At 40.2% G+C, this 72,089-nt stretch overlaps 1 protein-coding gene across 1 annotated transcript; it reads right to left on the minus strand.

Moving 5' to 3' along the window:
* Nucleotides 1–27,668: 27,668 nt before the first annotated feature.
* On the minus strand, nucleotides 27,669–36,745 carry RTP4 (receptor transporter protein 4). The gene is made up of 2 exons (XM_010959228.3): nucleotides 36,518–36,745; nucleotides 27,669–32,921 (listed from the first exon to the last, which is right to left on the minus strand). Exons 1-2 carry the CDS (start codon nucleotides 36,697–36,699, stop codon nucleotides 31,274–31,276), a joined length of 1,830 nt encoding a protein of 609 aa, XP_010957530.2. The 5' UTR covers nucleotides 36,700–36,745; the 3' UTR covers nucleotides 27,669–31,273.
* Between the last annotated feature and the right edge of the window lie 35,344 nt (nucleotides 36,746–72,089).

Raw genomic sequence — 72,089 nt, forward strand, 5'->3', positions numbered from 1 at the left:
TTCTGACCTCCCCCGCCCCCCATCTTTAAGCAGCCTCAGCTCCCCGTGCAGAGCATAGGTGAGCTGCCCTTTCCAATCCCTGCTCAAATGCCAATTTATGAGCTTAACAAACCAATATTATTCTTTTAAACTGCTAGATTTGAGGTAGTTTGTTAAGTAGCAGTAGATAACCGCGATACGTTTTCATACTTTCCCCTTTAACAGTTACTGAAGGAACAATTACTAGCATTTTAAGGTTCTCAATTTTTTAAAAAATTGATTGAATGATGTCCTCATATTCACACAAAAAAATGTGAAGACCCACTGAACTAGGAATTTTAACTGATAAAGAGAAATTATAGCAGAAGCCATTGTACCCATGATGTTGGTTAGTTTGTTCTAATCAGACTATTTTTTCTCTACCTGTAAGAAACTGAAAAGAGTTTCCTGAAACTGGATTTTATCTCCCATAGCAATTATTTTGACAATGTATTTTCCTTTTACTCATAACATGTTTATTTTCTACTGAGGCATAATTTGTTTTTTTAAAACTAGAAAAGTATGCCTCTCTTGATGTCGACAAAACCAGGTAAGCTTAAGTAATTGAGAAAACAGGCATCTTTGAAAATCATTTCTGCCAATTTGTCTCCTTTCCTTCCCACACCTCCCCACACACTTCCTCCACACAGCTCCTTTCATGCTCTCTCAAATGTGGTCACAACAGTTGTCAATAACAACCAAAGATTAAGCTTTGCAGTGAGAAAAACATTGAGAAATTTGGAGCTGGAAATACCTCTAGTGGTTGGTTCCATTCCCTCTGTGGTAGATCATGTGAAGAGAGCACACTGCTTATAGTTTGAGATGACACAGATCTGCCAACAGCCTGGACAGCGTTTGGTAAGGCTTTACAAATGGGAAAGGACCATGTAAGTTATTGAGAAATCACAGATAGATACAGTAAACATCTTTTCCAGCACACAGTCCAATCAATGGTCTGATGAAGAGCAAAGCATTTGAATCAAAAACCTATGATCTGTCTGTTGCTCTGACAAAGAAGGATGGGGGGGAATCATTTAACAATAGCTCAATTGTTCTGATCCATTTAGGGAATATCCCACCCCATTCTAACATACGGCATATATCCATCAAATTAGCTAGAATTTTTTTTAAAAAATTCTATTCAAGCATGAATACAGTTCCCAGTGAAAACCAGGATTTTTTTTAATCCATTAGTTTTTTTTTCTTATATCAACTGAATTCTTATATTTGCCTGCCATTTATGCATACTGAATTTATATCTCAGAAATTCTTAATGACTGACCACTGCACAAAGACTTGAAATGTTCCCCTAAATGGGAGTTAAGATGCTTAATAAGTGTTTGTTGATTGATTATTAAAACTAGGAACTGATAATTTACTGTTATGTTTTAAAACAACTGATAAGACTAGATGGCTTAGGACAAGATGGCTTAAGACTTAATCTTTTAAGGAGTCTAAAAATCAATTAAATCTAAGAGGTTCACCCCAGAAAAAGGCACAGGAGCACTGGGTGTACAATTTTTAATACAATTTCAGAGAATGCATGAACTTCGGGTTAAGAATCACTGCCTAACAATGATATATTATGTATAAGCATGAGATAACTGCTTTGGAATTGAATCAATCACCATTTATTGTAAGCCTGCCGTATGGCAGACACTGAGTTAGGCACTCCACTTCTACTTCAGCACAGTCCTGAGAAGTGGACAGAGACTGCTGTATGTAACAGACCAGAAACTTTCTTTCTTCTCTCATCTCTTCTTGCTTGACAACTATTATTCCAAAAATTGAATGTTCTTCTAGTGAACACATTCTGGGAAATATTTCTGTAGTCAAAATCCTTTAATTTAAAAATAAGAAAACTGAAGCAGAGAGAGAAAGTAAAATGCCTAAAGTCGGAGGTAAGTTGGTATGGTTTGGGCTTAGACCCAGGTCTGTCTCGCAGGCCTGTGCTCTTTGACTACATCTGTCTACTACAAGATATCCTCAAGGACCCTGGACCTCTATCAGTCCACACCCTCCTTTCATCTGTCTGGTCCATCATCACATCTACCTCTGCCTCAAAGTGACCTTTCCTCATGTGGACTCCCTTACAGTCCTTCGCTGACAGCTGGTCAGGTAGGCAGGATGCAACCGTGGTGAGCTCCGAGCTCCTCCACCCCACCCCCGCCCCGCCCCCACCCCCACACTCCCCTAGACAGTGGTGCTCACCCTCCCCCACTGCCCTCCTCCTCCAGGTGGTGGCTGTGCCTTCATGGCAGAGTTTGGATTCATCTGAAGCTTTAGGAATGAGTAGTTGAATGACTTCATAGGTCTCATTCAGGACAAATAGAAACACTGCAAGTCAGCCTCTAGGATGGAGTCTGTGGGGTAACCCTCATGACCAGGAAGGTCATTCTAAATGACCACATACTTTTGCTTAGGCTAGTCAAAACCCAAAGGTGACTTACAAGAGGGAAAATCTGAACTCAGCTCCCTCTGCCGTAACTCAGCTCATTTCCACCATCCATCATCCCCTCCCTCCCTTCATTCCTTTCACCTACTGACATTCACTGAGCATCATCACGTGTCCAGCTCTGGGCCAGCCACTATAGATACAGTGGTGAACAAAGCCCTCAATCCAATCACTGTCCCCAGAAACCAGTGCTCCACGAGGCTTCATTTCCTGGCCTGGGCCTAAGGTCCTTTCACTGCAGGAGAGGGAGGGAGTGGCTGGTTGTTTCCTGGGTTGAAGCTGTGTCTGAGAGGAAAGTTCAAGGCATAGGGATGACTTGGCAAATGTGACCAAAATGTTTTCTGCAAGCACTATGTACACACAGAGGAGCACACAACTCACAAGCCTGATGAACGTTCACACTCGTCTTAACCAGCAACCAGATCAAGAAACAGAACCTGACCAGCACCCACAGGAGTCACTGTTCCAGCCACTTCCCCTCCCCTGCCAACAGTAACCATAATCCTTCCTTTGAACAACGTGAAATGTCATATAAACGGAACCACATGTATTAAAAAAAAAAAAGATATCCCTAGTGTAATAGATGACAATTTGTTTCGGTCTGGGTTCCCTCGGAAGCTGACCCTCAGACAGAGATATGATAGCAAAGTAGTTTAATGGGGAGGGGAAAGAAACACCAGGAAATGAAGAAGAAAATGAGCCCAGGCCATCAATATAGGGTGTGTTATCAAGTCAGTTATAACTGTGGGTGACCGGAGCTTTTTCCTGTTGGGAAGACTCTGGGGATCAACATAGAATACACATCTTGGACCTGTTGCACAAAGGGACTACATAGCTGGGGTATTTATACACCAACTCCAGTCAGTTATTGTTTGAAGCTGTTTACAGGGTGGGGAGACACATTCATTCCAGCACTTCCAGCCTCCTTCACTGGGCCAAGAAAGCTTCATTGGCCAAAGAAGTCTCTTAAACAAAGAAATGCAAGTGCTAACAGTTGCAGTCACTTAGCATATACAGAAGACAAAGAAATATTTTCAGGTTCCTGACAATGTCTGCTACGTGTGTATTCGTATACATGGTCTGATCTGTAAGCTAGTACACGGCTGATTTGTTTGGGAGTTGGGAGTCTTGGCTCCTCATTTCAATATATTTAAGCTCCTTTTGGTGATCTGGAGCTGAACACCATTTGGAGACTCAGGGAAGTGCTTCTGGAGACAGTAACCAAGATAATGAAAGGTTTGTGAAGCAGGCCAAGAAGGATAATGGCTCTGAGTTTATTTAGCCTGCAGAAGGGAAAGTTGAAACAGGGCTTAATTTTAATCCACTGAACCCAATCATTTTCCAAATTCTGTTAATTCTATGTCCACAGTGACTTTCTTTTTCCTTCAGGCCTTCGCTTAGGCTCTCAATATTTATCACCTAAACCAGTCATTTTCAACACTATTAAATCTAATGCTTTCCTTCTTAAAAAATTAAAATAAAAAATATTTGTGATGACTCTTTGGTATACAGAAATGAAAATTATAGATAATATAATCTATCAAAATATATCACTCCACAAACAGCAAAATAATACTCTGAATTTAATACACAGAAATAAAGGAAAGTGGTTTATAACAAAATAGCATATTTCAGTCAACTAGTGTATATGATCAAGCAGGCAAATGCTTGCCTCTCTTCATACTTTGACTGTCATGGTTATAAATGCAGATGAGAACAGATGTGCTGTATTAGGACTTAAATATCATTAGTAGTGTGTATGTAAACAGAGTTAAATGCCAGGCTCAGACTATTATAAAAAGGAATATTCAATTTTTATGTGGAATTCACAACAATTTTTAGTTGTTTGCCCTAAAATGCCTAGTTGTCTATCATTCTTGGCTCCTGTTCTCTAAACACTAATAGCAAATCATAAGAGTCTACAAAATTTCAGAAAATGCCTTAGGATCAGTTTTACCCCCACTGAGAACCACTGACTCATTAAAATAAAATCCCAGTTGTTCCCTCAATCTTTAATGTTTATTCTGTCTCATCTGCCCTCCACACAACCACCAGAGTCAACTTCCTAGAATGTAGGGCAGACTCTTTTCCTAAACCTTCTGTGATCCCTTCAGTCCAAATTTCTTTTCCATGGTAGGAGACCTAGAGGTTAGTATGGCTGGCGAAGGTTTCAGAGAGCTGGAGCCAGAGCAGTCACACATAGCCATGCTCAATTCCAGGGGGTGTTACTTAGACATCTTCTCATAGAGAGAACATGTGATGTTTAAAACAAAGAAGTGTTCATAGCCTGGAGTCTGTATATAAAAACTCTCTGTATAAAGCAGGACCAGTGTTCTGTTAGCTGATCTGAAAACCCTTGATAAGCTCTGGGTTGCAAAGCAAAGAAGTATAGGAAGGCTGTCAAAGCCTTATCCCAGATCTGTTCTCTTCTGGTACTGGTGTCAGCTGGAACTTGGAAGTTCCTTGTCCATGTGTTTGTGCATATTGTGACCCTCTCTGTGGGTGGTCTCTGGGTCTGGGTCCTAGGAATACAATGGGCTGTGGGCTATTTGTGGGCCTGGTGTGGTCAGAAGTGGTGGCAGATGGACAGGATACTATGAAGGATGATAAGTGAAAGTGTCAGACCACAAGGCTGACAACTTCTTCCTCCAGCAACAGTCCTCCAGGTTCCTTAGAGGTAGGTGGTGCCCAGAAAAGTTAGAGCTTCCAGCACTGGAAGCTATAACTCCTGATTCTTGGCACCTGTCAGCATATGCCTTTTACCAGTCTGTCAAATGTATTAATCCAAGTGTCCCTGATGGCCAAGGAGAATGAACAAAGATACTCCACACAGGAGTGAGGAATAAGTGTAGGGTGGAGGGGAGGAGTCAAAAAGGACCTAGAAATTTAGATTAAAGTAACATGCTGCAAACAAAATTTCTTTGAAATCTAATGCTTTATCTTTTAAAATCTATTATTATAAAATCTATCTACATTACAGTGTTTATTTTTTATACATATTTAGGTGTGTATATGTGTTTCTGGGTGTGTGCATGTATATGTGTTGGGGGGTGGTGTACAACTTTAGGCCTGGCTGGGAATGTTAACTCAGGCATCAAGATACCTCTGTCCCTGGTTAGAGTATTTAATCCTGGTCATGGCAGTCGATCAGGGTGGTGACACACCAAAGTGGTGGTTTATAGCTATGTGCTTCTGCAGGCAGCATATATTCCACTGAGCAGACTTCTCTATGAGCTGCTCCCCTCTCTAGGCTTCTAGATGAAGGTATCTGCCTACAGCCCATTTCACTTCCAGAACTCCACTGAAACTGCATTCTCAAAGGTTACCATAAACCCTATACCCTAAAATGTTAGTCTTCATTTTACTTAGCTGAATTTAACACTGCTAACCGTTTCTTGGCTCCTTAGCTAGCATCCTTCAACACCATTCCTGTTTTTCCTCCTTCTTCTCTGGTTCTTTCTTCTCACTCTTTTCCACTCACCCATTCTCTTCCAGTTGACCTTTAAAACCAACATGCCCAAGATAAAATTCTAGGCATCTTTTCTTTCCCCTCTATTTTTTCCTTAATTGCATCCACATACCTGGATTTTATTAACATATATTCACTGATGGCTACACTTTGCCATCTACTGCTAGAGCAAACACCTCTATTTATACAACTTCTCACTTCACATATTTGTTTTGTTTTGTTTTTTTGAAAATTGTAATTCTTTAATATATGAATAACATCCTTTATTATATGAATTTTTTTTATCATTGAACAATTTAAATCAGATAAGAAAAGTTTATAAAATTACACAAGGTACTACTTACATTACAGATCTTATCCTTCCAGATATTTCTTTCTCTAAATACGCAGGCTGTAAGTGATATTCATGAATATATAAAAATTTGCAACCACATTTGGTAATTGGATACAAAACCTGCTTTTATGGTTGCACAACAATATGAGTACTCAATGCCACCAAAGTTTACATTAAAAATGGTCACAATGGTAAATTTTGTTATGTATATTTCACTACAAGAAAAATACATTTTTCTATGAACATATCTTAATTCATCACATAACATAATTTTTCCAATTATTCATTATTAATAATGTTGGATAGTAAGTGTGTCATGCTGCCCTATTATGATTTTCTTTTTCTTTTCTTTTCTTCTTTTTTAACACTTTTTTTATTGCGTTATAGTCATTTTACAATGTTGTGTCAAATTCCAGTGCAGAGCACAATTTTTCAGTTATACATGAACATACATATATTCATTGTCACATTTTTTTTTTTTGCTGTGAGCTACCGTATATCCAAGATCTTGCATATATTTCCCTGTGCTATACAGTATAATCTTGTTTATCTATTCTACATATGCTTGTCAGTATCTACAAATTTTGAACTCCCAGTCTATCCCTTCTTCCCCCATTCCCCTTGTCAACCACAAGTTTGTATTCTATATCTATAAGTCTGTTTCTCTTTTGTATTTATGTTCTTTTTTTTTTTAAGATTCCACATATGAGTGATCTCATATGGTATTTTCCTTTCTCTTTCTGGCTTACTTCACTTAGTGACATTCTCCAGGAACATCCATGTTGCTGCAAATGGCTTTATGTTGTCCTTTTTTATGGCTGAATAGTATTCCATTGTATAAATATACCACATTTTCTTTATCCAGTCATCTGTTGATGGATATTTAGGGATCCAAATTGGAAAAGAAGTAAAAGTGTCACTATATGCAGATGACATGTTACTATATATAGAAAACCCTAAAAGGTTCACACAAAAACTGCTAGAAATAATCAGAGAATTCAGCAAGGTAGCAGGTTACAAGATTAAGGTACAAAAATCAGTTGCATTTCTTTACACTAACGATGAATCAACAGGAAAACAAAGTAAAGAAACAATCCCCTTTAAAATAGCACCCAAAGTAATAAAATACCTAGGAATAAATTTAACCAAGGAGGTGAAAGACTTATACACAGAGAACTATAAAACATTGATTAAGGAAATTAAAGAAGACTTTAAAAAAAAATGGAAAGATATCCCATGCTCCTGGATTGGAAGAATCAATATTGTTAAAATGGTCATACTGCCCAAGGAAATCTACAGATTTAATGCAATCCCTATCAAATTATCCAGGACATATTTCACAGAACTAGAACAAATCATGATAAAATTTATATGGAACCACAAAAGACCTAGAATTGCGAAAACATTACTGAAGAAAAAGAAAGAGGCTGTAGGAATAACTCTCCAAGACTTGAGACAATACTGTAGAGCTACAGTCATCAAGACAGCCTGGTATTGGTACAAAAACAGACATATAGGCCAATGGAACAGAATAGAGAGCCCAGAAATGAACCCACAAACTTTTGGTCAACTAATCTTCAACAAAGGAGGCAAGAATATACAGTAGAATAAAGACAGTCTCTTCAGCAAATGGTGTTGGGAAAACTGGACAGCAGCATGTAAAGCAATGAAGCTAGAACACTCCCTTACACCATACACAAAAATAAACTCCAAATGGATCAAAGACTTAAACATAAAACAAGATACAATAAACCTCCTAGAAGAAAATATAGGCAAAACATTATCTCACATTCATCTCAGAAATGTTCTCCTAGGGCAGTCTACCCAAGCAATAGAAATAAAAGCAAGAATAAACAAATGGGATGTAATTAAACTTACAAGCTTCTGCACAGCAAAGGAAATCATAAGTAAAACAAAATGACAACCTACGGAATGGGAGAAAATTTTTGCAAATGGTGAAACCGACAAAGGCTTGATCTCCAGAATATATAAGCAGCTCATATGACTTAATAAGAAAGAAACAAACAACCCAATCCAAAAATGGGCAGGAGACCTAAACAAGCAATTCTCCGAGGAAGAAATACAAATGATCAATAGGCACATGAAAAAATGCTTAATATCACTGATTATCAGAGAAATGCAAATCAAAACTACGATGAGGTATAACCTCACACCAGCCAGAGTGGCCATCATTCAAAAGTCCACAAATGACAAATGCTGGAGAGGCTGTGGAGAAGAGGGGACCCTCCTACACTGCTGGTGGGAATGCAGTTTGGTGCAGCCACTGTGGAAAACAGTGTGGAGATTCCTCAAAAGACTAGGAATAGACTTACCATATGACCCAGTAATCCTGCTCCTGAGCATATATCCAGAAGTGTCAAAAAGACACTTGCACCCCAATGTTCATAGCAGCACTATTTACAATAGCCAAGACATGGAAAAAGTTAAAATGTTCACATATTTGTTTTGATGAGTCAGGCAGTGGCATGCCAGTGCTGGCTCTTTCTGTATCACAGGAACCTATCGTTAAATTTCCATGGTTTTTTTTAAAGCTGGTTGTTAAACCACTGGTAGTTTGAAATCAGACATGATGGAAGTATCCACATCATGAAAATCAGAAAATGTTGCAAGTCAGGGCTCTGCATCTATTCCCTCTCCCTCTGGGAAATGGTTTACAGAGCACCACTGCCCTTTAATTCAACATTTCAGTACTGTTCTATCAGCATCCTCCTTCTCTCAAATCTAGCTCTGTTCCAGCATTTCTTTTCGCAATAGTGAGGGGAACCACCGCCTATCAAGTTGCTCCCATTGAAACATTAGAGACGACCTTGATAACATTCTCCCTCATTTCTTCATCTCTACCCATTTCTCTGACTTAATTTTTTTCAGTTGAATTCTATTGAGATATAATTTTCATGTAATAAAAAACATAGCCATTTTAACTGTATGGTTTGATGAGTTTTTACAGTGGCATATACATTTGAAATATTACCCTGATTAAGAAATAGACTGTATCCACCACCAAGTAAGTTTCTTCACCCTTCTTTATCGTCAGTCACCTTCATAACTGCCCTCATGTAACCACTGATCTACTTTCTACAATATTGATTAGTTTTACATATTCTAAATTTTTATAAAAATGGGATTTACAAATACCTTCTTTTGTGTCTGACTCCTTTTACTCGGTGTAATATTTTCTTTTTAGATTAATTGATGTTGTTGCATCCATCTTCAATTTATTTCAATTTATTTCTTTTTATTTCTGAGTAGTTTTCCACCATGTGTATATACCAGAATTTGTTTATTACTTTCTCCTGCTAATGCATATCCTGATTCTTACCAGTTTTTATTTACTATAAACAAATATTCTTTAAATATTTGTGTACATTTTTGTGCCACATGTTTAACCATTTTTATGGATATATGTTTTTATTTCTCTTGAAATTGCAGGTACAAGGCTCTGCGAGGCAGGCAGGATCCAAATAGTGCTGCTGGTGTTTTCTTTTAATGTCTTTGTCTAGTGGCAGGGCAGTATATTATTGCCTTCCCTATTTTCTGCAATGTATTATGTAGAATTGTTATTCTTTCTTCCTTAGATGTTTGAAAGAATTCACCAGAGAAGTCACCTGAGCTGAGATTTTTCTTCTTGGAATTTTTTGGTAAGAAATCCAATTGTTTCTGTAGATATGGGTCTATTTAGAATTTCTCTTTCCTCTTTAGGTCAGTTTTGGTTGTTTGTTGTTTTTCAAAGGACTCTTCCATTTCATATCAGATGTTGAATTTGTTGACAAAAAGGTGTTCATAATAGTTCTTACTATTCTTTTTAGTAACTGTAGACTCTGTAATAATGCCCCTTCTCTCATTCTTGATAATAATTTGTGTCTTCTCCCTTGTTTCTTTGATGAGTTTAGATAGGAGTTATTAGTTTCATTGAAATGTTGGTCACAGGTGTTCGAAATGGTGACACATCAAGTGGCACCTCTGCAGCCAGTACATACTCCACTGAGCAGACCTCTTTTGTGAGTTACTCCCATCCGTGGGCTTCTACCTGTAGCCCATGGTGAGACATTTAAAAAATCAGCTTTTGGTTTATTGATTTTCTCCATTATTTGTACATTCTCTATTTGGTTGATTTTTGCTTTTATTTCTATTATTTCACTCTTTCACTTACATTGGATTTCATTGTCTCATCTTTTTGTAGCTTTTAAATATGAAAGTTTAAATCATTGATTTGATTTGATTATTTTCTAATATAACCATTTAAAGTTATACATCTTCCCTTAGCATTGCTTTAACTGCATCTCATAAGTTTTGATATGTTGTGTTTCTATTTTCATTCAGTTCAAAATATTTTTTAATTCCCCTTGGGATTTCCTTTTTTACCCAAGAGTTACTTAAAATGAAGTTTTTTATTTTTCAGATTCTTTCTATTTTTAATTCTAATTTAATTCTATACAGAGAATATACTCTTTCATCTTTAAAAACTTACTGATTTTAATCACTTGAAGGACTCATCTGTTTATTTTCCTACTCCCAGTGATTGTGATCTCGTGATGTCTGTCGTTGAATCTATGAAAGTGGGTTTTCTTCATATATTTGTCGCAGTTTTCTCCTTGTTTACAGTGATAGTGCAAGTCCTGCATCTGTTGCTTTATCATGACCTAAAGCCTCCCTGACTTACTGAGTCAGGTTCATGATGATTAACCTGCTTTACTCTTCTCTGTTGTCCTTCAGGTCTCAACATTTCCTCTTAGAAGTCTCCCCCAACTGCTCTCCTCCACTGCAAACTTGCCTAGAACCCTCCTTTGTGTTTTTTTTTTTTCCCAGAGTGCACAATGCTTACTCCTTATGTAGTACATATCCCACTCTATTTTATTTGCCTGTTATTTTTTTACTTACTTCCCATAAAGAACATATATTTTATATACGAGTTTGAACCATATGACATTTCTGCTATTTGCCCATTTTTTGACCCATGAAACTTGCAATTTCCCCCAGCTCAAAGTAAGATGTATTAAAAACGTTATTTATACATGCATAGAGAGGTTGTGGGGATCCAAAAAAGCCCTGGTCTCTTGTGAAATGTTATTAATTGGAGAGTCTTCATTTATAATAATCCTTTCCCAGAACTTTTGAAAGTGGCCCTCCCACATTCTCGAATTCTTGTTATACGGCTGATGTGGGCATCAAATGAGATAATGTATGTAGAACGATTCAAAAAGTGTCTGGCACAAGAAGAGTGCTCTGTGAAGTTTAGTCATGCTGCTATTTAGGTGGTTATTGTGTTGGTTCAGCTTTGTCTTTGCTAGATGCCAGGCAGAGCCCTCAGACCGTTGCTCACTCCGTAATGTCCCTGCCTTGTTTCTCAGCCTTTTCTCTAGCTCCCTGCTTTGAGTTAACCCCCCAGGAAAGGGAGCCCCTTTCTTCATGATAGTGATTAGGTGCCCTGGGTTTCAAGTTGATTGGGAAAATCCTTGCACTTGATCCCTTCAGCTCTCCCAGAAGCTACTCAGGTTCCTATAATCAGCTTCTTGAACTTGACCAGCTTCTCTCAGTACTGGGGTGCAGAGAGTGGGCTCCACCTCAAGCACATTCAGTAGCCCTTTCAGAGTTTTTTGTTTGTTTATCTCTTCAGCAGTGTTTGGCTTTCTTGGCGAGAATTTCTTAACTACACTCTGGTCAAGGATGTGTTAGAAATGAGATGTTACCAGTGGCAGGAAACCCTATCCCAGGGACCTGGGGTTTCTATAACTGCCCCTGTCAGAAGCTCCCAGGAGACTGAATGTAGAAGTGGCATCATTCCTCTCCTTCACCCCCAGTTTAACCAAGGCAAAGAAGGCCCTTGTCTAGAAATCTTAAAATCTGGCTCTTGCCATCATTCACTTGCTGAGTGACGTGGCCAAGTCCTATTCCCTCTTTAGACCCCAGTTCTCCCATCTGTACAAGGCCCTCTTAGTTCTCAGGTTCTGTGACCTGCCTGTTCTTTTGAAATGAATTTCAGGCATTCTTATACAGAATAAATTGGAGGAATCCTTTATTTCTGAACTACTCTTTTCTTGGACAAGCTGGTAGTTTATTAGCTGAAGCTTTTGACCCATCTTAAGTAGAGGCTTAATTTATTATCTAGGAAAGAGCCTTGTGCTCTTAGCTTTAAGGAAGGAAATGGATCTCAATACCTGAGGGACTTACCTTTGCATCCTTTCCCAATCGTGTGAGTGAATATGTCAGCTCCCACTTTGAAGGTACCATTTCTCAAATAATAACATGGGGGATAATGATTCTTGGCCACCTACCCATATCAGAATGTTGTCACTATGCATTACTTAAAAGGCACTCCAGCACAGCACTTCTTTTGGGATAACTAAAGTGGAAAATGGCAGTAATCACAGGAGCATGCACTTCTGCGGGCTGCATTAGCCATGGTCCCTTGGAGGGAGTCAGCTGCTTAGCTGATAGGAAAATTGTAGGCGTGTGGGCTCAGGTTCTGTGAGGAGCAATTACAGCCCAGAATACAGAGCAATTGTGGGAGGAAGTTGACAGCTGTAATTGAAGAGCCTAATATGATAAGTCAATGGAATGAAAAGGAGAGAAATGAGTGAAATTCACAACAGTGGGATAGCAATGAAAGCCTTGTGTTTAATCATTTTTGTGTCCTGTTTCTCTGTCTAAAAAGAAGGACTCTATAGAAAGCAGGCCAGGATTGAATCCTGATCTTGCCATTTACTAATAGTACCATCTTGGGCAAATCGCCCTCTCTTAGGCTTAGTTCCTTCCTCTGTGGAAACTAGGATGGTAATGTTTTGCAAAATCGTTTCAAGGAGTAAATGAATTGTATATGTAAAGCTGCTGCTGATAACCCTTCAAGACAGCAAAAATATTTTCTGAGTTCTCATTGTGTGCTAGGCACTGTACTAGCCATAGAGGAGATACACATAGAAATGAGACAATTCCTGATCTTTCAGAGAATAGAAACTACTGGATGAGTTAGACACATATATACAACTACTCAAGATCAAATGGTAAATTACTGATTTACCCTAAAAGAATCCAATTCATTTCAAAATATTTCAGGCAGTTTAAAAATCTGTCTGATTCACTTTTATTATTGAAAAAGATCATTTCCATAGTTAAGTTAAAGTGGATTTATCTGCATATTTCTCTCCTATCAAAATCATCATAAGTGAATTGATTCTTTAATAACAACTGCCACAGCCACAAACCACTCACTGTATTTGTAATGCCTTTCAAAATTCTGAGGATCTGCAGAAATCCCTTTTTTAAAATTTGGTAATTAAATTGAATTGTTAGGTAAAACCAATGTTTTAAATTGTATCATAACACAAACACAAGTCATCTAAAATGAAGTTTGGCTTCAAGAAAATTTAAGATCTGATTTAAACATCCAAGGAACGTGACCTTAGGGCCCCACCTGGCTGGACCTAGGTCACTTAAAAAACCTAAGACTTTGGGCAGAAGGTAAGCTTTTTCAAGTTAAGTGTGGCCGTTGAATTCCTAGCCAGAGATAAATTCTTTCTAAGACCCTGATGTAGTCCATGGTGGTCTCAGCCTACTCTTTGACCTCCCGGTTCCCCCAAGAGTTATTATGAAGACCAGCTTCTTCATGCCCAATTTCCCTCATCCTTACCTTTGCATTGTGCTAGTCTCTTCTGCCTTAGGCTGCACTGATTGCCACAGCCATTCCAAGCCAAACCCAACTAGTTCAGTAGGCTCATGTCTTTGTGAAAGTAGTGGAGTATGAGGCCAAGGTAGAGATACCAAAGGAAAGTTGTCCCAGATGTGAAGAAAAAATATGTATATTACCTGTGAGGTCTTGGAAAAGAAGTCAGCTTGGAGGAGGTGGAGTTTGAGCAGACCTTTGAAGAAATGTTTTGATTTCAGAAGATGTAAATGACAAGGACGAGACAAGGTTCTCCAGTCATTTCCCTGGGCTCTCAGCCTTGGGTGCAGTGAGACCCTCTTCCCTAGTCCTTTCTAAATGGCAGTAGTTCTACTCTTGTTTTACTCTCCAAGGAATTCTATGCTTTCTACCACCTAGGGAGAGGGCTTTGGCTCTTTCTTTGCTTTTAAAGGGGAGTAGGATGCAGAACAGGTGGCCACCATTGGATGAGGGGGACCAGTGGCTGACCCACTACTTCAAAGTTCATATCTTTCCTGTGACACTCACTCCATATCTTTTCAGTGTCTGAAAGTTCTCTGCTAGAGAGATGTTTCTTTGCATTTAAAAGCCTTTCTGTATTCTACAGAACACATAACTGATGTTCAAAAATATTTAGAGAATAAATATATGGCTAAATACCTCATAGAAGAGTGTAACTTAAACCTTGCCAGCTACTACTTCATTGACATTAACTTTACAAATAACTGAAAATAAGGTCAATGTGGGAATTAAAAAAAAAACAACTATGGGTAGTACATTTTTCAGAGTAGATTATGGTTTCAAAAAACTTCCACATCCATTATTTTATTTGATTGACATGACAACCCTATATGTATTAGGTTTTGCTACCTAAGAAACCACCCAGAATCTTAGTGGTTTAAAAACACAATCATTTATTCTCACAGAGCAGGGCTCAGTTGGGTGGCCCTGCTCACCTAAGCTGGGCTTGCTCATCGGTCTAGAGGTTGACTGGGGGTCAGTGGACATAGAATGGCTCAGCTGGGACAGGTTGACTCTGCTCCACTTTGTGGGACCAGTGAGCCAGCTTGGGCATGATGTGCTCATGGTGTTGGGGGAAGCTCATGAAAATGAGTAGAAGCACACAAAGCCTCTTGAGAGCTGATGCTCAGAACTGACATCCTGCCACTTCTTTTTCTTATTTTTTTGACCTAAGTAAGTTATATGGCTGAACTCAGAGTCATGGGGTGGGGAAACATCCTCTTCCCCTTTTGAGGGGGAAACTACAAAACTATGACAAAGGGCATAGATAGGGGATGGATAAAAAAATCGGGGACCCTAGTGCAATCTATCACAAACCCTACAAAGTAAAAGGGCAAGTGTTACTATCTTTATGCTCATTCTGTGTGCAGAGAACATGTTTCAGAAGTGCAGTGATTTTTTTTTTAATGGCGTAGAACTAGGTCTTTGGACACCAAATGCCTTTCACTTCTACTGCACTGTAGAATAGTTGCCTGGGAACCTACATGGAGTTAGATGGAGGGAACTCTGGGAGCAGACTGGCCCTTGAGAGACTGAATATGCAGATGGTCAGTGGGCTGACCACATGGAAAAATAGAACTCTGACCCACAACCTCGGCAACAACCAGCCTGGGAAACCAAACCACATCCTCTGCAGCAATTGGACCCAGAGTGGTCAGGACCTGGTCAAAAATTGCCAGTTTCCCTAATTTTCCCCACTCTCTCCCTGCTTCCAACTTAGGACCAATCAGAGAAAACCAAATATGCTCCCCTAAACAGTCACATAGAATGCCCCTCTTCTGATTAGCCCTCCTTCAGCTTCTCCATGCCAATGAACTCTAATCAGGGAATACCTGAAGCCTCCCCTTTTTTCCACTATAAAGTTTTTACATTCTCGTCTCTGTTTTTGAGTTTTTGCCGGCACATGATGATGATAGCTGACTCTTCTGCTAATGAATAAACAGCCTTCATTTGTCCTCATTTGGGTAGTATTTTTTTATTTTCAAACTGCCTCCTAGAGGTTGAAGCAGGAGACTTTTGGGTCCTGTCTGTAAGGTCAGGAGGATAAAGATTCTTTGGATTCAAAATAATCACTTTAGATTCCTTCAGCCTTTCTGGGCAAACTTCTTGACTCTGAGGAACGTCATAGGAAGTGTTTGAGGTCTATGTTGAATAATGTGGCTATGTTCTTGTATCCTTTTCCTGCAATGAACCATCGATTTTAAGTATTGTCATTTGAGTTCCTATGAGTCTTAAGCAATCAAACATTGACTAAATGCCACCATTAATGCAATCCAAAATTGGAACCAATTCATATGTTCATCAACTGGTAAATGTATTTTTAAAAATGTGATATATCCATACAATGGAATACTTTATGGCAATTAAAAGGAACAAACTACTGATGAATGCTAAATGAAAGAAGCCAAACACAACACACCATATATCACATACTTCCATTTATATGACACTTTTAGAATAGGCAAACTTGTAGAGACAGACTGCAGATCAGTGGTTGCTAGGGGCTAGCTGTTGGAATGGGGATTGACCACAATCTGGCATGAGGGACTTTTTTAGGAAATGTTCGTCTGGAACATTTAAAACATTTGGAAATGTTCTAAAATGGATTATGGTGGTGGTTGCACAACTGTGTAAATTTACTAAAAATCACTTAACTGCATACTTATAATGGGTAACGTTTATGGTGTGTGTTTTATACCTCAATAAATCTGTTTAAAAAGAAAGCAAAATGCCTTGGAAGAGAATAAAAACGTATCATGGATGAAAAAGAAATGCTGTCAGATGAATTGCCAAGGAACCAATGTTTGGCACAAAATTAGTTTGCTCTGATTTGTGGAAGCTGGGTACTGAAAACTCCCTCTTTAATATAGTTCTTCTAGGGCTGGGACTGTGACTTTCTCAGGAGCCTCTTACTTGACTCCTGTCTCTTTGCCAGCTTTCAGCACACAGAATGTCAATTTTGGCAGACTCAGGTTTGAACTCTGGCTCTGTCATTTATCATCAGTATAACATCATGGGGCAAATAATTTGTCTTCTTTAAGCTTTAATTCTGTACACATAAATCGGGACTAATAATTCATATCTCCTTGGTCAGTGATGAGGATTATATGAGGCTGTTTCAATTATCAATTGATGCATAACAAATTACCCCAAACTTAATGGATAAAAACAACCATTATATTATGTCTAATGACCCTGTGGGTCAGAAATTCCAGAAGGTCTTATTTGGGTAGTCTGTGTCTGATCCACATGGTATCAGCAGGGCAACTGGGACTGGAGGATCTACATTCAAGTGGCTTCTTCACTCCCAAGTCTGGTACCCCCATAATCCTTGTTTTCTCTTTCCACATGCCATCTTATCTGTAGGGACCTCTCCATGAGGTTTAAGCTTCTCACAACATAATGTTCTCAGGTAGTTGCTCTTCTTACATGTTGGCTGGCCTTCACAGGCAGGACATCAAAGCTGCCAAGCGAGTTGAGGCCCTACCTGGTATGGCACAGCATCACTCCCACTCTATGTTATTGGTCAAACAGACACGTGGCCCACCCACTCAGACACAAGTAGGCACCATCTCTCGGTGTCAGTGGAATAAGAAGGTCACATTTTTATCAGAACATGTGGGTTGGGAAACACCCACATATTTATGGACTTATTTGGAAAATACAATCTACCACAGAGTCAGTGACCACATAGTGCAGACATTGGCACTTTTACTGTAGGGGCCAAATAGTAAATATTTTAGACTTTACAAACCATGTGGTCTGTCATGATTACTCAACTCTGCTGTGCAACTCTGCTGTGCAAAGATAGTCATAGATAATACCTAAGTGAAGAGTTGTAGCTGTTTTCTAATTAACATTTATTTACAAATCAGAAGGCCATCATTTGTGACCTTGGATGTAATGCATGATATGCAGTAAGTGCTCAGTAATAGTATAAACTATTATTGACATTGTTATTACAAGGCTTTGGAAGTCACCCAATTTGCTTCTATTTACAAATGTAACCTGACTTAGCCAACATTCACAGTTTGGTGCTGCTGACTCCCTAGATGCTCCCTCTTTTCACTTTGCTCTGTAACTTGCACCTACACTTTAGTCAGTACCACCCATCAACCTCTCCCACTCTTACTGCTAGAGGACTGGAGGTTTGGTAGGGCCTGAAGCCTGTAAAATATAGTCAGGCCCTCTTTAAACAAAAGAAAACAAAATTAGGAGAGAAAGTATTTATTTAGAATGAAAAAAGAAATCATAACAAATAACAAATTTTAAAATAACAGAAACCACAAAATCCAGAAAAATGACATAACCTGATATCTCTATAATACTTTTCCTTAAAATTTGATCAGATTTTTACTTGATTTTGTTATATCATTTACCTTGAGAGAATTGAAAGATAATATAGTTTCCTCCTAATAACATGGTTAATCAAATTTTTCAAAAATTACTGATAGTTTATGGTGTTCCTTTCTGCTTTATAATCTTTTATTAATAACACCATGAAGAATTTTAGAATTGTTGTCAAATAAGAGAAAACTTTTATCGAGTTTCTTTCCTGTAGGAGCAGGAAGTTTTCAGGGCATTTCAGGTTTCTTTATACAGTGACTCATCTTAAATGCTCTGCGTCAAGCCACTCATTAATGAGTTTGTAGCTGATGTCCTTGTTGTAGTGTGTATCAGCAGTTTTATATTATCTTTCATTGATATTATCATTCCAGGTAAAGTCTACAGAATATTTTAAAATTTCCCAATGTGTTTATACGATTCACTTTACTTTGTTAATTGGATTGGCAAACAATACAAGAGCCTATTCACTAGTTTGATTGGAAAGTTATCTCTTCCTCTTAATGAATTACTTCCCTTGGTAATTTTTGTTTTTGTTACAATTTGCTTCCCAATATCAGAAAATTTCTGTCAGTTTCCTTACTCGTCTTAATCACTGTTGATCTGTGTTCCATTAATTTTTTAAAGTCCCTGAATTTTTATTATGAAAACTTCCAAACAATCAAAAAAAGTTGAAAAAATAGTATGATAAACATCTACTAATTTTTATCTGAATTTTCCTTCAATTCTTCAATAAATAACTTTTTAAAGGATAAAACAAGGAATCCTTCATGTATATTCAAATGCATAGTCAGTAAATTCTCACTCAATTTACTGAAATGTTCTAATTTTTTTTTCAGATTGCAATTAAAGTAGTGTATTTAAATGTTACCAATTCTCTGCATAAAAATTCAGAGATGTGAAATACATTGATGTGGTCCATTCAATACAGGCTAAATGTATCTCCAATTCACCTTCCTCATAGCTGGACTTCCAAAAAGCCTACAGCCTATCTGATGCCATCTGATAAACTAATAAACTCGAGATGAAGGCAGATTCAGAGTGGGGAAAGATTGTGCTCTTAACTCTGTGTAATTAAGATACTTTAATTAGAAAATTTGTTGAGAATAACTGAATACATTGCTATCTTCTATCACCATGCCCAGTTTGGGTTTTGGGTTTTTTTCTTTTTTTAAGAGAGAGAGCAGGAAAGACAGACAATGTAATACGGCAAAAATTGTGGGCTGCCGATCAGCAATCTCTTCCACTAACTGTACTGTGAGATCCACTGTAAATCTCTTTACCTCTCTGAGCGTGGCTCTGTGTCTCCAGCTCAGTAAGAATTTACCTTAGCTCAGTTAAGAGTGTAAAGATAACAAAGATTGAAGAGGAATACAATACTCATGCCAAAATTATGAGAAACATTTGATTGAAGTGGTTTCTTTGGGTTTTCATTCTTTGGGATTATTTTTCTCAAACTTCATCTTTCTTCAAACAAAGGACCAGAATATTTTTATGAAGTCTTCGTTTTCTATATCATAAATATAATCAAAACATAGTCTTTAGCTAGAAATATATTATCCCAGAGGCAAAAAAAAAAAAAAAAAATTCAGTTTCCTACACAATGACTCCAGAGAACCTTTTGCAGAAGACAATTGATTTCCACCAGCATACTCATTAATTTTCATGACACCCTCCCTAAGTTTTAGAAACAAATGAACTTATTAATATTTGAAGACACTGGGCAGTATTTTCTGGGCCACCTCATTAAAAAGGCTCTACTGTCAACTAAAGACAAGGAAGGGGGAGTCTAGACCCAAAGACTAACATTAGAGCAGGTCCAATGAGAAGCCAGGGGCTCTGCCACTGTGAAGGGAAATTGGAATTTAGAAACACTGAAGGCATCATACTGGTTTTCAAAATTGACGTTTCTCAATCCCTGATTGAAGGGTGGTTGGGATTTGGGCTGAGACAAGAAAGAGAATTCCAGGAGTCACAATAAGCCGATATCCAACAGATCAGTTACTCAACACACAGCACCAGAAATAATGCCCCAGATTCTCAGGAATCTCTTTAAGTTTTGCCTTAGACTCTCAATTCCCTGCCTCCTCCTGTGTGATGCTATCTTTGTTCCTCTCCCATTGCTCATTGCTTCACAGCATATTCTGCTACCTTATCTTTTAGATAATGTTTCCATTGGACTATCTTCCTGACTCAGTCTTCATCCCTGGATTCCATGTGGCTTAAACATATGGGAAATTTATTCACGTCTATAACAAGGCCAGCAGTAAGGTAAACCCTAGGGTTCACATAGGCCTGTGGCCCTGGCTCTGCCTTCCTCTGAGGTTTCATCTTCAGCCTACTAGCGAGACAGCTGTGGACTTTCCAGACTTCAAACTCAGGAATGGATTGTCCAGAGAATAGAGAAGGGTCACTTTTTGGAAATTCTGCTTGGAAAGTGAGAAAGGATTTCCCAGAAGCCCTCTGCAAACTCCTCTTTATATCCCATTGACCAACTTTGTGTCAGATGGTCATTTATGAATCAATCACTGGCAAGGGAATGTGATTTCTTTTGGATAAATCAGGCCTTTCTTTGGAGCTGGAGGTGAAACATGTGAGCTTTGTGAGAGAAAGGTAGATCCCTGAAAAAAATTGATGATTTTTAAGGGAACATGAAAAATGAACACTAAGCAGGCAACCCACAATGTCCAGGAAGTCAGATATTTAGGTCTCTCTTGGCTCTAAACTCAATGGCTTCATTCCCTTGCCTGTCTCAGATTTTCTGATCCCAGATTGGGTCCAATGAAAATGGCCCTCACTTGTCTAGAAGTGACATTAAGTCACCAGAGACGGAAGCAGAAAGAGGGAAGACATGATTTTGAGAAGATGGCATTGATTGTGGGATACTACAAAATTCAGTTCTGAAGAGCAGAGTTCAGGAGTAAGACTTACAGCTCTGTTGTCACCAGCTGTGGCATCTGGGGTATTCAATCTCAGTACCCAGTGAGCCTCAGTTTCCCCATTTATTAAATGAGGATAACAGTACTGGCCTCAGTGTTGTTGTGAAGATTAACTGAGGTATTAGAAATAGAGTGCTCTGACCTTGGCACTTCTAATGGATGTTCAATAAGAATGGTCATTTTTAAAATATGTCTGAGGAGAAGTGAGAAGACAGTCCATGGGGAAAATGTTGGGGAGTGTGGTTGGCAGGAATGATGGTAGGTCCTGGAAGCCTTGAGGGCAAAATCTTGGGAGTGAAGAGGGAAAGTTTTGATTTGAGAAGAAAAGAAATGGACTGAAATCACTCATTCCTGTCCCTGTTTGGTTTTATAGCTCAAGTTTCAGGGAAATAAGTCTCACAAGTGGGATAGTTCAGTAGACAGAGTGCTAGCTCTCAATTATTAGAGTTTTGTTCCTCCTACATTATCTTCAATAAATCACAAAAACATGCACCTCGACAGAGTTGTGTGAACTTGGGCAAATTATGTTCCTTCTCTGAGTCTTTATTTCTCAACCTATAAAATGCAGATCTCTCATATTCCCTGGGCCCTAACATACTGTGAGTTAAACAACAAAATTAGAATTTTGGCACAGCGCTTCCAGAAGGTTTCTATTTCCTTCTCAGACTTGTGGTGTAAGCAGTATATTATGATGGTTTTCAACTTGACTAGTGTTAAAAAACAAAATTGAACTGAGTAAATTTTGAAGATCTTATTGGCTTTATTCAATGAATCATTAATTGAGCAGATCCCATCTAGCAGATAGAAAGGAGCTCTGAAGACCTGTACAAAATGAAAAACTTTTAAAGACAGAAGGGAGCAGGACGTGGAAATTACACTAGCAAAGAATGGATTGGTTGTGGTAAGGTCACCTTCCTTTAGGGGACAGCAGGGGACTATCAGGCAGATTATGGCACTAGTGCTGACCAGGTAACTCCATATTGACTGATTTAAGATTCCATTCCTGGGAGAGGCTGAAACTGTAATTAAGTTAGGTATTAAGTCCTGGTTTTATGATATGGGGCTTAGCACAAGTGACTCTTTTCTAGGCTCCATTTCTCTCTCTCTCTCTCTCTCTCTCTCCCTCAACCCTAGCCACAAAGAAATTCCTCCTTCTTAGACATTTTCTCTTCTTTTTATCTAGAAGATAAAAAGAATGCAAACGTAAGCCTCAGAATCAGGGCCTGGGGCTAGACGATTCATTCCCATGCTGTTATCTTTTGAAGGGTTAATAGCTACCCCTGCACTATCCCCATTTCTTACCTACCTGAATTCTATTTCAGACAAACAAAGTGATTATGAAAAAGGCAATCTTCCAGAGACACTGGCAAGTCTGATTAACTCTGGTAATGAAATTATTCCAAGCTCTGCCACCCACAAAGATCTGGCAAGAACAAAAGGATGGGTGTTTGTACACATGCCTTGTCATACATAGTTAGTGAGCAACTCAGTGTCACTTGTCTCAGGCTTCCAAATCTCTTGGCAAATAGTAACTCGCTTATCCTCAGAGCCCTCCCAGAAGGAAGGTCATTAGTATTCACTCTAATGAAAAGCCAAGAAATTAGAGTTTTCCTAAAGCCAAAAAATCAATGCCAGCTTTGCAAATCCAGTTGAGGCTTCCTAGGTTCTACATGAAGTTCTTACTCCCATACTGGGGAGTAAACTATTACAGAATCCTTGAATTTAAGAAGTGGAAGAACCTTCATGGATACCTATGCCAACCAAGCACATCCAGTCTTAATCCCTTTAGTTAACATCTCCACCAAGATGTCATCTAGCCTCACTGGAACACATCTAATGAAGGTTCCTATAGAGAATATGCAGGAAAGGAGCCTAGAGACTGTCAGTATGAGGACTGTGTGTGTGGGTAGGCGGGTGGGAGAGGGTGATTAAGGAATTCTGTAGAGCACTGGAGGGAAGGAGGAGAGAACTGAGATCATACCTGGGGTTTGGGAAATATGAAAACAAAAACCCAGTCTGGGCTTCCCCACTGGTCAGTGTTTCATAAGCAATACCTTAAGGGAGTGGATGGGCTGGGCAGACCAGAGTAGGGAATACACCACTTCCTTAAGCAGCCCTTACTTCCATTCATCATTTGGCTCTTGTACATCTTGATCTTTCTGAATTCTGTGGCAAGGACCATAATATTGGGCTGAGCATAATGAGACTTCAGTATCATCCTACATCTGCTAGCAATTACCAGTGTTATCTTGGACAAGTTTTTAAAAACTTGTCTGAAACTTAGAAATAGGCAAGATAAATTATTGGGTGTTCTTTTAGTGTGGATTTGACTTTCTATATATTGGATGATTTTACTTCACTATAAGGCAAAGGCTTATTTGGAAAATTTTGTTCAGTAAAGATGCAGATAATTTCTTCCCAGTGGAAACAGTAGTCTGAAAGTTTATGGTTTATGATCCTGTTAAACATGAACCAGTTTTTGTATAGCTTTGAACCCAGCAAGCCTTTAAATTGCCTATACATATCTAGCTTCTCAAATGTTCTTTGGGCTGGTTTTAAATCTTAATGCTTTTCTCATTAATTAATGAGCTCAATAAAATTTTTAAAACCTATTCATTTAACATCTGTATGAGAGACATTATTTGTACCTTTTTGAAAATTATGCTTTAACAGGCAATTCACTTCTGCCTCTGAAGATTTGGTTTTCTTGTCTGTTAAAAAATGCATTAGGACTAGAGGATCTCTAAGAGCTCATTCTAAGGTATCTGAGCCCCTAAGCCACCTGGGCCCCTATTTCCCAGCTTCCCAGGGTCTCTGGAGAAAGGGCCACGTGAACTCTCCAGAGCTGAGAATTAGTGCCTGCCAGCACCATTCCCTGCCATCCAGTCCCAGAGAGAGGTGGTCATTTCACACCAGAACACTGCTTGTTTGGAAGTTCCCAGGAGCAAGACCATGTTGTTTCACCTGATTTATTTCCATTCCCCCACCTTTACCTCTCCCAACCATTCCCTACTTCCCAATATATAAACCTCAGAAATTCCTAGTTTCACACCCCAAGCTTTTAGGTTAATTCACCCCTGAGTGTTCACCTCTTTGACATCTTTAAATGGAAATTGGTGACATTTGGCCTCCACTGAGGCAGCAGGGGTCAGTTTCTCCCCTCACTCCCACTGCTGCAAAGGGCTGGGTCAGGATTCCTCTCTAAACCTGCTTCCAGCTCTGACAGCTGATGAATCTGTCCTTCCAAATCTCCAGAGTCTTCTCTTCCTCTGATTTACTGGCCTGAGGATGTTCAGACATCATACTTAAACTGAAAGTGCCTTGAGTTAGCCAGGGGTGAAGATGTAAAGGATAGATGGAAGCATGGAACAAGAAAGGCAGGTCAAGAAATGTCAGTGGATGCATTCAGCATTCCTTGAAATCCATAGCTTTTGGCCCTGGACTATAATTAATGACCAATATTTAGAAAAACTTTTCCATTTCTAGAGATGACTGATTTTGTTAACAGTTTTTTGCTGAGCCTTCCCGGGTCAGATCTCTGTTTGCTGAGAATTACATCAGTGCTTACAGTGTTCATAAAATAAATATTTTTCTGTTTCTGTTCCTGGCTTGGCTGCCTGGACTGTCTGATAGATAATACTTCCCCATGGCTTGATGAGCTGCTGCTGAATTTCTCTTCATTTCTTTCTTCCCTCCAGTAACATCCCAGTCGGTTATTCATAATTTAATTACCCAGCATGGGGATGGAGTAATGTTTGCTAGGCTGCCTAGGGGTCAAAAGATTTTCCCTTCCTTCCTTCTAGGTTTTTTGCCTGGCCTAATAATTAAATTATAAGACAGATTAACAGGAGAAAGTCAAACAAAATTTAATAACATGTATACCTCCTGTATACATGGGAGAAACCCAGGGAAACTGAGTAACTCCCCAAGATGATCAGAGTCATCATGTTAAATACCATCTTCAGCTAAAGACAAAAGAAGATATTGAGGGTGGGGAATCAGTTATAGGAGGTGACCAAGAAAAGCACAGGAAATAGTGTAAGGTTGTCACGCAGACTTAAGTCCTTGCCTTCTCCATTGGTAAGAGTGTAAGAGTTTCTCGAGATTTAGAGTCACTCTTCTCTTCCTGGTACAGAGAAGGAGACATCCTCACACAGAGATTTCCCTTATAAATGTAAATATTGTTTACAAAAGGGTAACTTCTACTCAGTTCTCAGAGCTTTTCCGCTGTCTGCTGTTTCTTAAAAGTAATTGGCCTAAAATAATCCTTTTGCCAAAGAGGCATACGTTAGGATGACAGATTCTGCTCCCCTTCAGTCCTGCCTTTGAAACTTCCAGCAAGAAGTTTCACAATCCAGAAGCTAAGCTGATAGATTGCTCCATATCTCATTAAATCTGTCTCAGTCTTGAGAATAGGTCAGTTCAGTTGAATAGTTGTGTCTCATTTCAGGAGGTGGTCTTGTATGTGGGCTCCCCAAATTAGACCTATATAATGTGAGAAATCAGGTATTTAATAAGGTTTCTGTGGAAACAAAAGAAAAACAAAGGTTAATGATTACAGCAGACTGAAAACCCAGTCTGAGTTCTGAGGACAGACTGTCGAGAAGATTTCTAGATGGGGTCAAAGCATCTTTTGTAGTTTGAATGTCTCTGATGATGTCATCACACGTTCGGGTAAACTTTCTGAGTGGCCCACACAACGACAAACACAAAAATTGTCTAAACATAAGCTGTTATGTTGATTGCTCTGAAGCTTATATCAAGTCATTCACATTTAGGTTGCAGGGTTTCAGGGAAAGGGGCAGCTTATGTTCGTAGTGATTTCAAGTCAAAAGGGTAAAAGAATTGGAAATATTAGTTTGGAGAGGTATAGCCAGATATTGGAGGAAACTAGAAGAATTCAGGATTCAGTCCAGTTTACAGGTAAATAACAAAACCTCACTATATCTGGTTTTGTTTTTTGTTTTTTGTTTTTCCCGTAGCAGAGGCACTGGGTATTAAACCCAGGACCTCCTGCACGCCAAGCATGCGCTCTACCACTGAGCTATACCCCTCACCCTTCGCACTGGAATCTCATATACACAAAAGTGTCTTACTGAAATACAATTTTTCTCTCTAAAATCACCCTCATTTCTACCAAAGACAGTCAAATTAAGTCTAATTTCTTTGCAAAATACATCTAGTTCCAAAAAAATTTGATTATTTATTCAAGTATAGCAAGAATAGCAATTGATCAGAGAGGCTCATTTAAATCTGTTTTGCTGAAACTTTGTTTTTTGTTTTTGGTGGGGAAGGTAATTAGGTTTATTTATTATTTAGTTATTCTTAGAGGACGTACTGGGGGTTGAACCCAGGACTCCATGTGTGCTAAGCATGCAGTCTACCACTTGAGCTATACCCTCCCCACTGGAACTTTTCTTAAAAAACAAACAAACCAAAAAAACAGGTTGAACTTTAAAACCTATTGAGGCCAGGAAACCAAGTTAAGGACTTGCCATCAGATATATCCTGCAATATTAATAGATTTCGATGAATTCCTCTTTTCAAGTCCTGAGCTTCCTGTACCTGCCAGGAAGTGACTTCCCTTATTCACTTGGTTAGGCTGCTAGGAATTCTGTAAACAAAGGCAAGCCAGTATTTCCAAGGGATTTTATTGGCTTCATAAAGTCAGCCTTAGTTCCTTAAAGCTATCTGGTCATATCTGAGTCTATACACAGTCTCAAATCTGACATCTTAGTCAAAGCCTTGATAATATAGTCAGTGTTTCCAATAGTGTCCTCTTACAAGAACAGATTCTTATTGAACTTATGCAAATAAATATATGACTATGAAAGTAAGAATACTCATTGAGAGTTTCCAAATTCTGGGGGAACTGGGAAGGGAGAAAAAGATAAATGTGTCATCTTTGTTGGTAGCTTAAGATAAAAGGGGGAAAGTTTTCCTCAAATCTGGAAAAACTAAAACTTTTTTAAAAATTGGTGATGTTTCAAATAAAAAATCATAGCAATTGTAATCATCCTCATTGGTTTATTCTGTCCCACGTTATTAATTCTTATTCTGCTGGAATCCAGTTTGTCCCTTAGTTCTGGAAATCCCTACTCAGTTCAGTTTTATGACCTTGATATTATCAGAAATATGTGTTCTAGAGTACTTGTTTGAGTCCTTTCCATGAATCTCTCTGAAGATGACATGTATTTGCAAAAGCATCAAAGTAAAAGAGTAACTCTGTAAATGACCAAGGCTTTAAAATGGCCATGGCTAAAGATCTCATGAAACTTCATTATAATGCAGTTGACAAGGAAATTTTCTTATTTCTGTGACACTTCAAGGCAATAACCAGAATTAAAAGTGATAACATACCAGGACATATCAGATTGCATATAATTTCTGGAACACTTATATTAATAACAGCCACATAAATATAATCTAAGGAGGTTTAGTATCATTTATTTGGCAATGCTTCCTATGTAATCCAACATATCAAACAAACCTAATTAATTCAGCATCTCTCCTTGTAGAGGAGACATTCTTTTGAGACATTCCAGAGGCCCTCTGGGAAGTCCCAAAGTTAGTCTGAGGTCAAAAGACTACATTTAGATTTTAATTTTGGGAAATTTGTCAAAAATATCAACAGGTTTGGACTCGACTAAATAAGATTACAGATCATTATGAAACAATACTTAAATCATCTATTTGACAAAGTGATAAAGTATTTCAAAAGCAAATGCAGAAGGTTACATAGTTGTTAACAAAACTTTACTCTTAGCACTGAGAAGATTCAGTTATCAAAGATCTTATTGAGACTACATGAAGCACAGGAAATTATTTTGATAGAACATAGAACTTCTGTTTTTTAGCCAGATTACTTAATAGGTAAAGAAAAACTTTTCACAATCTCTTATCAGGAGCATACCAACAATCCAGTAAAACTTTGTCCTTTCAGTAGATTAAAAAAGAAATTCAAGATTTAGTTTTATTTTAAAAACCCTTTTAATAATTCAATTTTAGCCAACTTGATTAGACAAGATAAAATCCTTCTCTCTCTCTTTCTCTACTATATATATGTGTATATATACCCTTAATTTGTCCTCTGCTTCTCTATTTTCCTCATTTCATTCTAAAATAGCCAGTTTTACTTTAGGACAAATTTACTTTCTTTTCTGTTAACAAAAAAGCACCTCCATATCTCATACCTTTTCTTAGCCAAAATCACATCCTACTTTCCTTACGCACATAATTGTTCCCCTTATTATTTCTAATAGTTCATATATAGTTGACCCTTGAACAACATGGATTTGAACTGCATGAGTCCACTAACATGCAGATTTTTTCAATACATATGTACTACAGTACTACATGATCTGAGTTGGTAATTCCATTGGGCAGACCCCCTTCCCCCATTTCAGTATGTGGGTTTTTTTTTTTTTTTTCTGTTGAGCTGATCAGTTTTCCCAATGAGGAACTGTCCATTATCCGTGTATTTGAGGGGACGATGGGTAGGATATAATGCTGCCTTCTAAGTTTGGTAGCGGGCTAAGGGAGTGCATCTATTCAGTATGTAAACTTTCACTGTCTTTCTGATTGCTAGGTGGTACTCCCTCCCTTAACTATGCCTGAGTCCCTGAGCCCAGAGTCCCTTTGGGTCAATGTCTTCAGAGAATAAACCTCCACTGTTCATCCTGGAGTAAGTTAAGAGTAGTTACCAGGCTGCATAGGAGTGGGGAAAAGGAAATTTATATAGAGGCTTTCAACCAATCCTCCCACTTCAGGCTTCCTAATACCCACATTCAGAGCTACTTATTGCCTACAGTTTTTTAGTTTTTCTGAAATTGTACCACATCATTTGCCTTGCACCTCAGTTTTCCCTTGCCTAACTTCTATTCCAGATTTCTCTACTCTGCTAAGTCATTTCCCTATCACTAGTCCATCAGTTTTCTAGCTTCTAGCCATTCTCTTTGCCCTTGTGTATTGATGCCCTTTTCCCCCTTTTACATCACACAGTAGGATTGCAAGCGTGATCAGAAGGAAATGCATATGTTCAATCCACCATGTTTAATTAGAAGTTATTAACCTATTATAGAGATGGAGAAGCTGAGGCTCAGGGAAGGATGATGACTTACCCCAGGTCATATTACACAACCAAGCTAGAAATAAAATCTCTAGTCTCCAGGTGAATGTTCTTTGTGAAAGAACCAAAAAGGTATGAAAACAAGAGGAATGCACACATTTAGTAGCGTGCTTTGGGGATGTGGGAATATATAAAAGCAGAGTACTGATGAGAGTGGCCTGAGAGGAAATGAAAAGAGGTGGTTAGGAAAAAAGGAAAGGTTTTCATCCGTGGGTTTTCCTGCATCTTGTGTTTCACTGTCTTCAAATTCCTTCAAGATATTTATTATCTATAAGAACCTTTCTATGTGTTTACCACTCTTCTTTTTCAAGCCAGACTCCTCACTGTTTCTATCCTATACTCTATTATTTCCCAGAAATATATGGTGTTTTCAAAATATGATTCTACTCAGATTGCCCATAGTCTCAGATGTTTGCAATGACTCCCCATTACGTATGAGGTAAAATCCAAATCCCCTCATTATTTCAATAATTCAAATTCCTGAACTGTTTGAGGAGAAGGGTTTATAGGGGAACAGTGGATAAGGAATAACTTGACAGAAGAAGGGACAATAAGCACTGGTGACAAGGAGGAGACATTAAATATGACTGAGGTAAGCTTGGATGACTAGGGCAAATTAGAACAGGAAAGTCAGAGACGTTGATGAGCGTGGTTTTGAACGTGAGGATGTAGATACGGCGATATGAGAACCATGTGGAAATGTCTAGCAGACATATGGAAATAGGTAGTGAAAGGTGTAGCCATGTGTCACAAGATCTCAGGACTGGCAAGTTCTTACATGCTTCCCACTCCAGTGCTGGAAGGAGTGAAAGAATATGATAACTCCAAGGGTCACCAAACTACTTAAGCCCACCCAAATATCTCCATCCTAAACAGGTTTCCTTTGATTTGATGACTCTTTAGAAAATCTCTTTAGGATTGGGATATTTGGGTGGGTTTAAGTAGGAGAGGAAAAAGAATAAGAGGGGATAGGTATATTAATATTTCTAATCAATAAAACACTCTTTGTTGTTGTTAAAACTGAAGCATACCTAAAACATAATTGCCTGATATCTGCAGTGATATTGATAACTGTATTAGTTTCCTGTTGCTACTGTAACAAATTATCATAAATTCAGTGCCTTAAAGCAACACAAACTTACTATCTTATAGTTCTGGAGGTTAGAAATCTAAAATCAGTCTCACTGGGCTAACGTCATGTGTCAGCAGAGCTGGTTCCTTCTGAGGCTGTAGGGGAGAATCTATTTCTTTGCCTTTATGAGCTTCTAAATGCTGCCTGTATACCTTGACTCATGGCCTCTTCCTCTATCTTCAGAGCTCATCACTTCAATCTCTGATTGTATCCTTAAAATTTTTTTTCTGACTTTAACCCTCGTATAAGGACCCTTGTGATTACATTGGTCCATTTGGATAATCCAGGATAATCTCCTTGTTTCAAGATCCTTAAATTAATTACATCTGAAAAGTCCCTTTAGCCACGTAAAGTATTATATACTTTATATATTACAAACATATTACAGGTTCTGGAGATTAGGACATGGATATCTTTGGGGAACCATTATTCAGTCTACTACAATAACTTTCTGGTAACACTCAGAACCCTTAGTTCTTGTCAGCCTATGGTCTACATATATATTGATATCAATGAATGAGTGAATGAATGAGCCAAAACCTTCGAATGATTTAACAAATATTCATTATTGGGTCCATTATCTGATAGGTCATGTTTCGAACTATCTGCAAAGGAGGTCCAGAAACCAGTGCTTATTCTATAAACTTGATCCTGCATTGGTCTCAGAGCAAATTCTCTGTCAATATTAAAATGGCAGCCAATTCACTGATTACTATGGAATTAAGACAAGAGAAGAGAAGTCTTTTCATTTTTGGTTTCATCATAACGTTTCTTTGTTATAAGTATCTGGATACAAGAAAGGTAAACAGAGCAACAACACAGACATAGCCCAATCTGAACAACTGCTCTTGGCCAAGGGAATCATTTGGTAGCCTTGAGGGAGAGACTCTGCAAATGCTGTCTGAAGCAGCCCCTCTGGGTGAGCACCCCTCCTGCCTGCCCCAGGCAGCTTGGGTTCCGCTGTAGGTCCCAGGCCCACATTTGTGGCCTGCCTTCAGTGTCTGCTGTGAGTTTGACCCTGGTGTTGGGGTGCCTGCCCTCCCTGTAGCCTGAGTGCCTGATGCTGCTGTGGCCTTTGGGATTGCCCCCTGTGTGGGCTGTGAGTTTGACCCTGGTGTTGGGGTGCCTGCCCTCCCTGTAGCCTGAGTGCCTGATGCTGCTGTGGCCTTTGGGATTGCCCCCTGTGTGGGCTGTGAGTTTGACCCTGGTGTTGGGGTGCCTGCCCTCCCTGTAGCCTGACTGCCTAACCCTGCTGTGGCCTTTGGGATTGCCCCCTGTGTGGGCTGTGAGTTTGACCCTGGTGTTGGGGTGCCTGCCCTCCCTGTAACCTGAGTGCCTGACGCTGCTGTGGCCTTTGGGATTGCCCCCTGTGTGTGCTGTGGGTTTGACCCTGGTGTTGGGGTGCCTGCCCTCCCTGTAACCTGAGTGCCTGACGCTGCTGTGGCCTTTGGGATTGCCCCCTGTGTGTGCTGTGGGTTTGACCCTGGTGTTGGGGTGCCTGCCTTCCCTGTAGCCTGAGTGTCTGATCCTGATGTGGCCCTTGGGATTGTCCCCTTCGTGGGCTGTGGGTGTGTCACCCTTGTGGCCTGAAGACCTGCCCCTTGTGTGGCTTGTTCCTCCTGTGCCGACTGTTGGCTTTTCATCCTTACAGCCTGAGAATATGTCTTCCATGGGGCCTTTGGTCCTGTCCCCAGTGTGGACTGTGAATGTCCCCACCCTGCAGGTAGTGGGCCTCCTTCTTGTATGGGCTGTGGGTCTGTCCACTCTGAGGGAAGTAATCTTGCTACTCGAATGGACTGGGGGCCTGTTCCCCGTGTGGCTTGCCGGTCTGCCCCTGGTGTGAGCAGTTGGCCTGTGTCCCCTTTGGGCTGAGGATCTGCCCCAGGCACTTGGGTCCTTGCAGCAGCATGGCTAGGCCTTGAGCCCTTATGAGCACAGGAATACCCACTCCCCTGAGTCTCCTTTGCCTCTGCTGACTGGTTCCTGGGTAGGTTTTGGCCACACACATCACCAATGCAATCAGAGGAACTCCTAATCTCCATGTGGGATAGAGGGGATTTGGATGGCTCTGTCATGCAGTTTTGTAAGTTCTTCATACAGAAGCCCAGGGTGCATGCCTCACAATTGGCTGTGTCATGGGACCCATCCAAAGGCACCTCCAGTTTCACTGGTATCTCTGAAACCTTGACGCCATTTCTGTAGAATTTTTCTAGAATATGCTGTACCAGGTTGTTCAGAATCCTCTGGGTGCTATCCAGGGAGAACTCAGGCTTCTCAAATTGAGACCGGGAACACTTCCGGCACCTCTGAGCAAAAGTCCTCATAAGCACCTGCCCCTGGGACTTCCGGGGCTCCAATTTCATGTGACATAGAATCTGCACTTGGGCAGAAGCCCACCTTCGTTGGCATGAGGAACACTGGAACCTGCAAACAGAAGGAAGAAGATTATTGTTCCCTCAACTGATTGTTGACCTGAGGGAAATGGGCCAGGCTTCAGTCTCTAAGAACCCTTTCAATTTGAGAAAGTGCATGTGATAATTGACAATTGGACAAGAATGAGAGGGATTGCATTTCTAATCAAGCTTTTTCCTGTGACCCACTGAACTTCCACCCATATGTGGCCCCATGTCTACTTCTTTGCCAGTAAAACATCTCTGCATGTCTTAGAGAGAAAAACATTTCTGTCATTTTTCCAGTGAAATTTGGTCTTCACAAGGTCATAGAAAACTCTTATAAAGTACCCATTTTGAGGCAAGCACTGCACTTGGTGCTTTACAGTGTTGCCCCATTTCATCTTTAAAGCACCCCCTGAGGTTGGCATTATTGAGCCCAATATCCACATAAGGAAACTGAGTCATAAATGATATACAACTTGCCTAAGGACACACAAAGTAAGTAGAGCCATATTTCCAATCCCAAAGCCATTTGAAACCAACCTGGTTTTATCTACCTACTATAGCACATAACCTCTATTGAAGAACATGGCTAGTTTTGCACCTGACTTGGGACCTGAAGCCATAAACCCAAGTCCATAGTTTACATCAGGAGGAACTTTGGGAAAAGCACTTCCCTTCTCTAAGCCTCAATTTTTACATCCATAAAAAGAAAAATATTCAAGTGTTATACTGTCCACATTAAATGAGATATTATAAGTGAAAACATTTTGTAAACTACAAAGTGCTTTTCAAAAGCTGGTCAATAGTTTTCTAAAACTTTGCTGGTAGGTTGCTTTTTCTTCATTTCAGAATGACTGTCAGGTCAATTTATCTGAACAAGAGAAGCACCTTCCCATTTTGGGGAGTGCATAACTGATAAAAGATATCATGAGTCCCTCAAAGAGCGCTGGCTGGTGCGGAGAGAGACTCTTACCCAGTTCACTGGGTTCCAGGCATAACAAAATGACTGCTATGCAGGCTCTGGTGAATGGCTTGAAAACTGTGTTCTGCAGGACCCCAGGAGACTTCATGTAAACAATGGGTTCCACAGCAAAAACAATTATATATAAATATATATTTTCTATGATATGTAATATATGAATATATGTTATTTATAAATGTACTATATGGAGAAAAGACAGCCTCTTCAGCAAGTGGTGTTGGGATAACTGGTCAGCTACATGTAACTCAATGAAGTTAGATCCCTCCCTCACACCACACACAAAAATAAACTCAAAATGGCTTATAGAGTTAAATATAAGACACTAAAAACCTCCTAGAAGAAAACATAGGCAAAACATTCTCTGACAGAAATCTTAGCAATGTTCTCCTAGGACAGTCTATCAAGGCAATAGAAATAAAAGCAAAAAAACCCAAATGGGACCTAATTAAACTTACAAGCTTTTGCACAGCAAAGCAAGCTATAAATAAAATGAAAACCAACCTACAGAATGGGAGAAAATGTTTGCAAATGAGGCAACTGACAAGGGCTTAATTTCCAGAACATACAAACAGATCATACAACTCAATAACAAGTAAGTAAATAAATAAATAACCCAATCAAAAAATGGGCAGAAGATCTAAACAAACATTTCTCCAATGAAGACATACAAATGCCCAATAGGTATGTGAAAAAACAGTCAATATCATTAATTATCAGAGAAATGGGAATCAAAATTACCATGAGGTATCACCTCACATCAGCCAGAGTGGCCATCATTAGAAAGTCCACAAACAATAAATGCTGGAGAGGGTGTGGAGAAAAGGGAACCCTTCTACACCGTTGGGAATGTAGTTTGGTGCAGCCATTATGGAAAATAGTATGGAGATTCCTTTAAAAACTAAAAATAGACTTACCATATGATCATCAATCCTACTCCTAGACATATATCTCGAGGAAACTCTAATTTGAAAAAATACATGCACCCCAGTGTTCATAGCAGCACTGTTTACAATAGCCAAGACTTGGAAGCAACCTAAATGTCCATTGACAGATGACTTGATAAAGAAGTTGTGGTATATATACATGTGTATACACACACACACACACACACACACACACATACAATGGAATACTATTCAGCCATAAAAAGAATAAAATAATGCCATTTACAGCAACATGGATAGACCTTGGAGATTGTCATACTAAGTGAAGTAAGCCAGAAAGATAAAGAAAAATACCATATGATATTACTTATATATGGAATCTAAAAAAAAATGATACAAATGAACTCGTCTACAAAACAGAAACAGACTCACAGACATAGAAGACAAACTTATGGTTACCAGAGGGGAATGGGGAGTAGAGGGATAAATTGGGTGTTTGGGATTTGCAGATACTAACTACTATATATAAAATAGATGAACAACAAGGTCCTGCTGTATAGCACAGGGAACTATATTCAATACCTTGTAATGGCCTATAGTGAAAAAGAATTGAAAATGAATATATATATATGTGTACACACACACACACACACACACACACACACGAATCACTATGCTGTGTACCAGAAATTAACACAACCTTGTAAACTGACCATACTTCAATTTAAAAAAAAGAAAAACATTTTTAATAGCTACTAAAAATAAATGAACAAATGTATTATAAATAAATGACAGAGATCATACATATATATATATAGAGAGAGAGAGAGAGAGAGAGAGAGAGAGAGAGATTGAATTAACTTATGGGACTGGAGAAGGAACACTTACTCTGCCTAGGGAGATCAGGACACTTGAGTTGGTCCTTGAGGGATGCGTAGGGAGGGAGGGAGGGAGATAAGGGCCTGCTGAACAGGCAGAACTTCATGGACAAGGGTACAGAAGTCTAAAAATGTATGGCATGGCTAATAATCCATAATGAATGGAACAGAGGGAGGCAGGTAACAGGTGAAGTGGAAAGTGAAGGTCCCTTTGTGCCATATAAAAAGAGAAGACTTGATTGTCCAGATGAGCAGTTCTCACCTTCCTGATATTGGCAAGGAAGCTGGCTCCTGCAGCTGGAGGCTTACTGGAAGTTAAAGAGGAAGATAGTCAATAAGGAAGGGGCACTACTTAGGGACTCCAAGAACTAGGTTTTAATTTCTTTCTTATAGCATCATTCCCTCCTGTTATCCTCAGGTCTTTGGTAAAGTGATGTTCAAAGCCATTGCTTGGCCTTAGTCAATTCTTGAGGCTTTAAAGGAAGGTCCCAGTCCTAGGCTGGTACTGAACAGGACTAGGGCTCAGAGGGCTGTGGCAGCCTGGGGAAGCCAGCAGGACTGATGAGGGAGACAGCAGAAGTCTGTAGATAGAGGCAGTCTGCAACAAGTGAGGTGGTGAGAGAACAGGAGAACAGATTCATGGCATTCCCTAGGATTTCCAGAAATATTTAGGGAGGAAACCTAAAAAAGAAGAAACTTCCTGCTGTTAAGAAAAATGGAAGGTTAGAATCTTACCTTTTCCATCCTAAAGAAGTGTGATTACAAAAGGATGAAGAGCCTGGTGACACTTATTCTTTTAACAAGCTCTGAAAAGAACTGATCAATGCTCAGCTGAGCCTCTTGGCCCAGAAAGGCCCATGGCGGACAGACTCTCACCTACCTGCCAAATCCTCTCTGCCGATATTGCTTCCACCCTGGGGCGATACAGTCTGGCTTCAGGTTCCCATCCAACTTCAGGGTCCATCTGGCCCAGGGTTTCTCCTGCCAGATCAGTTCTTGAAATATCTGCTCCCACGTCCTGACATCCAAAGCCATTGTCTTGCTCTGAGGCTTGGAGTCCATGTTTATTGAGTAACTTTCAGTTTCCAGCAAGAGGCAAAAACAGTTTCGGTTTCCTAGCTTACACACGTTAGCTGCTGTTTTGACTTTCATTTCAGACTGAGTACACAGAGCAAACCTTCGTTCCAAAGACAGAGGGCAGCAGGGATTTGCTAATTTGTGAGCAGGCTTTACTAAGGGACGTATGAGTACAAAACTCTGGTCTGGATTCTGGGGCACCTATAAGTTAGCTTTTATTTTATTTTTCTTATATTTTTACACTGGGCAAAGCACTATGCTTGGCACTGGGACAGGTAACATCGACTAAGTAAAGCAGTTTCTACCCTCAGAGAAGCTCATGTTCTCATATAGCCACTGGAGGGTGGATGTAGGGGAGCATGTGTCCCACACTCCTTTTATGCACCTGATGTCCTCACCACAGTCCTCTGAGGGGGATTATTCCTGGTATTTTTCAGGTGAGTGGCACAGAGAGCTGGGGTACCTTGTTCAAAGCTGATAAGCAGTATAAGTGAGACTTGAACCTAGTCCTCTGTGACTCTAAAACCTGCGACATCTCCAACCACCTCCCTCCCCGAGGAGAAGCTCAGGACGGAGTTTTGGGTTTTATGTTGGCACTCTGGAGTCCGTGGGAGGAACCATCTTGAAACCCTGACCTAGTGATTTGTTCTGGTCAGATTTCCTAAGTTGTGAGGCAGGACACTAAGCCATATGAAAGGACTATTTCACTCCACCTTTCACTGTGTAAATTATGCAGAGCAGTATACAAGCAGGTGTGGAGGCCACCTTTGGAAGGCAGGATAGAGAGAGTTCCCATTCCTGGGACGAGGAGTTGGGACGAGATGACCTTAAAAGCCACTTCTAACTCAAAGAGTCAGAGATTCTAGAAAGTAAGCTCTGTCCCTCTAGGGTTTAAATTCAAGACAAGCAGGACACTTATGTGATAAGGATTGAGGGGGTGGGACTGAAAGAGGAGGTGGAGGCCCTGTTTATGGCAATAATCCACTTGATAATTTATTTCAATAATTCCTCTAGCTTGGGAGTGGATGAGGATGGAGGGATTGGCTTAGTTAAAGGAGAGAAACAAGAAATGTGGTCCTTATGGAGCAATAATTTTACTCACATTTTAAACATCTCTTTAACTTGTTAGCATAAACACTGTAGATATACACAGAACAGATGCAAAAAAATTTTATGGTGATTGATCTGGGGAACACTGAGGCTGGATGATTCCTAACCTAAATCCATTTCTCCTACCTCAGAGCTTCAGAGAATGGAGAAGAGACTTCTGGACTAGGAGTCCCTGCTGTGTTGGTGATGCCATACAAATATCACCTCCTGGACCCTGGGATGACCTGCCCAATAAGTGGCAGAGCCAGGACTCAGATTTCTCTGATGCCACACTAATTCTCATGAAAGGATGGGCATATCTAAAGAAAGAATGGGTTGCAATAGTAGAAGAACAGATAGAAGGCACGGGGAGCTGTTTTGGGGCATCTGAGTGGGGGTCTTCGTGCTGCTCCACTAAGGACTGTGCTCACTGAGCTGAGGCCCCTGGGCATGTGCTAGTTAGGACAACTTCTCAGCAAAAGGTCAGCCCGGAGAGGGAGGGAGGTGTTGAACTCACATCATCCTAGAATGTAATGGAAGGAGCTGGTTCTCCTCCTCATTACTGACCCCACTGCACATTACAGATAGTCACAAACACAACAGGGAACAAGTGAAGTTAAGGAAAAGCAGAATTGGACAGCCGCATTAAAAAGATTCATTAACACATTTATCAAATATGTATAACCTGCTAGTCCTTATTCTCAGGCAGGATGCAACCCAGCAGGAAGAGCCAAGTATATAAAAGAGCATCTAGTTTTCCTTCGCCATGTCTCATTTTTCTCAACTTATCGTTTTGGTTAAGAGCATAGATCTGGAGCCAGCGGGCCTGGATTGAATCCTAGTTTCACTGTTTACACCTTGGTGGCCTTGGACAAGTCCCTTTAACTTCTCTGTGCCTCAGGTTCTCCATCAAAAAAGTAAGGATAATTACATTATCTACTTTGCCAGTCTGTTGTGAGGATTCAATGAGCTTGAAAATAGTTATTGGCACTTAGTAAGCAAATAAAAGTGTTTGCTGTTTTTCTGCTGTTGCTATGTTGCATGTTTCTTTGTAAGTTTCCATACAGTCTTTCTTAAACATATTGGGGATACAACAAAATAAAATTAAATATAAGTAATTGTATATAATTTATTTTAAAAATTATGATACATATATGTGTATATAAATATTAATTTATATATATATGTAATAGTACAAGGTGAAAAAACTACAAATAAGCACGTATATAAGGACTCCGAGAGCACAGTAGTCACTTAGGAATCCAGACGGACCGCTAAATATTCCTATCACGCCTTGTTATCTGTCCCCAAGCCACTCTGTTCTGTGCACCTCCCTGGCGAGGCCAGCGCTCCCCTAGGACTCACATCCAGCGCCTGTCTGGACAGTCCGCTCCTCTGTAGAAGGTGAAGTAAGACGTGAAAGGAGCAGGCAGTCCACAGCAGCTGCCGCTCAGGCCCAGCGCTAGGCCTCCTGAGAACACCACTCCAGACAGCAAAAATCACACTCAAAGGACAATAAAATAAACCTTTTAGAAAGAACCAGAAGAAATATGTAAAATCAAAAGAACTAAAACAAAAACTCACAAGTTTTCAAAGGAGCAATTTTTTTCACAGTTTCTGTGAAAACCTGTTTAGTGTCAGGCCTCTCACAGTTCATCTGGGAGGCTGGGGTCTGCCATGATAGACAACCATTTGGATATTTGGGGATAGAAAGACCTTCTGTGAGCTTGAAGAAAGCTGGGCCTCAGAGAGGAAGGCGGCCAATCCCAGGCTGCCCAGTCTACAAACAGAGCCTCCACTCCCGTTCCTGACAGCCACCTTCTCTTTTTTACATAGGTGGTTTTAAAACCAGAGCCAGAGCTATCTGGGCTCTGATCCAAGGCTGTGGTGAAGACGTGATAAAGCAGAGTCTTTAGGCAACCCTCTCCACCCACCGCAGGCCAAGCCAGGAAACCAGCAGGTGGAAGCTACACCTGTTCCTTGGCTTTTCTTTCGTCCCTGATTCACTTTACCCAGTTCCTCACTCCTGCCCCCAGGGATGTCCTGCATATTAACAACCTGCACCAAGTTTTTGTCTCAGGCTGTGCTTCTAGAAGAACTCCAGCCAAGACAAAGAGCAACTGAATTTTTCTTCACTTCCTGCCCATGTGTAAAAAAGCATCTTCCTGTTTGACATGGATGGAGCCTAGAGGTCATCACTCCCTCACAACAAGAAAAAAGCCAAACAAACTCAAAATCAACAACTAGCTTAGATTCCTGGGAGAATTAGGGTCACAGGGGAAACTGCTGCCCTGACAACTGGAAGGACAGATGCGGAAGAGAGAGGATCCAGCTTACCATAGTCAAATACTCTGGTGCAGAAGCCGCTGGGGGAACCAGTACCAGCAGGAACACTTTATACTGTCATTGGCCACTTGCTGGAAGGTCAGTGGACAGCCTGAGAGTTTAAAAATCCAGGGGGTTCATTCTTGGGGGGGGGTTCCCACCCTTTCATGAAAAACTCAGGAAAAACTCACTGCGAACATGGGGAAAAATCTTCCTGTGCTTCTGGCAGAAGGAAGAGAAAAATAACCATTTTTTAAAACACCCAGAACTCTCCGTTCTTAAAGTCTACCTTTAAGGAAACGATTTCACTGGAGCATGACACATTTGGGTTTTACAAAAGCCTAACTGACCCAGGGGAAGGGAGATAACCAAGGCTAGTCTCTTCTGGCCTTCAACGTGGAGGATGGGAATGACCCCACTCCTTCCCGTGTATGATTTCTTCTCTGCCCAGTAATGAGGACAAAGCCCACCAAACCTGAAGTAACGAGAGTGCAAAGTTGGGCATATGCTCAAGGGGGCAGGTCTACCCTTGTCCTGCTTTCTGGGAGAGGAACCAGGTCCCACACAGGTCAAACTAATTCTCTACTCATAACATCTGGAGGAGAAATAAAGAATTCAGCCATCAAGATTTCTAAATATACAACTAGAATCATTAAACCACCAAGCCATGGAAAACATTTGAAAGGCCCTCTAAGTCCCATTCTTTACTTGCTTGCTTTGTAATGGTTAGCATTTGAATTAGTAAAATTTGGATACTATTTCTAGAGTGACTCAGGGAGAAAAGCATTAGACTTAAAACTAGAGGACGAGGGTATCTGTTCCCCGTACCACACTGAGTTATCTAAGCTCTTTGAACCTTAATGTCCTCATCCATCGAACTGAAATAATAATATTAGATCCCATCCCATTAGATTTAATGATATATGTACTGATATGATATAGACATGAACCATAACTACAAAATATCAGATAGGATTATTTCAAGAAAGAATATGTAGAGGCTTGAAACAGTAGCACTTGGGTGGAATAGAGCACTTAAACTGATCATTTAACTGGTAAAGTAGAGATAAAGACCCACATATGGAAAGGAGAGAGAGATTTAAGACCTAGAACCCACTGTCTGTGTCTGTATGTTGTGAAGAGGGAAAGCAGAAAGTAAAATAAATAACTAAATTTTAGGGCTCTTTATCTCTGAGTTACATTAATCCCCATATCTGTGTTGTCCCTACAATAGCCCAGTGGCTTATGACTCTTAAGGGATGTTTCAGAACAGATGCCTCTAAGGGAGCTTTGTAAAATACAGATGTCCAGTCTCTCCTCCAGAAATTCTGATTCCGCATGTCTAGGGTTGGGGAGGCCATGTATTTTTTGAAAGCTCCGAGAATGATACCAAAATACTCTCCTGCGTAAAAATCACTATAAATTAAAAATCTGAGGCTGAGGAAGCTTGAGCAAATTGCTAAGATACAACATTTGAGTGGCAGAGATAGGTTGTGAATCCAGGTTCTTTAAATCCCACTTGTGTGTTTTTCTCCGTCATGCAGTTCTGGAAGGCAAGGTCAGCCTTCATTAGTCTAGTCATTATGGCTGAGTTGAGCTGGCACCAGAAAGCAGCTTGCTCTCTGATGGATGGAGGCCAGGAGACAGCCACAGTCATAATGTACGAATTTAATTACCAGCAGTGCACACTGAAATCCATGGAGGAGAGCAATGAGAAATGAAGGCAGATTATCCAGGGCCACGACACTGCAAAGCTGGGAGACGCTGCACAGCCTGCTGCTGCTCATACCAACAAGCTGAACTTGGCTCTTTACCTCTGTAGCTTCAGTGTAGCCATAAGGGTGCAGCTCAGGCCTCGGTGAGATTGCCTGGGCCCCCTCTGACATCAATGAGAATTTTAAACCTGTGCAAAGAGCAGCCATGACCCCAAGCCAGTAGCAGGAAACAGCCTCAAAGCCACAGGCCCACCAGGGGTGGTTTGGTGAGTGCATTAAAAGACTCCTGATCTTGACCTCAAGTAGGTGTTTTGCAAAGATTCAGGATTGCCCCCCTAAAGTATAGTTCACAATCAGACTCGAGTTTCTCACTGAAGTTACTGATTTCTCCCAACATCACTCTGACAGGACATTGTGACAGCCTGTTTTGTGTCTCTCTGTTGGGTACTCTTCCTTCTCAGTCACAAGATTGAAAATTAGGCTTTCCATTGTTGTGGAAAGAGGTCAATTCTATCTCTCTCCCTGCCAACTCTTTAGAGATTTTTTTCCCATTTCATTTTAAAAAATCCAAATACATTATAACCCTGATTCAATGAGAAGGAGCCTGTCTGGCCCTGGGATCACCTTTAATTACTAGGTATCAGTTTGCATGTGTCAGGTCTGCAAAGGAGAGATTGGTGAGGGCTACTGCTTCAGAACAGAACCTGCTGTGCACAGGACCTGCTCGTAAGACAGAGAGGCTGTGAGATTATAGGTGATGAATGTTGCCTGAGGCACCAGTGCTACTGCATGATTTTCTCTCCTTGTTCTTCCCTTACAGCCCCACGATTTATAATGCTCTGTCGTGTCCAATTTTGGTCACAGCCTGATGGATGTCATAAGGCTGTAAAAACCCTGAGGTTTTGCTTTTTTTGTGTGTTTTCTCCCACTTTGTATTTGTTATAATCCATGTCACCCAATAACGGATTAATTTTTTGATCCATTTTTTTGTTCTTGTTAAGCCTCTGAGGTTTGGGAAATGAATATTCAGAGTGCTAGTGTGTGGGACTGAGCTGAAAAATTATTCTGGCATAGGTATTTAGGAAGAAGAAAATGAGGTACTGTTCCAGGGAATTTGATATACATAAAGAGGGTCAGATTAGGGATGAGAGGCTCTGGATTTGAATCCAGGCTGTGCCACTAGCTGATTGCCATGATCTGGACACGTTGCCTCGCCTCCCTGCCTCAGTTTCCCTTTCTGCCTAAAAAAGCACTGGACTAGATGGTGTCTGGGTTCAGTCCCAGTTCTGGCACTCTGTGGATAGATCAGGACTCTGGTCTATGTTAGGAATGCAGAAGAGTCCTTCCACGTCCCACGTTAGTGCTCTTGATACCATCAAGTGGTCTAAGTGTTTCCAGTGCATAGTAAAGTAGTGAACTTCAGTGCTGTTCCCCAGAAAATCGTACCTCCTGATAGACTTTTCCCTCAGAGAAACTGGAGAGTATGTGAGCTAAGGAGGAGACCTAGAAAGCACCTGTTGGAAGAGGAGAAAGATGGTGCATATGTGTAAGTCTGTGTCTGAGAAGAGGGAAGAGTAGGGAAGTAAGTGGGGCTACTTACCTTGAGGAAGGGAAGATGCACTAGACAGATAGATGGCTACCTGGACCTACAGAGGTGTTTCATGTACAAGGGGAAGCAACCCTCAAGTCAATGAGCACATCATGGTCCATAATCATTTGTAGGTCTGTTTCCGTTCTTCTCTGCATGATTTCCTTAAGTGCAAGTACCAGAGAGATTTGAAGTCTAACAGGTACTATTGAGTCTAGATTTATAGATAAAACCCAAATGAGAATCAAAAGCAAAACAAGACATTACTTAGAATCTGCACTTACCCTGAGAGGCCTGTCTACTTTTATTCTGTGAAGACAAGTCAGCTTCAATGAAGAAATTCCATCTTAAATTCCCGACCCCATTCATTTTCAATGACTTTCACCTCCATTTATTTAAGTCACCCGGTCCCACGGTCACATACATGACCTTGTCATGTTCAAATCTGCTTTCTTCTCTTCCACTCTGCTATACCCATTTCAAGCTGTGTCCACTCTCTACAGAATTCTAACCCTGCTATTTCACTAGGTCATGCTCAGGAGATGGCCATCCCGGGGAAATCTGAAATCTTTAAATGAGAATTTCCTCAATTTTCTGCCACAAAAATTGTAAATTCTTTTTTGTCTGCACCCATTCTTCTGTCCTTCACTACTGCTTTGACAGCAGAGATATCCTTCAACCTAAGTTAAACAATGACTTCAGTCTTTCCCCAAAACCTTGACAATTTCCTCTTTTCTGTATCTCTAATCTTCTTTTTGTCCACTGGCCCCTTCCACTCAGCATTTAAATGTATAGAAATCTTTCTTGTCTCAAAAAGCCTCCATCTGGACCCACATCCCCTTCCAGCTACCACTGATCTCTTTCCTCCCTGTCATAGACACATTCTCATGAGTCAGTCACTGCCTCCACTTTCGTACCTCCCACTTACTCCTCAACTCCCTACATCTGACTTCTGTCCCCAACACACCACTGAAACTGATCTCACCCTGTTCTCCTTCAAACTCCTTGTTGCAAAATCCATTGGGTAATTCTCAGTTTCATATTATTTGATCTCTGCAGAAATGTATACTACTGACCTCTTTGAAACAATCTTCCTTTGACTTCTAAGATACACAGTCCTGGTTTGTGTTATTTTGTTTTTGTCCTCAACTTTCTGGCTACTCTCTTAGTCTCCTTTGCAAATTCTCTTTTCTATGCTTTTAGTGTCCCTCAGAGTAGTTATCTTCTCATCTCAAGCCACACTCTCCTTAGGTTATCCCAGGAATTCCCACATAGAGCTGTCTTATATACGATGATGCCCATTTAGTTTCAGTCTCTCCTGAGTTTCATAATTTTATCTTCAGTTATCCCCTGAATGTCTCCACTTTGACTTCCATAGGACTTCCAATGCATCTAGAAAATAATTTATTATTTTCTTTCCCAAACCAACTCCTCTACCTTTGTTTCTTATTTCAGTCAATGGCATTACCACCATCCAGCTGCTAGCACAAGTTGGAAGTCTAGATGCCAACCTGCCCTTCGTTCTCCATCTCTTCCTGAGCTCTGAATCAAACAAATCACCATACCCTGCCAATTCTTCCTTCTAAGTTAGCATCTCTCAAAACTCTCCATTTCTTCTCCTATCATCCTAACTGGACTATCATTATCTCTGTCTTCCCTATCTCTCCAATCCATTTTCACCAAAAGTGATCTATTGAAAACTCAGATCTCACCATGCCAATCTCCCACCAAATACTATGTTTCCATACTACTTTTAAGAGGAGCCTTCCTCTTGATTTGACCCCATAACCCTTATGACCTTAACACTGCTTGCCTCTTTAGGCTAGGATTTCCCAACCTCAGCACTGTTGACATTTGGAGATAAATAATTCTTTGTTGAGGGAAGTTATCCTCTGAATTCTAGAATATTTCACAGCATTCCTGGTCTCTACTCACTAGATGTTAGTCATACCACCTCCCCAGTTATGATGACCAGAAGTGCCTCCTGACAAAGCTGAATGTCCCTTAGAGGGCAAAATCAACCCTGGTGGAGAACCACTGCTTGAGACTAATCTCTCAGTATACTTTGTGCCCTCTATGTTTGAATTTCTAGCCATATTAGCTTTTTTAAATTCCTCTAATGAACCATCTTAAATTTATTTTATATTTGTAGCAGCTTTATTGAGATATAATTCACATGGCACACAATTTACCCAAAGTGTACCAACTGAAAGGTTTTTAGTGTATTTACAGAGATGTGTAACTATCACCACAATCAATTTCAGGACATTTTCATCACCTAAAATAAACTTATATTCCTAGGTAGTCAATTCCCATTTTCTCCCAACCCACCAAGCCCTAGGCAGTCACCAGTCCACTTTCTGTCTCTATAGAGTTGCTTTTATGTACATTTCACATTAATGGAGTCATGCAATTTTATGGTCTTTTACGACTTAGCATGATATTTTCACTTAGCATAATGTTTTCAACGTTTATCCATGTTGTAGCTTATATCAGTACTTCATTCCTTTTTATTGCTGAATAGTATTCTATATGATTATATTTCTGAGGTTTGTTCATATTTTATGGATACTCTGCATTTTTCTGTCTCTTTCAGACACTATCCTTAACTTCATTACAAGATTCTGTCCATGCACAGTCCAACTCGTGGTCTCTACCCTAAGTTCTAGGAATTGTCATGTTATGGTGTGGACTGACAGGCCACTCTGGACGTCATCTTGCTCTGACCTTATATTAATAATTGAGTTTCTCTTCAGTGAAGACTTTCTTAATCCTTTTTCTCTGTCCTGCCCCCTTCCTTTGCCTCTCCCCTCATCCTTACAACTGGGCTTGGTAAGGTCAGAACTTCGGTATTGTTATCATAGTGCCCTGAGCATGTTTTTTCAAAGTGCTACATTATTTACTGTCTACTCTCTCACCATTCTCACTAATTTAAACCTTTTGAAGGCAAAGACAATATATTATTATTAATACTTCCAGCACCTGGCATGTTGTCTGGCACATGTTAAGCATTTTAATATTTTGTTGTTGTTGAATGAATGAAAGAATGAATCACTACTTTGATAACCTGCCTGGCATTGTGGTTTCTCTGGATCTGGGCCTGGCTTAGTCCTGGATGGGCTTCCCAGAGATAGAGTCTTGCCTCTGCATGGGGTCTGGAAGCATTGACAAGCACCTGCTGTCAGTCTCTCAGACAGTCTTCCTGGATGGCTGACTGTGCTTTGCCCCATCTTCCCCTTCCCAGTACACAACCATTTCTCCTGTATCCCTTGTTGACCCTCTTCACCTTGACTTGCTGACCTAGCTGCCATCTCCTGCTTTCACTGTTCTCTTGTGATCTTTTGCTGTAACCTGATTCTTGAGTGCGCCAAGGGTTTCGTCCAGGGAAGGACTGAGCCAACAGCCTTGTTCAGGCAGTTGGACCCGCTACTGTGGAGCTTAGAGAATAAGCATGGCTCTCTTAAACAGGAGACAGCAAAAAGCAACTTCTTTCTTACTCATTGTTGCCTGATGCAGAGCGGAAAGATGTGTTTTATGGTTTGTGTAAGATTTGTGTTGTCTCTTGTGTAACAAATGAAGCACTGTTCTAAATGCTTTACAAATATTAACCTGCTCAGTCTTCATAATGTTAAGAGATAGCTCCCATTCTCAGCCATTTCACAGATGGAAACACAAAGAACTTAACCTGTCCACTGTCACATGGATGCTGAGTGGCAGAGCCCGGAATCAAAACCAGGTACTCCAGCTCTAGAACTGCTCTGCTGCATCTCTACGTCCTGCCCCTCTGGCTAGAAGGCTCCTTTATCACCTCTTCACCTGTCCAGGTGCTACCCATCTGTTAGTTTTTAGCTCAGATGGCTTTTCCCCATAATAAGTAAGCTTTGACTGCTTCTCCAAACCTGGATTTGGCACTTGCCCTGTATGCTCCCAGAGGAGCTCCCTGGTGTTTCTCCTTTTATTTCATACTTATAAACCTATTGACTTTGCTATCTTCTCTTCTATGACTTGAGCTCTTTAAGAGCAGGAATATTTCCTAGCTGGTATACCGCTGTACTCCCACATTTAAGAATGAAATACCTGGCAAGTAGTAAGTGCTCAAAAATATTTCTTACATAAATAAATGAATCCAAATGTCTCTATCTAATGTCAAAATTTAGTGTTATTTTATGAGATTCTGCTAGTCCGTCTTCCTTGCTCCTCTTCTCATTGATTTTTGGATTGACAGAGTATCAAAATGAAATGAAATGAAATAACAGCTAATAGGCTTTCCCAAACTCTCACTCTCAAAAGTGGATTACATGATTTTAATACAGTAGGTAATTAATATAATAGGCTCACATAGCTAATAAATCTGCATTGTTTAGACCACTTCTAGAATTTGTCTCCAACTCTGAGAACACACTAAACACACTAAAAGGAATATTAACAATCTTAATATATTATGGAAGACTCCTCACCACCCATTTCACAGAGAAGGGAAGGCAAAAGAAACTCAGCCCTTGACAACATCACTGAGCTGTGGAAAGCAGAACAAAACAAAACCTTGTAGAGTTCACCTTATCTCAGTTAACTGAGCACAACGTTCCCCTTTACTATCTGGAGCTATTTGAATTAGATTTTCTGGTCCTTGTGACATAAAGGTATCCTGGTACTTGGAGCACGTCCAAGGACCTGTTAGCCGGGTGCCATGGGGCCCCAAATGTGGGCAGATGAGGCCACTGCCCCAGCTAACTCCCAGATCACGCAAAACTAAAGAAAGGGAAGGAGCCTTCAGGAATGCAAAGATCCTGACCATCACTGCCCCTGGAACTCTGTCTCCATTCCCCAGGCTTCAGGAATTCAGAACTACGTTCTGTGAATCTAACCTTCTCCAGTCTCTCCTTTGTTGACAGATCCAGGCTCAACATCTGATGTTGAGTAAGCACAGACTTCTGGAACCAGAGCATCATCTTTCTATTAAATAAAATTGCTAGGGAAAGAAAGAGAGGATATTTAATTTGTATTATGAGAACATTTAACTAAATATATATTTCTTCCAACAATGTCTTACAGTTTTATAAAGGAAGGACTGACACAAAGAATAACACCAATAAAATACAAACAACAGGGGATTGGATACCAAGGAAAACTAAAGCAGGAGAGAGAACGTTTTCAAAAATGTCTCCACAAATCCTAGGAAAGGGGAACAATTGAAGAAAAATAAAGACATAGGGAACAACTTTAAAAGATCCCATTTAGGTATATAAAACCTGGAGGAGAAAAGTGCAAATTGAGGAGAAATAATAAAAGAAATTCCTTAAGTCAAAGAAAGACTTAATGTTTTAGTTTGAAATGATTTCATAAAGAGCAATCTAATTAATTAAGAGTCCTAAATTGACATATTGTAACTGACTGTACTTCAATTAAAAAAAAGGAGTCCTACAGGACTCTTTTAATTAATTAAGAGTGGGAGGAAATGGCTTACCTACAAAGAAACAAAAATGAGGTTGGCGTCAGATAATTTCTCATTAACATTAAATTTCAAAAGAAAAGAAGCAACATTTGCAGAGTTTAAAGGGAAAATATTCAAGACTGAAAAATCTATCTAGTCAAGTTATTTTCACTTGCAGGGGATTGGGGGAAGATACTCTTGACAAGTAAGAACCTAGTATAGACATCTGCTCTTTCCAGATCTTATTAAAATTGTGTCCTGAAAAGTGAATAAAAATCCTAGGATGGGAATGTCTTTAATGCTTCAATATTTAATATAAATTTTGCTGTTAGTATCTAACAGATACTTTTTAACATATTTAGGATAGGCTCATATTCTTACTATTTTGCATGGAGTTTTAGTAACTAATATGTAACTTCTGCAAGGCATGAAGTCATGCCCATTTTTTTTCACTCCTCTATCCAATGACTAGAAAAGTGTTTAGCACATAGTTGGTGTTTAAGAAATACTTGTTGGAGAAATGACTCAATTAACCAGAAATAGATGCTGTATCAAGTCCAGTGCCTTTCCCTCACATGGTTTTTCTTTTTTAATAATTAATGTTCTGGTTTGCATTCATGGACTTCTTAATACTGAACCATCCTTACACTCCTGGAATAAATTCTTCTTACTGACTACATACTATTCCTTTAATATACAGCTGCATTTGATTTGCTAAGATTTTTACAAGTAATCTTACATTAGATATTGTTGTTTTATATTTTTTGTTTGTTATGTATGTGTTTGTCTTTTTTTTTTTTTTTTTTCCCTATCCTGAATCCATTCTCCCTTCTCTTAGTGAGAGGTTCCGTTTTCCTTTGGAGAATTACTGCTTTCTCCCTCACAGCCCATGAGGATCAGATCAGGCTAACTCTACCTCTGCTCTAGGAGTGGACACATAATCCACTTTTGGCCAGCTGGAGCACCAGATCTCCTGGCCACAATGGACAGTTTGGTGATGGGCACTGGAGCCAAGCCAGACCAATGATACCTCTTCTCAGGACTTGTACTGTAATTGTCAGTAGAGATGCTCTTATCCTGCTGGAGTTCCAAGCTGGTAGAATGTCAGCTTGTACCTGCTGGTAAATACCTTGCCGCAGCCAGGTGGAAGTATGCTTGGAGAGTGAAACCAGCACAAAGGGAAACTTTAAGTACTTGTTCCAGCATGCCAAAGAACATACTTCCATATTTTTGGGTAACATGAACATAAACATAAGCTCCTCTTTCCTCTTAAGTCAGTTGACAAAATTAATATAACATTCATAAGTTAGAATTGTCTATATTTTTATTTTTTATGCTCTCTTTATGTTTTGGTATCAGGTCTATGTTGGCCTCATAAAAAGATATGGGAAAATTTTATTTCATTTACACTCTAAAATATCTTGGAAAGCTAATTATTATACCTCCTTCTATTCATATTCAGAATGAAAAATAAACACTGGGCTTTAGAGAGGATGAAATACAGTATACCCTGTATTACTGGGAAGGCTGGACTGAAGAACATAGTGAGCTGTGTCGTCCAGATAAGGTCCCCCTGGACTGAACTTCCCAGTCAGTTCCCAGTACTGGAAGGTACTAGGGAGCAAAGGCCTCTTCCGCTGATGTCCCTGTGCCCACATGTACAAGGTGGGGAGGGCCAGAGTGCCCTGTTGGAAGTCAATTTTAATTATTTCAACTTTCTTAAAGAATTCTGTGTTTCACTGTGCTTCTTTATGTGGTTATACTTTTCTCATTCCTAATGCTTTATATTTTTTCTTTCTTCATTTCTTTAAAGCCCACATTCCTAGGGACTTACTTTCTTTTATTTGTCTTGAAGGGAAAGCTTGGTTGTTATTTTTGGCCTTTTTTGATTAATAGTAAAAGCACTTAAATCTATGAGTAGTCCTGTAAGTACTGGTTAGCACCGGCCCACAGTTTTTCTATGTACCATTCATTTTTGTTGATTTTTAGCTGATCTCAGAGTATAGTTTTGATTTCTTTTACAGTTTCTTAAAGAAAATTGTGGGATATTTTCTGTTTGGTTTCTGGCTTTGTTTTGATCTGCCTTTCATGTGGATCTAGTTCAATTGTGTGATAATCCCAGGTTGTAGTCAGTAAGATTTTTACATTTTGAAGTGTATTATTCAAGATTTTCTTTGTGACTAAATACATCATGAATTTCTTCAACTCTGGATGCATGTAAGAATATATATTCTCTATAAGGTATCAAGCAAGTACCAGATTATCTAGTAAGTTTATCCTACTAATTATGTGATTAAAGTCATTTATATCCTTTTCATATTTTTTGCCTATTTGGTCAATCAAATGCTAAGACAGATATGTTTAAAAAACTCTTTAATTATGTTTTTATTAAATTTTATTTTCTGAAAGTTGTGCTTTGTATATTTTGCTATGTATTGTTTAGGGTACATGAAAGTTTGTGACATATGTATAGTCTTGATGTTTTTAATCAAGTGGAAAATATTCTCTTTTCTCCAGTTTTACTCTTGGTCTCAGATATTACTTTATCTGATATTAACACTGCCAGTTTTGGGTGGTCTTTTTTTGCATTTTAAGGATATACATTAAATTTTCATTATGAAATATACAGAAAAAGATGCAGAGAACATAAATTATGACAAAGAATCACTCATCTGACCACTACCCAGTTCAAGTATCCAAATGTAGAATATTGACAGAAACCTAAAAGCCAACATTTCTGCCCAATCGTCCCCTTGAATGTTACCATTATCCTGATTTGTAGGAATTGCCTCCTTTCTCTTCATATTTTAACCACTGAAGTGTATATTCAGTACTCTATCACTTGGATTTGCCTATTTCTGAAATGTACATAAATAAAATTATTCATACACTCTTATGTCTTACTTCTTTTGCTCAATATTATATTTTAAAGATTCATTCACCTTGTTCTATGTAGTTACAGCTTTTGGTTGCTGTTGATGATGCTGTATAGTATTTCATTGTATAAATACAGAGCGATTTATTTTTCTCTTCCACTGTTGTCTGACATTTGGGTTATTTCTAGTTTGGGCTGTTTTATAATGCTTCTATGAACATTCTTGAGCAAGTTTCTTGCACACACATTTCTATTGGCTATATAACAATAAGTAGAATCGTTGGGTCATGGTGAGTTCAAATTTAGTAGGGATTGCCGAACTTATACAAAGGGATTGTGCCTATTTATAACTCCCACACATATGAGTTTCTATTGCTTCATATTCTCACTGTTAAAAGATATAATTAGTCTTTTTAATTATAATCATTCTGGTGAATGTATAGTGATATCTTCCAGTGGTTTTAATTTTGGAACTCTGAGGTTACTATTGAAAGTGGGTGCTTTTTCATATGTTAATTTTCTACAGGCTTTCATCTTTTGTGACTGCCTGTTCAAGACTCTTGCTAATTCTTGGATTATCTGCCATTTTCTTATTGATTTGTTTTTTAGTTTTATTTTGGATATGAACCCCTTGAAAAAATATTCTTCCACTCTATAGCTTGCATTTTTACTCTCTCAACGGTGTCTTTTGATGAATGTAATTCCTTCATTTTAATATCAGATTTTTCATGTTTTTTTTATAATTTGTACTTCATATCTTTTTAAAAAAGAAAAAGATAAAGAAATTGTTGTATAAAGAAATTTGTTGTATAAAGAAATTTGTATAATTTGTATAAAGAAATTTGCCTATTTTATCTTGTAAAATATTTGTCTTTCAAATTTAGATCTCAGATCTTCTTGGAATTAATTTTTGCATATTTTGTGAGATATGGGTCAAGCTAATACCATTTACTGAAAAAACTGTTCTTTCTCTACTGCTCTTCATTATCACCTATATCACATATCAAGCATCCGTGTATGTTGGAGTCTGCCTCTGGACTCTGTTCTAGTCCATTGGGCCATATGCTTGTGCTAACATTACACTGTTTTAATTACTGTAACCTTATAATAAGTCTTTACATTTTGTATAGCATGTCTTCCTACCTTGGTTTCTTTTTCAAAAGAAGTACCTTGGCTATGCTTGACTTCATATTTCCATATATATTTTATAATCAGCATATCAAGACAAGCATTAAGATTATCATAATCAGAAACACAATCTTAATCCTTTAAGATTTTGACTGGAACTGTATTGAATATTTAGATCAACTTAGAAAAAATGTCATATTTACAAAATGCCTTCTAGTCCATGAGTATATTATAACTCTCTGTTTAGTTTGGTCTTCCTAAATGTCTCAACAATTCTACACTTGCCTTAAACATCTGTTGCTAAATTCTATCCTAGATATTTCATATTGTTATGCCCTTATAAATGATATACTTTGAGAATTTTATGTTTTAATGGCTTATTGCAGGTATATATGAATACTTTTGATTTTTGTACGTTGTATATGCTTATAGTTCCTGAAGAAGAGACTCTTAGAATGCTTTCCCTCACTCTATCCTCTTTCTGCCTGTTAAAATAACCAGGATTTTTACTTTGAGTTTTTAAAATATTTATTCAGTATTCTATTTTAAGAAACTTGATTTATACTTGAAGATGAGATTTACTGGAGTCATTGAAAAATCAGTATTTTTCTTATATATTTTATCTTCCCCAATCTGATTTTTTTCCTAATTACATTTTAATGTTGAAGGCATATTTCTTCAAGTCTTTTGTAAGAAGTCCATAGCCACATACTTTTTGAGTCCTTGCAGTTTTTGGTTGGAAAACCAAGGAATCACATCCTTTTCCATTGATATTCTTTGAATATTTCTCAACATCTTCTAGCTTCCAGTGTTGCAAATAAGAACTCTAATGTTAAAATAATTCTCTTGTCCTTGTAAGTAACCTGTTGTCTCTTCTTAAAAACTTGTAATATGTGCTTGTTCCTGGAAGTTAACATTTTTCACCAGAAAATGTCTATTTGTATTATTTTTGTTAATTGTGTGTATAATTCTGTGACTTTTAACCTGAAAATGTAGGTCTTTTTTTTCAACTTCAGATAGTTTTTATTTTCTATTTTTTATTATTGTTTCTTCATTCTTTCCTTTTTTCCTCCAGAGCCGCTTGTCTTTGTCAATTATATATCCTGCATTTCTGCACCATTTTTCTCTTATTTTCACTAGTAATTTTCATTGATTTGTCTTTTTTGCTCTATATTCTGGAGTGTATTTTTAAGTCTGTTTTTTGGAGCATTAATTCAGTTTTCAGTCCCTCCATATATTTTCACTCCTATGTATATAGTCTTTTAATTTCAGAAATTGTTTTTAAAATTGTTTTTCCTGACTTTTGAGTTTTCTTATTATCAGCTTTCTCGTTTGTAAAATCTTCTTGAATCTCATTGAAAATTTGTATCAGAGTGTTCTCCTTCTTGCTCTCTTGCCTCTATTCTATTTAAACAGGCTCTATTTTGATTTGTCAATGTTATAGCTCTCCCTTTAGGCTTCTGATTCTCTCAAATTTCCAGTATTTATTTCTTCTCCTCCTTTTCCTCCTCTTTCTCCTCCTTCTTCTTCTTTTGTTATGTGTGTATTTTTATTTCTTACAAAGACAGGCCTAGACCTACCAGCACTATCAGCGAGTGTAGATTCTTTCAACACTGTTAAATCAGGCTGTTGAGGACTTGAAGGCATTGACTGGAACCTTTCCAGATAGATCAACAGCAAAGGGTAGATAGGTTAGGAGTCCTGAATTCAAGAAGGAGAAAGGCCATCAGGTTCATGAACTTGATCAGGTTCATGAGAAGAAAAAGGGGGCACTGAAAAAGAGAGTGACCCTCAGCAGGACTAGCCCACCCAGGAAAGCTGGTGCCTACAGGGCCTACTCCCCCTGGGGCTGTGAAGAGCATACTAATTGGAAAGCTGGCTGTTCCTGGGCTTTGCTCCATGCCCTCTGAGGTGAAAGCCATCGCTCACTGCAAGCGAAACCCGGGAGGTTGCCTGAATCACCTCCTTGGAAACGGAGGCTGCAGTCAGGCAGGTGAGACCTCCACCAGGCTTCTTTGCTTCCCCAAACTTTGGCCACAGGGTGACACCATCTCAAAGGAGTACTGAGACAGGGAGGAAGTTCAAAACACAGTTAGAGTGTTTCTTTTTCCCTCTACACTTTCAGAAAATATACTCCATTGTTTAAAAGTTGAAGGTAAAAATAACTGTTATGTTATTAAAAGGGAACTCATGGCACAGTGGAATCACCTCATGTGTGGAGTCAGAGGCCCTGCACAAGACCCAGGGCCAGGCTCTCTTCCTCATCAGTGAAGGAAGGGCAAGGGAACGAACGCACTCAAGCCTCTTCTCAACAACTTCGTGGAAATCAAACATTATGAATGTAAAGATACTTTCTTGGAAGTTGGTTACCACGAAAATGCAAGCTGATGTTACTATTAACATCAGTAAGAATTTGAGTTATAATAAACAAGAAATGGGCTGTCTCATACAGCAGTAAAACTCCCTGTCACTGGAGGCATTCACAGGAAGTTGCACAGCTCTCACATAGAGACATTTGGGGAGATGGATGCATTGGACATTAGAATCGTTAATCTACAAGACCCTTTTCAATTTTCTAAAAGTCCGTGATTCATCCAGCACTTGGAAATATCATAGGCCTGGGAACCACAATTTCCCTGAAGTTAAACTTAACTTTATAAATATGAAATCAAGTAAAATCAAATACGCATTCCAAATTGGGATAAAGTATGGCCTCGATATGTGGCTAATGCACACAGACTTCTCTCTCACTTATAATAACAGAAAAAAATTACAATGGGAATTCTCTGGTAAAATGACTAGCTGCAGTCCATTGTCATCATCCTGGCAGGCTGAGGGAGAGATGGATCCCAGGCTTAATTAACAAAACTTGACAAATTCTCTCTTGAGCCCTAGGCTCCAAGCCCACCTGCTCCTGCTGCCTCCTAGGCATAGAACTTCAAGTCTCCAGTCTGTGCCTCTATGTGGTATAAATGGATGAGTTCGTAGGATGCAAGCCATCAAGAAAAACCATCCACTTATACTCAAATGAAACCTGACCAAGTCGCATCTCTGTCAGTTATCCTATCTAGTGTATTCTGGAAGCTAATGAGCCTTGTTCAGCTTCCACTGGAAAGTGACAGCAGAGCCCCATCCCCATGAAACCGAGTATCACAATGAAAAGTGAAAGGGAAAATCAAACCTGGCTGTTGAGGCTCTTCTTGATTTACTGAATTCGGTAATTCAACCAACACTCACCAAGATTCCTTTATGCGCTGAGACACTTGTCTCAGCATCATGGAGGGAATCCAGAAAAGAACTGGTGACATGTTCTGTCCCTAAAATATTTGTAATATTAGATGCCAACAAACTATGACAAAGTAGGAAATAACCCTGATAAGCAGAAGTAGAGAAAAGTTAAAGGGTGAGTGGGACATAGAAGGTTATTTCTTACCAAGAGGCTCAGGGAATTCTTCCTGGACAATCAGTATTTGAACCCAATCATGAGGAACAGGAAGAATACAAATGGACAAGGATGAAGTGAGCCAAGGCCCAGAGGCAGGAAGTATGAGGAATGTTCATGGGCAAGGAACTAATAATGGGATTTATCAAGTGTGTACTGTATGCCAGGTGCTACACAAAACTCTTTAAAACACATTATTTCATTAGATGGAGAAGACTGAGCCACAGAGAGGTTGAGTAGCTTCTTTAAAGTCACACAGCTTAAAAATGATAGAATTGATACAATGTCTGATGGTGGTTATTGAGGATATGTAAAAGCCACTGATGCTAGATCAAGAGAATGCTGGATGCCAAGCTTAGGAGACCAATGTGTCCAGCTCTTGATATATTCTTCTCAGATGTTGTTATTGAATACATTCAACACATCTGTTATTGACTTAATTTTCCACTCATTGTAATGATTTGGGAAATCTCAAAAAACCTAGACTTCTTTGACAGAGTGAAAATGGTCAACTCCTATTACCTCCTTCGCCATATGGTTCTTAGCCCTGAGTTCAGCAGAACTCTGAGATACTCTAAGGACAGGCTTACAGTGAGTTGGAACCACTTGTCTCTGGCTGAGGAGGAGTTAGGAGCGTTGGGAAAGTCTCTTCATGAGATAGGCAACTGAGTAGTATAGAATGGAGTCCCATCACTCCCTTCAGACTGAATTAAAAAGTCCTATTATGTGGAGAATAGACAGAATAGACTGAAACAAGAGTCCACAACCTGGGATCAGCAAACCAAACTCAGCTTGCCACCTGTTCTTGTAAATAAGGTCTTACTGAAACAAAGCTGCTCGTTCATTCAAGTATTGCTACTGTCATGCAACAGTAGCAGTGCCGAGTAGCTGCAACAGAGACTGTGTGCTGTGCAGGCCCCAAAATATCTTACCTTTTACATAAAAAGTTTGCTGACCTCTAAAATAGAAATTCTATCACATTCATGTTGGAAGGAAGAATAGAGATCATTTAATCCATTCTCTTCTCCCCTGCCCACTGTTCCCCACACTCCTCCCCAAACACACAGATAAAGATGCTAAGCCCCACAGAGATAAAGAGATTTACCTAAAATCACAGAAGTGGTAAGGGACCATAGTTGGGTCACTAACCATTAGACTCATGTTTCTTCTACCACACCAATCCTGAAAGACTAAAGTAACTTGTTTTCTAGACAGCCACTCAATAACTAGGTGCCCAGCACCATGCTTTCTTGGAGTTCTCTGGGGGATGAGAGTGGGAGAAGGTCTGGGGCCTTTCCATCCTGTGGTCCTCACTAGCAGTGGTGATAGACCCTGTAGAGGGGAGTTGTACTTCAACACCCTCTAAAATTGGTATATGAGGGAAAATCAAACAGCACCAGAATTTCTCTTTAAAACTTCCTCGTGAGGGCCCCACAACAGAAACTGACTTACTGTCTCTCATTAGGTCCAATGCCACCAGTCAGGCTTTTAGAGCTAGAACTGATTTCTGGTTTCTGGTGATGCCTCAGCTGCAGTAACTGGCTTGTGTTCAACAGCCGTATAATTCCAGATGCCTTACAAGTCTGAGCAGCACACAGGGAATGAGACACGGTGAGGACGTGGCAGGCCCTCACCTCCCACTGCGCCTCAGCTTGGCCAGGGGCCTCTGCTTATTGAGTGGAAGACCAGGAGGCATCCCCATGTTATTCAAGTTATTTTCCCGCTCTCCTCCCTCTCCAGCTTTTATAGTTGAGTAAGTGTAAAATGTGCCTTCAGCACATTTTGAAGCAATTTGAGGCAGTGCATGGTCAAGTGTCTAGTAGAGATTGTCCATGTCAGGGGTGTATATGGAGAGTGTGTGTATGTGCATGTAGAGGATTCGGACACAAATGTGCAGAGAGGTGAGAGATTTTCCCAAACAGGAAAGTCTGTGGAAATAGCAAAGCTTAATGTGGTTTTTGTATAAGAGATTTACAGAATCTTAGAATTAGAGTATCATTTGAGAGCTAAAAACTCCCATACTGTGCCCAGTACAGGAATTGCCCCTGTGGCATCTTGGACAGACAGCTTCTGCCAGAATCCTTTAGGTGACATATTATTTCCTGGGGGAGCCCACCTTGTATCCAAACAACTTCAACTGTCGATTATCTATTCTGAATATTATAATGAACTGAATGGTTTCTAGTCCTATCTTCCAAGCCACATAGAACGAGTCTCTTCTCCTTTTCCTCATCATGGTTCTTAGGGTGCTTGCCCAAGGCAATCAGATCCGCTTCCTGCCATGGTTTCTGTCCTCCTGATCATGGAGCAGCATGGATGGATGGAGTGTGTGTGTGTGTTGGGATGTGTAAAGGAGGGAGGAGAGAAGAAAATTACAGTAGTTCTCAATTTAAAACCATGTGAAAGACGAGGTTGAAAAATAGGCAGGTCATACTGCACAGGGCACAATGTGCCAAACAAAAAATGTTGGGAGAGTCACACAGCCTGATTGGCAATTTAGAAAGATTCCTATATTGCAGCAGAGACATTTGCAGGACCAGGACAGGAAGGCCCATTAAGAAAATACTGTAGGATCCAAATGAAAGATGATGAGGTCTGATCAAATCAGAGGCACAAAGATGGAAAGACAAAGACATTCAAGAAATGTTCTGGAGAGAACTGAAGACTTGGTAAGGGATGTAGACTTTAAGGTGGGAGGTAACAGGGATGATGCCAAGGGGTGATGGGACAGGAAGCAGCTGGAACATCTCCAAAGGCCTGCCACTACCAGAAATGTTCATTCTGGGGCCTCGGAGCCCTCCCAGAGGAGTCTGCAGAGAGAGAAACGATACATTAACTGTGGGAGTTGGCAAGAAGCAAGGAATAGGAAACACTAATTACAGGCCAAGATAATTAACCAGCAAGTCTGAGATCAGCTGCATGTAACCTCAGCTCATCTGCTCCTGAAAATGGCCATGGGAGGATGTGAGGGAAAGAGTATGGGCAGGACATTTTGCAAATACTAAGGGAGCAGCTGAGCGCAGACCTTGGTGACATGAGTTTGATGTGCTTGGCACTTTGGCGCCGGTTTCTGGAGCCCTTGGGGTGCCAAATGCACTGCAGCCAGCTGGCCAGTTGTCCAAACGTCACTTCTGCCTCAAGGCCTCTAATTACCAGGCTCCCCTTTGGCCTTATAGCTATACTCCATTAGGGGCCTGCTGGCCACACACACAGGAAATGGATTAGAGGCCATTAGACCATCCAGGTTGAGAAAGGTCAGGTCTTGCCTCCTGGGAGAAAAGCCTAAACTCCAGCTTCATATTAGGGTGCTTGGAGCAGGACAAAGATCTGGAGACTAGGAAAGGGAAATATGTTCCTGGTCCAGCCCAGCTATATGGCCTTGAGCAAGCAAATTGTTTCACTTCGCACAGCGTCTCTTTGCTTTTCTGTAACCCGGAGCATAAATAATCCCTCCCTGAGAAGATCGGGTGATATGAGAGGCAGGGGTGTCTGCATTTCTAGAGCTGAGGCTCCTGCTGTTGGTGTTAATTGCTCACCTGAACCTATGAGTTGTGGACTGGGAGTGAAGAAGCCAAGGTTTTAGCCTGTTTCTACTAGTGTGTTGTAGGACCTTGGGCAAGTCACCTCTCTATAGGCCTCAGTTTCTTCATCTGAAAACTAAAGGCTTTAGTCTAGCTCAGCGATTCTTAACCAGAAATATAGACTAGAGTTGCCTGCAGAGCTTCTTAAAAATACAGGTGCTCTCACCCAACCCTGATAAGTTGAAGTAGATTCTCAGGGGGTATTAGAATCTCACGTCCACTGAGAACCACTGGAACAGACAGTCAGGCCCTGCCTGCTTCCTGTCTCTGCATACCTGCTCCTCCCACACCTGGAACTACTTGGTTCTCACCCTCAGAATAAGCCTGCCCACAGCCTCCAACACTGATACTGTCCTCAAGCCAAAGCTCTGGACCTCAGCATGAAGTCCCCCTGGTACTGTACTGGCTCCAACCTCCTGTTTCAGTCTCACCTCTGAGCCCCGAGCTATTGAGATGTGGCATCGCCTTGTTCTCTGAGGGAGCTGCATTGCTGAGCTCATCCAGCACTGACTGGCAGGGCATTGTGTTACTTTTCTCATGATCTGGGTGCCATCCCCGAACTCCAGGCTAACGGGAGAAGACCTGCTATTGGCTGAAAGACTGCCTTGCTCTCCACCATCTGCTGGGATCATTGAAATATCCCTTGCTGTTGGACCCCTCCTACGGTCATGCCACACCACGTCTCCAGCTGCCTCACAAAGAATCCCACTCCCATCCAAGATTCGTGTTGGACACTGGGATGTGGCTTCCTTCCCAGGACCACAGGTGGCCTGTTGCCCAACCAAGCAGGTGGCGTTTTCTGCCTGTAGCCTGCCTTAGACCTATGGCTTCATTCCTTTCCTGCTTCAGCCTGATTTGTGCTCTGTCCAGCTGCAGCCACAATTATTTCATCAAGTTATGTCCCATCATGTGATTTCAGTGGTTTCTGATATCCCTCCTGGCAGAAAAGTCAGAACCAGGATGGTTGCTTTGGACCTGAGGAAAAGCACTGGTCCTTCTGGGACTGGGTTCGCTCATCTGTGAAATAGGAGTGCCAGCATCTGCCTTGTAGAAACACCATCTCTTACTCGAATGCTTCTCCCCATCAATTAACTGAACTAAGTCCTATTTGTCCTTGGATCTTAGACATTGCTTCGTAAAGAAGGCCTCCCTTACCAGCGTTGCCCTGCCACTGTTAACATGCTCTGATTGCAACCTGTACTTTTCCTTTTCAACTCATGTAATTGGTTTTTGGGTTTTGGGGGTGTTTTTGTTTTTGTTTTTAGTGAGACTAACTTGTAACATTCCTTTTTTTAATTGAAGTTTTTTTAAAATTGAATGATAGTCAATTTACAATGTTGTGTTAGTTTCTGACATATCATAGTGATTCAGTTATATATATATATATATACACACACACATATATGTATTCCTTTTCATATGCTTTTTCATTATAGGTTATTACAAGAAATTGAATATAGCTCCCTGTGCTATACAGTAGGACCTTGTTGTTTACCTATTTTGTATATAGTAGTGCTCATGTAATTGTTAATTACTAGCTTAAAGTCTGTCTCTCCTACTAGATCATAAGATCTGTGAGGGCAGAAACTGCCTTGCTCACCAACATTAAACCCCCTATGCCTGGCGCACAGAAAGCAGGAGACGTGTCTAATGACTGACAGATAAGACGTTGGTTGTGTCTGTCACAGAGCACATTATTCCCTCTTCTCTGAGCCTAGAGAATACCACTGAGCTAGTCCCAAGGTGAAAGCCCCCACCCAGTACAGGGGAGCACCAGGGCAGGGCTGAGCTGGTTCTTGAGGTCCATGCTGGTCTTTCCTTCTAACCCCTGTGCAACCTGCCATGCTGTCAGGAGCCACAAGCAACGAAAACTCTGGTGAAAATAATGCCCATATCACCAGTTACCAAGCTGAAATTCTCATCATTGAAAGAATCCCACTTGAAGATCTTTTTAAAAATACCTGTGCCCACACCCAACCATAAAGACTTTTGTTTTAATTCATCTGGAATGTGGCCTGGGCTTTGGTATTGCTCAGTAATTCCCTTGGGTGGCCCCTGTGTGCAGACATGGATGAGAATGATTGATCAGGTCCCTTCACCATTTTTCAGAGCTGAAGGTGAACACAGGAGGGAAAGGAATTAGCCCAAGAACACACAGTAGCCATGGCAGAGCTGGAGGGAGCTAGAACTCAGAAGACCTAACTTGCCACCCACGGCTCCTCCCGCACCGAGTAACAAATTGAAATCCCCTTTATCAATCGCAGAGGCGGGTTTCCTGGCATCAGACAAGGCTGGGGGCAGAGAGCTTGTTTTTTCTACCCCGGAAAATCTGTTATTAAAAGCCTGTTTATGCAAGAAGGATATAATTAAACGTGAATGAGTGTAATTCCTTTATCACAATGAATATTAATTAGAGGTAAACACAGCATCAATATTCATTTAGAGGAAGAAGGAGGCTGAAAAGCAGACTGCTCATACCAAGGTTGTCAGTCACATCAGAAAGTAGCAGGATGACAGGACCACAATAGCAAAATGGTGCTCTCTTTTCCTCAGATCCTCTCGGATTTAGAAGTTAGCCAAAATGCAAATCTGTTGTCAGGTTGGGCTCCATGGCCAGGCACATCTTCATGAGCACAAGTCTGCCCTGCTCAGGGCATAGCCCTCAGAAAGTTTTAAGCTATAAAGACTCCTCATGTAGGGTCAGCATCCTGGAGGGGTAACTGGCCTCTTCAGCCCTCTGGGAGAGGGAGGAGCCAAACTGACCCATGCCCAGCCATGTTGTTCTGGACTGTGAGCACTGGGAGAATGGCAAAAGCACATCATTTCCCAAGGAAGAACTCCCAAAGCCACAGCAGTTTCCTAGATCTTACAAATCAGACTCAACTGAGGAGGTTTATTGGGAATGCAGATTGTCAGGCCTCACCCTGGTCCTACTGAATCAAAATCATTTTGGAACGAAGCTTGAGAATCAGCATTTTAACAAACTTTAGTGTTAATTCTGATTTCTAGCCAAGCTGAAGATCTTTCTTTTGCCAGGTCAGTTAGGATCTTAAATCATTTCATTCCTTGATTCATCCATTCATCTGATCAATATTTATTAATCTCTAGGCACTGTGCTAGCCATGGGCAAAGACTGAGACCAGTACTCTGTTTTCTAGTTCCTTCTGGTCTAGCAAGAAAAACTACACATTAGAAATGTAATTATAACACACAGACTGAATATAGGGGCATAGACACAGGTGAACTCAGCTCTGAATGAGGAATCCAGGAACACTTCACAAATAACATTAGTGGAGAACTCATGTGAGTAGCACATTCTTACAGCAGTGGTGGTGTGGAGCCTTGGAGACATGGTTGGAGAATGGATTTAAGTGGAAGGCAGAGAGTGTGGGTGTTTCATGAGGTGGACAAGTACTAGGTCATGAAGAGTGTGAATGCCAGACAAAGACGTTTGGATTTCAGGGGGAAAGAGATTCAGAAGACTGAGCTACCCATTGGTGGGTAATGGTGGGAATGCACTCAGACACTGCAGACTTAAATGCCTCTTCATTGAATTGGACTTAGGATCAAACAAGCATTTGGAGGATTTTAAGAAGAAATGCCAAATAGGAGGTTAACATCAACTTAGGAGCCAAGACATTGAGTGTTTGCCACGAGTTGAGAGAAAGAAGCCATATGTCCCTAGAGATGCCAGGTGTGTCCTGAATAGAATGGGAGGAGAGAGAAGGTATTTCAGGCTGGTCAAGACTTGGCACTGGGATCAGCAGCAGTGCTCAGCAAGGACCCTGACCACTGCAATAGATTTTGATAGACTTTTTCACCTGTGGCTGTGGGCAAGCTCCCAACAAGCAGGGGGTCATGTTTGGCCACAGCAGTGCAAACAGAGTGATAATGTGGATGCCAACTCTGATGACCAGGGGTAGGGGAGCATTGAGCTCTGTACTCACCCTGGTCCCATGGGGTACATTTTAGAAGGGAGTAAGCTCATTCTCTTCTCTCTGAGACAGGTTTTATAGAATCAGAGGTCCTCAGCTCTAGCAGGGCCCACAGAACTGCTGTGTACCAACTCTTACAGCTCCGAGAATGTCTGAGGGGACAAGGACCCTCCCCCGGTCACTCTGCCGTCTAATCCCACCTGAAGTGTGACGTTTTCCTTAGAAGTACCCTCCTCTACCCTGGTTAGAAAACTAACTGCATATTGGAATAAACTAGGAATTTTAAAAATGATTGATGCTTGGTTCCCACCCCAAGAGATTCTGACTTAATTAGTGTAGAGCAGGGCCTGGGTGTTGAGAGTCATAAACACTACCCAGGAGATTCTTATGTGCAGCAAAACTTGAGAGTCACAGCTCCATTCTCACTCTTAGTTAAACATTCAACCAATAGGTATTAGAAGGAAATAAGGAGTTACTCAGTAATGGAGGTGTTAGCTTAGAATGCTGTTCTCATTTTGATGAAGAATTCTTTTTTCCCTTTTATACATATCCTGCTGATTTTCCTTTAAAACTCTGAAAGCAAGCCACATTTATTGCTTCAGTCCAAACAATACAATAAATATATTTTTCTGTAATCTAAGACTAAACCATATTTATATTTCCCCCTGTTTGTAACAACAAAAATGGTAACCTCCTCCTCCACCACATTATATATAGGGATCATTTTGGATTTGGAATCAGGCGTAATATTGTTTTTTTTTTTTATAGTCAACAATTATTAAGATTTAATTAAAATTGTCTTTGTTTCTGCAATGATTTTTATTTTGTATTCCTTTTTCATTTTGCTGGACTGTAGCTTTTAGAAATTCTTAGAGTGAGAGTTGTTGTACAGACTTTATATGACTTAAATGCTTTTATTTTGACCTTGCTTTTTTAAAAAAATTTTTTAATTGAAGTATAGTCAGTTTACAATGTTGTGTTAATTTCTGGTGTACAGCAGTGATTCAGTTATATATATATACACACACACACATATATATTCCTCTTCATATTCTTTTTCATTAAAAACTGGCAGAATTGCTCAGCTCCATCTTAACAACACACTCATTTTCTCTTCAGTTATGTCCAGTGTGCTCTACACCTTATTTATTCACTTTTTCTCTCAAACAAGCATTTTTTTTCATTTCTGAAATCTCTAATCAATACTATTTCATAACATCTTGTTCCATAAATGTAGATATTAATTACATTTTTTCATTTTTATTGATTCTACTTTCTCTTTCCTAAGATACTAATTTTTCTGTTTCTTTTTCCTTTCTTATACAATGTTTGCTTTCCTTAAATCTTTAGCAATTCTTAGTAACATGCTCAACTTTTATTAGAGATTGTCTTTAAGGCCACCTGAGAATGCTTTTTATTTACCAAAATCTGACTCTAGCCCCATGATAGAGGGGTGGGATATGCTGTAGACAATGAGTTGTGCCGGTAGCCAGACTTCTGTGTCGGGGAGCTCGCAGTTGCTCCTGGATGCCGCAGGCACCACCTTTCCTTGCAACCCCTGCACTCAGACACACCGTCCTGATCTAAAGGCACTCACCCATGTAGCTTGCTGTTGGCTCACTGAAGGGAGGAGGTGAGGACGGACAGCAGGTGTGTCTTGAAAACAACTGGACCTGGAAAGTATACTGCTGATGCTCATATAAAATAGAGTGTGTCTCTCTTTGAATTTTATTAAAACTGGGCTCAGAGACAGATGAGGAATATATAGACACAGCCAGAACTCAACTCCAAGTCAAAATGACCTTAAACACTTCACTATATTGCTTCTCCTTATTCTAAGAATTATCTATATCTGTATATAGATAGATATCTATCTAGAGACATATAGATATAGATAGATATATAGGTATATGCTATGTCTACAAACTCATAGATGTCTATATGTACTATATATAAATCGAGATATATATTTAAATACATAAAGTGTTTTTACATAAGACTTTACCCTCAATAAATGAGAGTTACTATAAAGAAACACCATTGGCACATTGTATTACTGCCACCAAAAGTCATACACTCTTGCTTAGTTTCTGTCTCCACTTTTTCTTTAAAATCAGATTTGAAGTTGGAATTGGTCTCAGAAGCCACTTACTTCAACCCCTTCATTTTTACTTTTTTAAAGGTTAATAAATACATTAACATTTTAAGTTTCGTTAAAACCCTTAATGTAGAAAATATGGAAAGTGTAGAAAGAGTTAGGTAATTTAAAGAAAAAAAAATTATCCATAAGCCCATCATAATTAACAACATCAGCTACATAATTCATGAACTGTGACCCAGGGAGGAGAAATGGTCAGCCTACAATCAGTCAACAGGCCACTGGCCAAGTGTCCACCATACCAGTCCTCCGTCCTTCACTCTGAAACAGGAAGACTGGGCTTTATTCTGTTGGCTAGAGGAACACACGACTGACTACAAGATTGGTTAGAGTTCCTGTCTCGTACAAGAAGCCCAGATGAGCCCTCAGTTCTGCCTGCGATCACGTTGGTCACAGCAATGTCTGTCTCTTGAATTCCGTGATCTCTCGGAGCTGAAAAAAGTCATTTTGTTCTTCGCTTGTCTTAAACTATTAGTGCAGCATGTGTTTTGTCATTACAGGTGTGGGGGTCATGCTAAGACCAGTCTGAGGGAGAGGAGTGGAGAGAGCTGGGGTGAGGAGGGGTGTGCAATTATTCCCCTGCACTGCCTGGAAAACTTCTCTAAGAAGCTTCAGTGTCACCTCCGACTTGAAGTCTTCCTTCCTCTGCCCAAGCAATTGGTCAGTCCCAGCTCTCTGCTCCTTAGCAGTTAATACATTTCTCCCAACAGCAGTTATAGGGTATTTATTTATTTATTTATAGGTCTGTATCCTTTGATAGATTATGAATTTCCTAAAGACAAGGGTCTAACATCTAACACAATTTCAGACTCATAGCAAGGGCTCAGTAAAAGTTTGATGAATGAATGACTGAATGTTTGAGTGAATAAACTTTACTGAGGAGCTTTACCAAATATTTCAGAAGCAGTTTTGTTGATATACAGAGAATGCCCCAAGAACAAATAAAACAGCTTCACCTACCATACTAAACGTATTAACAATAGTGCACCATAACCAAACTATTTAACTAGCCTTTCTTCTATTAACATGGACATTTATTCCCTGACTCACCCCAGAGTCAAATGTAGAAATTGTGAGTGATCATGTACTTTAACACCACAGTTATTGCTTGAATTTATTCTACAGAATCTCAGAGGAGTGCTAATCTAAGTTCCTAAACTTCTCCAGTGTCAGGAATACACCTGCCTTCCAGTTGACCCTATTTATAAATCAGAAAAATAATAGTTTTTAAAGAAAGTATCTTAGGAAATAGGAAGAGAATTGAATTTAAAATGGAAGGTTTAGATTTGAAGCCCGGGTTCTACTATTAACTGGCTGTTTGTTGCATACATCTCTTTGCTGTTCCAAGCCTCGTTCCCTTATGTTGAAAATAAGAATAATAAAAACTGCCAGAGTGGGGTGGCTGTGGCCACAAAGTGTGAAAACCAATATAAAAGTATTTTGTGAACAGTAAGACAGTGTATATATTTAAGGGAGGAGAGGAAGGGAGGGTGGGGGCGGGGTGAATAGGAGACAGATATCTGTCTTAAATAAAAGAGACTGTCTGTCGGAACAAGAGAATAGATACTTCTCCAAAGAGGAGGAAATGTTTGGAATCGGGGTTTGTTGTGTGACAAGGGAAAGAAATACCACGCTTACAGTTGTGTGGAGGCAGTGGAGAGAGTGACTGCTGATGCCTCGTCCTTCCTGCCTCCTTCCTCCCATTTTCTAGTCTTGTCTCTAAGAACCCAGGCTCTGAGCCACACTGCCTGGGTTTGGGCTCTGATTCTGCCACTGACTGAACTCCCAAAAGTACTTCACTCCTCTATCCATCACTTCCTTCATCTGTGAAATCGGAGTAATCATATACTCTATCTCCATGTAAAGTCCTCTGTTCCCTGTTATCCAGTTTTATTTCCAGTCTGTCATTACAGCTTCCTTGTACTCACTCTCAGCTCCCTTGCTGCTCCTTGTCTTCTGGGTGCTGTGGTCACTTTGCAAAAATCACACCCTAGTGAATCATAACTCCCCACACTCTCTAGTTGCTGCTTGTGCAGCTGAGTTGACTCAGAGAAATTCAGTGCCACTCCCACTGCCCTGCTTTAGACACAGGACCGAGGACGACAGGTGTGCCCTCAAGACTAAGCCAGCTGCCACACTGGATTCCCTTAGAACACGCACTCTCCCACCCTGGAAGAAACAGCCTCACAACGCCCCCCTCCTCAGTCTGCCTTCCCCGCACTCTCAGCTAATGGCCTCGTTTTCCCATCACTGAGAAAATACAAGCAATCAGAAGAGCGTGTCCATGGACTCCCACAAATCTATCTGCAAACCTGCCAGCATTTCCAAACAGGTGTTCTACCCTCCTTCTGTTACTAAAGATAAATTGTCCACCTCCTATCAAAAGCTATTGTGGTTGAATTGTGCCGTCCAAAAGTTTATATTGAAATCTTAACCCTCAGCACCTCGGAATGTGACCTTATTTAGAAATAGGGTCATTGCAGATATAATTAGTTCAGATGAGGTCATGCAGAAGTTGAGTGAGCCTCTAACTCAATACCACTGGTGTCCTTCTACAAAGGAGAAATTTGTTCACAGACACATACAGGAAGAATCCAGGTGAACAAGAAGGAAAGACCAGGGTGATGTGCCTACAAGCCAAGAAGTGACAAAGATTTCCAGCAAACCACCAAAAGCTAGGGGAGAGATCAGGGACAGATTCTCCCCCACAGATCTCAGAAGGAACCAACCCTGCCGACACCCTAACCTTGGGCTTCTAGCCTCCAGGACTGTGAGACAATTAATTTCAGGTGTTGAAGCCACTCAGCTTGTAATGCTTTGTTATGGCGGCCCTAGAAAACTGCCAACCCTTTGGACACTGAAAATGACTAGATTCTACCCTGCTGAGGCTACCCAGAGACACTGGTCCAGCACCATTAGTTTTTTCCTCTCTACTGTATCATTCTCATCAGCTCCACACAGGCTGTTATTTGTCCCATCTTACAAAAACATGTAACTTTTCAGTTTTTTTTTAAGTATAGTCAGTTTACAATGTTGTGTTAATTTCTGATCTACAGCACAGTGATTCAGTTATATGTATACATGTATATATTCTTTTTCATTATAGGTTATTACATAGTTCCCTGTGCTGTACAGTGGGGACTTGTTGATTTATTTTATATGTAGTGGTTAGTAACTGCAAATCCCGAACTCCCAATTTATCCCTTCACCCTCGCTCCCCACCCCAGAAATCGTAAGTTTGTCTTCTATGTCTGTGAGTCTGTTTCTGTTTTGTAAATAAGTTCATTTGTGTCACTTAATTTTTAACTTCCCTTGAGCCTGCTTTCCCTGCCTTCTGCCTCCTCTCTTTGCAGCAGAAATTCTTATGCTCATGTATTCACTGTCTCCGATTCCTTTCCTTCTGTTTTTTTTTCTAACACTGAAACTAGTCTTTCATGCCCTTTCCTGCACAAATAGTGTTCTTGTCAAGGTCACCAAGGACTTCCACACTGTGCTGCCCAATTCTCAGTCCTGCTTCTCTCTGAGCCACCAGTGACATCTGACACAGAAGATCAGTGCTGCCCCCTCGAGACACTTCCTTCCCTTGGTTTCTGGGAGGACCCGTCTGGGCTCTGTCCTTCCTTTTTGAGTGTTCCTGCTCAATCTCCCTGGATGGTTCCTCATCTTCTCCCAGACTCAGGATGTGGGAGACCCCAGGGCCCTGTCCTTGGTCCTCCTCTCTGTTCATACATCCTTTCAAGGAGCTCATCCAAGTTCAAGGTTTAATTACCATCTATGTGCCAAAGACTTCCAAATTTATACTTCCAGCCAAGCTACTCCCCTGAACTCCAGCCTTACATATCCATCTGCTCACTCCCATAGATAACACAAATGTAACATGTCCCAAACTGAACTCCTGACCTTCTTGCAAAAGCCTGTTCACAGCGTTCTTCTCCATCTCAGCTGAGGGTAACTCCATGCTTCCAGGTGCTCAGGCCAAAACCTGGTATTCATTTTTAACTCCTCACTTTCTCTCATGCCACAGATTCAAGTAGTCCTACTGAATCTGTCTCCCTCTTTTTTGGGGAGAGGGGAGAGAGGTAGTTAGGTTTATCTGTTATTTTTAGAGGAGGTACTGGGGATTGAACCATGGACCTCCTGCATGTTAAGCATGTGTTCTACCACTTGAGCTATTTCCTCTTTTCCCTACTGAGTCTACATTTAAAATATATCTGGAATCTAAACTATTCTCATCCCCTCTACTGAGCTTTTGTCATCTCTTACCAAGTTTATTGCAACAGCCACCTAACTGGTCTCCCTACTTCTTCCCTGGTACCCTGTATGCTATTCTCAACTCAGCAGTCAGAGAGATCTTGTAAAACATGTCACCACAGGTCAGTCCTCCAGTGACTTCCCACTTGGTTAAAGAGAAAGCTGGGCCCTTACAGTGCCTCCTAGTTCCTTCATGGCCTCTGCCCACCCTTATGTCTCTAACATCACCCGCCTCCCTCAACTCCAGCCACAGGGATCCTTGCTGGTCCTAGAGCATCCAGGTTGCTCTCACTGCAGGGTCTTTGCACTGGAACACTGGTCCCACTCACATGGATAACTTCATTACCACCTCCACCTCCATGCGAATGTCACTTCCTCAATGAGGCTTACCTGGACCAACTATAAAATCATGATCCCTGCTCTCAAATACGCCCTTTCCCTTCAGCTGCCCCATTATTCTGTATAAACAATATAACCTTTTCATTCCGGTTATCATACATTTCCTGGCTCCCTGTGCCAAAATGTAAGCTCTGGAGGGCAGGGATTTATTTTTCTGTTTTGTTAATTTATATATGGATTAAGTGCCCAATAAAGTATTTGTTGAATGAGTGAATAAATGAATGGATGAACGTGAAGTGTTTAGAATAGTGTCTGGCACAAAAGAAGTGCGTAATAATGATTAGCCATCATCAATATTACCTCCCATTATTCAAATCAGATTTTGCAGCAGGGAGATCTAGGAACTTGGCTGGCAGAGTGCCCCTCAAAGGAAAGGCGTTGGGTGAGGGGGGAAACTCGCCAGTTAATGAGGCTTATCCCAGGTTCCTTTATTTCCAGTTGACTTTGCATGGGCTCTGTCAGTTTTCCTCCAACTGCTCTCCTGTGCCAGCCTTGCATGGGTCCCTTGGATCTTACCCTGGCAGGGCCCTGCTAAAATCACCGCTCTGTGCTTCTCAGGAGATCTTAGGCCCAATTTAGCTAGCGGGGAACAAAAATTAATAATCTCAAAGAAATCGCAGCCTATTTCTGCTGTTACCTCATTTCCAGGATTTTTCAGTCTTTAAGAGGCTGTGGGAGAATTAGATCCAAACCCAAGAGCTGGTGGTAGTTAATGCTATCCAACAAAGGCCATGCAGATTCTGCACAGCCTGTCAGACATTCCAAAAATCAGTAGAGAATACAAATGGTTTATAATTTTTTTCTGATGGAAAGTTTGCAAGGGAACTGATTGAATGTGACTTTGGTGTTACAGGACCTCCCTGGCTGTAATTTTTTTTAAACAGAGGGTAGAGAGCAAAGGGGAAAGTAGGAAGAGTGATTAGGAGGCTGTTGGAATAACCCTGCTGAGAGCTCAGGTCACAGCAGTAGCAGTAGGAGAAGCAAGAAATGGCTGGATTCTAGATACGTTTGAGAGTAAAGAAAATAGGATTTCCTGACTGTTTGGATCTGTGGCACAAGAGAGAGGAGTCAACGAGACAGCACAGTTTTGGGGCTGAGCACCTGGAAAAACTGGAGCCTTCACAGCACCTCACATGCCTGCAGGACACTCTTGGTATTCTGAAAATGTGTGTGGGTGGGTCAGAGAGGCAGAAGAAGGGTTGCATTAACTAAATTGTTTTGTACACAAACATTGCACATATGTCTTTAAAGTAGACAGACAAATGTTCTTCAATTTTTCTTAGAAACAACATAGTTTGTCCTTATCCTCAGAATTCGTAATAATAAGTTTCTCCTTTCTTCGTTTTTTTTTAAACTCTGTCCAGGAAAATTTGTTTTCTGAATAATTTGCACAGAACAGAATAGCTCAAGCCTAACATATTGTTTAATAAAAATGCAACTTTAATGATGTGCACACAC

The sequence above is a fragment of the Camelus bactrianus genome, chromosome 1, assembly GCF_048773025.1.
Source record: "Camelus bactrianus isolate YW-2024 breed Bactrian camel chromosome 1, ASM4877302v1, whole genome shotgun sequence".
Lineage (NCBI taxonomy): Eukaryota > Metazoa > Chordata > Mammalia > Artiodactyla > Camelidae > Camelus > Camelus bactrianus.

Excerpts from the sequence above, each read along its gene's own strand:
- RTP4 (XM_010959228.3), bottom strand. The coding sequence starts at position 36,699 with ATGGACTCCAAGCCTCAGAGCAAGACAATGGCTTTGGATGTCAGGACG. Across the intron at positions 32,922-36,517 it reads CGGCAGAGAGGATTTGGCAG|GTTCCAGTGTTCCTCATGCC; the intron begins GTAGGTGAGAGT and ends TTCTGTTTGCAG.